The following is a 62,967-nucleotide window of genomic DNA, read 5'->3' as shown; positions in this document are numbered from 1 at the left end:
TGGACCTGATGATAGTTGGCATCATCTGAATGTAGTGTCAGGAGGATAGAGGGGAAATAACACTAAAGCTAAACTAACCAGATTTGATGGGTGGCCACCAAATCTGGTTTTCCAGAGTGAGTATCCCTGCACTACAGTATGAGGGGATATGATTTGATTATGGGCTGCTGAACAAGGGATATACTGAAGGATACAGAGCGTGTTTAATCATGACAGATCAATGAAGACTGCAGCAGTCATGTCTCTGCTGGACCGTTCCTGCAGGGTGGCCTCAAGCCACCAACATTTCAGCTTACAGCTGAAAACTGATTGTGCCACAGAGCCTGCCACCAGGTTACTCGGTTTACCATTTTCATGTAACATGTGGTTAGTTAAAATGTATTGCCATTCAGTGTGACATATACCGAAGTGATGTATTGTATGTCTTACTAAAAACTTTGTTCTATTTGGGCATACTGCAGGTACTGTGGAGGAAACTATCTGCCATCCGAGGACACAAGCAGTTAATACAGAGAATCCAGAGCTAGCTGGGGCTATATGCTGCTATTAAACACCCACAGAGTCAGGCTTGGCCCACTCTGTGGGTGATTATGACAGAAGTTACCATTGCTGTTATGCTGTGAGTCTGTTAATGGACTGAAAGTGCTTATGGCCTAATGCTTAATGTGACTCTCATAATGGCTGATAATAAAAACTGAAGTTGCTGGACACTGATTGGTTTAGAAAGCTGGAGATAATCAAAAATGAAAAGTCATTCTGGAGAAAGTTGACACCCCCACTGTGGCTGGGTTGCCAGGTCTGACAATTTCTTGTAAACTGAGTCTACAGAAAACTCTTATCGCCTCTTAACACTTTGCCTTGCATGTAAACTGAAAGAGCCTCTTTTCACACTTTCTCACTCTCCCTGTTGATCTTTACTGCTACTTTTCTAATATCTCCGACTCTTCTCACCACCATGTGGACTCTTGTCCTCTTCATTGCTCTTTTCAAAAAGTTACTCCCATTAACGAAGGCTTCATCACATCTATTCAAACACACACTTTGTCACTGTGAAATTGACCATAATGTGGGTGCTCTGTGTTGCTTTGGTGCCATTTCTACCTACACCTGTTATCAGACATTTTGATTATTCCATGTTTTTTTCTTTTCTCTTTTTTTCTATACATGCAAAGGTATAAGATGTGCTGTAGATGAGAAGCCTTGTTAATCACCTGTGAAAATGTAGAGGCCAGTGTTTGGGTCACGGCTAAGACGAGGCCACAGGGTGATGTTGTAGTCGACGGGGACCAAATCAGTGGGGAGACGATAGCTGAGAGAAATAAACACAAAGTTCACTCAACAAAATGATATTATATGTTTACTCTGTTTATTTAGGGGGTATTGTCCTATTTCCTTAGAAAATATAAGAAGGAGATCACATTGTAATGTAATCCACTGTCATCATTCTCACAAAAAAGGATATTTTCTATATTCATGTCCATGTACGACCCTGTTTCCGGAAAAGTTGGGACAAAATGTAAAATGTAAAATAGAAACACAACGTGATGATTTGCAAAACACTGAAACTCCACATTTAATTGAAAAAGCACAAAGACGACATATGAAATGTTGAAACTGAGAAATTTCATCTTCATCTTCATGGCAGTAACACGTTTCTAAAAAGTTGGGATCATGTTTATCGCTCTGCTGCATCACTTCTTTTAACAACACTCTGTAAGTGTTTGGGAACTGAGGAGACCAACTGCTCATTGGTCAAGTGGAATTCAAATGTTGACTCGTCAGACCACAAGACAGTTTTCCACTTCGCCTCAGTCCGTCTTAAATGAGCTCAGGACCAGAGAAGGCGGGGTTTCTGGAGCTGGTTTATACAGCGCATTCGGAAAGTGTTCACCCCCTTGACTTTCCCCACATTTTGTTATGTTACAGCCTTTTTCCAAAATGGATTAAATTCCTTTTTTGTCTCATCAATCTACACACAATACCCCATAATGACAAAGTGAAAAAAAGGCTTTTTAGAATTTTTTGCAAATTTATTAAAAATAAAAAACTGAAATATTGCATGTACATAAGTATTCACACCTTTTACTCACTACTTTGCTGAGGCACCCTTGGCAGCGTTACAGCCTCAAGTCTTCTTGGGTATGACGCTACAAGTTTGGCACACCTGTATTTGAGGTATTTCTCCCATTCTTCTCTGCAGATCCTCTCAAGCTCTGTCAGGTTAGATGAGGAGCGTCGCTGCACAGCTATTTTCAGGTCTTTCCAAAGATGTTCAATCGGGTTCAAGTCTGGGCTCTGGTTGGGCCACGCAAGGACATTCACAGACTTGTCCCGAAGCCACTGCTTCATTGTCTTGGCTGTGTGCTTAGGGTTATTGACCTGTTGGAAGATAAATCTTCACCCTAGTCTGAGGTCCTGAGCACTCTGGAGCAAGTTTTCATCAAGGATCTCTCTGTACTTTGCTCCGTTCATCTTTCCCTCGATCCTGACAAGTCTCCCAGTTCCTGCAGCAGAAAAACATCCCCACAGCATGATGCTGCCACCACCATGCTTCACCCAGTGACGTGCAGTGAGGTTCATGACTGGTGAGGCACTGACCCCTCTGGAGTCAGATGTGAAAATACATGAACCCAAATAGAAGCTTATATTTCAATTTTGACCTTAATTGAAACATTTAGTTGTTTTAAAAGCTTTTAATTATGCTTTAATCAATTCCACACTGTTCAACAATACAATAGCAAGAAAAACAAAGGAATGTTTAATATAAGGTCAAATTCGATTTTTTAAAATGTACATTTTTTTTTGGTTGATCTCTCTTTTTTTGGTTAAAAGTGAACACTCACTATCGTCCTCTGCGAAGGAGAGCACGCAGCGACGTGCATTTCGCCGATGGAGCTCAGCACTGCCACCTATGAGTGCGGCACGGTCCTTTCTGCCTCACTCGGAGCATTTTCACCGTGCATTCATGGGCGATATAGAGAGAGACAGCAATGGGCATGTGCAAACTGCCTGCGTCAGTCAGTGTGTATGGCACAGTGCCATCAGAAATGAGGCACAGCTCATCGCTGCCTCAACTCGCCCTTCTCCCATGTATTTGAACAGGAAATGTGTAAATTTAGCGATTTTGACCATAAAAATGCTGAAATAATACAGAAAACAAATACATCAACCACAGCAAGTTTTTTTTTAAAACTGACCGCACGTCACTGGCTTCACCATAGGGAGGTGATGAAAGGTGCCCGGTTTCCTCCAGATGTGACACTTGGCATTCAGGCCAAAGAGTTCAATCTTGGTTTCATCAGACCAGAGAATCTTGTTTCTCATGGTCTGAGAGTCCTTTAGGTGTCTTTGGCTCCAGTGGGCTTGCCTTTTACTGAGTAGAGGCTTCTGTCTGGCCACTCTACCATAAAGGCATGATTGGTGGATTGCTGCAGAGATGGTTGTCCTTCTGGTAGGTTCTCCTATCTCCACAGACGAATAGTGGAGCTCTGTCAGAGTGACCATCGGGTTCTTGGTCACCTTCCTGACCAAGGCCCTTCTCCCCCGATTGCTCAGTTTGGCCAAGCAGCCAGCTCTAGGAAGAGTCCTTGTGGTTCCAGACTTCTTCCATTTACAAATGATGGACCCCACTCTGCTCTTTGGGACCTTCAATGCTACGGAAATTTCTTTATACCATTCCCCAGATCTGTGCCTCGATACAATCCTGTCTCGGAGGTCTACAGACAATTCCTTTGACTTCATGGCTTGGTTTCTGCTCTGACACGCACTGTCAACAGTGGGACCTTATATAGACAGGTATGTGCCTTTCCAAATCATGTCCAATCAATTGAATTTACCACAGGTGGACTCCATGTCAGGTTGTAGGAACATCTCAAGGATGATCAGTGGAAACAGGATGCACCTGAGCTCAATTTTGAGTGTCATAGCAAAGGGTGTGAATACTTATGTACATGTGATATTTCAGTTTTTTATGTTTGATAAATTTGCAAAAAATTCTAAAAAAAAAAAACCTTTTTCGCTTTGTCATAATGGGGTATTGCGTGTAGATTGATGAGACAAAAAAGAAATTTAATCCATTTTGGGAAAAGGCTGTAACATAACGAAACGTGGGGAATGTCAAGGGGTGTGAATACTTTCTGAATGCACTGTATATGGTTTCCTCTTTGCATGGTAGAGATTCAGCTTCTGTTTGTAGATGCAGCGTTGAACTGTGTCCACAGACGATGGTTTTCTAGAGCCCATGCAGTGATGTCCACTGCACAATCGGGCCTGTTATCAATGCAGTGCTGTCTGACGAAGATCACAGCTATCCAGTACTGGTTTTCGGCCTTCTCTCTTGCGTATAGAGATTTTTTTTTGTAATTCTCTGAATCTTTTAATGACCGTGAGATGTGAAATGAGGATATCATTTTCAACATTTGATATTTTCAATTAAATGTCGGTCTTCAATGTTTGCAAATCATCACATTTTGTTTCATTTTACGTTTTACAGTGTCCCAACTTTTTTGGGTTGTACATTCCATTAGACAGCATGGTAACGTGAAGACAAAGTATTTCAGAAATCAACAGTCAACGGTCAGAATTCATGTGACCATAAACTGCTAATGATGAAAGCATGAAAGCTTTGTGTAATTCTTCCATGTATAAGAGTAGACAGTTATTTTGAAAGTATATGCTTTATTTCAGTAAACCTAAATTTATTAACTTCCCCATTATATCACAATCAGACAGGACTTATGACTTGATTTTTAATGTTACAGACTTGTTAAGAGGCCACAGTGGGACAGTAATAGCTTTTTGTATGAATTTTGCATTCCTCCACAAGCTTTACGCTTTTACTCACTCGAGTGTTTTAGAGACTAACACAGTTTTTTCTTATTGAACACTGACTACAGTCACTGTCTTGTTAAATGAGGACATCAGGAGCCTGTGAGGCACCAGGATGCATGTATCTGCCTGCACTATGACCTCCAGCAAATTTCATATTATGTATCCTGTATCATCCTGCAAGGACTCACATGTGTCAACCTGTATTCCGAACCAGTGTCCTACCTGTCCCACGGGGCTATGACATCAACATCATCTCCTCCTGTCAGGGCAATAGTCCACAACAAGACAATGGTTGCCACAGAGATGAGGCCTAAGAGCACGAACAGAATGCACGTCTTGCTGACACGGCAACTTTTCCCCATGGCCGAACAAACAGCACACAGCTACCAGAAGTCCCTCAGATAGATCCCAACTGAATCCGGGAGAGGAAAGCCTGTGGCTTAAATCAAAAGCTGCAGGCTTTAAAATACTTCTTCCTCTTTTAGTGGCTGTTAAATTACTGCTACAAAGCGAACGCTATAATAAAAAGCCTGATTCAAAATAAGTAGGTCTGGTTGGCAGAGTCTCAGATCTCATACACAATGACAAACAGGAGTGGCTGCCAACATTTTACTGCACCTCCACTCCCCTCACCCCCACTCCTCCATAATCATTTCCTCCCACCATTTGGAATAAATGGATGAGTTATTAGGACAGAACAGCTCTCACGGGAATGGTGGAAATGGAAACTATTGCTCAGGAGTGATAAGATGTGATGAGCTATCTCATATAGTGGATGTTTTTATGATGTGTTTAAGTTATAAAACACTGCGTGTCTGCTGAGAATCTACATGCGTACGACATAAAACATTTTATTGTCTTTGTCTCATTGTGTTCATAGGTCAAATATTTACTTCTGCTTAAGCAATTCCACAAAATAGTCTTGTAGATTGTCAGGAAGCGTCATTCAAAGACTGTTTTCTTCATGTTGAACTGCGTTTTAAATTACAGAATTTCCACATTTCATTAATATGTTTTTGCTGTTGTGGCCATGGAGGCAGCTATAATGGAAGAGTTGATTGTGTTAAGACATATTCTACAACTCTGATTCCAGAAACAGAATGCAGTCATTTGTAAAGTGTGTTTACAGACAGCGGTTTCATGAAGTGTTCCTGATGTAGTAATATCCTTTATACAGTCATGTGTTTCACAAAGTGGTGAACTTCACTGACTGAGCCTTTCCAGGATGCCCCTTTCATACCCAATCATGATACTATCACCTGTTACCAATGAACCGCTGGCCTCTAATTCAGAATAAGCATATATTTACAAAAGTCTTTGAAGCTGATGAGGTAATGCTCTAAACATATGGTCTCTGTGCTGTATTCAGTTGAGTTTATGTCAAAAAGAATCAGCAAATGATCATATTTTGTTTTATTTATGTTTTACACAGCATACCAACGTTTTAGGAATCAGGGTTGTACGATGGTAAGATTTCTTGAATGTTTCTCTGCATTTCGGTCAGGATTTCATCAAATCTTTTTGGCCCAACAAGTGCTGCTTTGCTATCTTAACTGAGTGGGACATGACTACTGTAGATTTCTTTAAAAAAAAAAAAAAAATGATGTCAGCTGATGTCAAACATATCCACTTATACCACTGTAGAATGAGTGTGGTGAAAATATTGTGGTGCATGAAGTCCATCAGTAGGCCCAAAGCTGCTACTGGCACAGTTCTCTTATTCTGTGGCTGTAATAAACATTTATACAGCTTTATTCACAAATAGGAAGGGGCCATATCTTTTCAATCATTTTGATAGGTATTCCATTAATATACAATATAGAAATATTGGGGTTTTTTCTAAGTCAAGAGGGGATTTAAACAAAAAGTCTATTAATGCTTTTAAGCCCCTCTGCCCACCTCAGTAAATCTGTACAGCTATGGAAAGGGAAAAAACATGAGGATGTGAGAAAGAAACTCTAAGAACATGCAGCATATTTCATCGAAAAAGATAATAAGTGGACCTGGAGTCAAGATTTTTTGGACAGAGTATTTGTCTGCAACTACAAGGTCAATCAGTATAATCAGTACAGAATAATGACTGGATATGTCAATAACATACCAGAAGCACCGTACATTCAGACAGACAAGAGCACAACAGTGAATTCTTAACAAATGTGTTTATTCACATTTCCAGCATAGAGCACAATTGTTGCCTTCAAATATGTAAAAATATCGAGTGTTAACACAAGAATAATCTGTGGACATGAAAAAAACTTTAAGCATTTCATTTTCAAAGGTGCACATATTGACATTATATTCAGTTTACATTATATTCAGTTTACAAGCTTTTGGGGAGTATTAGCTATGAAGCCAGTAGAAAGTATTATGAATGGGCACAGCTATATTTTCTACATGGATCTAATGAAAGATGACTACCTTGACATGGATTAACTGTAACTGCACCTAACACACCATGAATTTGCGTTTTTAACCAATAACTGGGACACTGGTTCAGGCTGACTTGTGACATTCATTATAAACAGCTGTCATAACCAGGAAAATAAAGCTTTCGCAGAATCTGAACAATAAATAAATGAATTATTCAATAACAATCCAGTTTGAGCAAAAATTATTTTGCATTGGGACAGGTAATATCTCAGTATCTCTAACCATGTACTCTTCAACTTATTTCCACTTTCACGCATTCAAAATACACTGTAATTATCTTTTGTCTCCCATATTAAGTTCAGCCAAACGGAGGTAGAACAAAGGCTCAGTTAAACGCTGATGAAATACTTTCTTTTTTTTTCTTTTTTGTTGAGAAAGATACAAACTACCTCTGTCAAGCAGAGCTGGTGTAAATGTCTTTTGAGTTGAAGTTGTGTGATCATCTCCCTCCAAGCAAGGTTTACTATGAAAATATAACATTTTAAAATTAGATTAAGCACAAGGAAATAGAGAGCTAGTCCAAGTCCTTACTGGGGTTTTATTTCAGCGTTGAACCAGTCCAGAACATTTTGCTTGTTCTCTGCAATCCATTTTATGTTGCTGCCGGTTGTCTCGATGGCCTGATCAATTGCCAGGGTCCCAGAGCCGAAACCAACCTCAGCATTATCTGCCTTGAACTGCTTCAGCTGTCACAACAAACAAAAAAAAAGTCAAATTAGTGTCTTGCTGGATAATGTGATGCAGGTATTCAAAGTCAGGCAGCAACAAATAACACCAAATAACACATTTAACACAGTTAAGTGCAGGTTCCAGTCGTCATAAAACACAGATGGAGGGCCAAAGTCAAATGACTTTAAGGCCAGTCTGACCAGAGACAGTTTTATGACATTATAAACCACATGACTCGATTCATTTTTTGGGGTGAGGAATCTGAATGTTAGATTAAAATTTAGGGGGGAAAATGGCTGCTAACAGCACTTTTTAAGGGAGGGGTTTTGCCAAAGATCAGTCGCTTGGGATTTTATTAACTTGGGACTTGATAATGATTTAAGACTTGATGAGGATTTGGGCATGCCTGCCATTTTCTAATCTGATCCCATAATAAAATGAACCAAGGGCAAACCATAAACTTGAATGGCACTCAGACAGTCTTAAAACATGAAAATTCCTGAAAGTACAGATACAGATTTGTTTGGTTGTGGGTAAAACTGTGAAAAAGCCATTATGAAGAAACTTTGAAAACGCTGTTGACAAAAAATGTCTAGAATATCTAACCTGCACAAGTTCGAATTCAGTGGAAAAGCGTTCAGTGACTCCTGTGATGAGGTTGGAGAAGGAGAATGATCCACCACCATACCTGTGAGCGAAAACAAAGCCAAGACATAATGGATACTTAGTGCCATTTGTATGCAAATTAGCTTTACAAACTTCATGTGTCCAATAATCTGAATAAAGCAATTATATCTATACTTTGTTGCAGATAAAAATGAAGGAATAAGTATGTTTGTACAGGTCAGACCCAGATGGCTGCGTGAACCTTGAAGTCAGACCAAAGTGTAACTTTATGTAGTGGGTACAGTTAAAATATAGAGTGTAAAATAACTGGTTGTTGCACAAGTTACATTTAGCAAAATCATAATGATAATAAAAAGCTATATTTGAATAACATGAACTACCACTAAAACATCCCACTACTAGCTTAATTCAGCTGTAGGGAAACTGTACTGTGTTGTGCTCTGTCAAGAGGAGGCCTTCAGATTTTATAAGGGCTCAAGACCAAATCTGAGGCAGAGTTTGAATTGCACTGAGCTTGCTTGGTCAATAAAGTGGTCACTTATCATAAACTTGACTGTAAAACTGCTAAATCTGCTATTATGCAATTCTGTGACAGTGGACCTTTTGTTATGTGACTTTGCTTCAGTTCGACATGTGAAAATCTTAGATAACAGTCATGTGTGACCTACCACACCGTACATCTGCATTTATAACAACCCATTACTCAGTCCCATACAGCCTGTTTCAGCACCTTTAAAGTCATTGTGGACAAACTGAAATTACTGAAAACTGAGTCATAGGCTACAAATCTGGTGCCTTTTCTCATGTTTCACAGGAATGCAGTCATGTTGGCAACTAACAAGTATTGTGTTGTACTCACTGGTTGAAGATGTATGACCATCGAGTCCTGACAAAGTCCCAAGCCAGAGACTGACCAATCACATTGCTGGCAATGGAGATAATAGTGGCAGTAGCATCCTGCTTTCGGATCATGTCTGCATCCAGAGTGTACTCCAGGTACCTGAGAAGGCACAAGTAGAACAGTGAGCAGAGTATGTGTGAGTGGACTAGTCAGAGATTGTCAGTTATGAGCTGTAGTATAACATCTAGTCGTGTGAAGGATGTCTGTGAGCAGACCTGTTGAGCAGCCAGGGTTGCGTCGTGCAGGCCAGGGCAGAGCGGAGTTTCTCAGCTTCAGAAGCAATGGTGGTATTCTTGAACTTTGACCAAGCAAAGTCCCATTCTTTAGCATCACCTGCTGCAATGCCGTTACAATACACAACGGAGCGCAGGTTGGGGTGGATCCTGAAGAAAGGTCACATCTTTAAGTTCAGTAGATTATGACGATGGACAGATGGTTGCATTTTAAGTGCAACACAGTGGATAGGAAATAAGATACACATGGTGAGGACGTATGCACTTACGGCACATCTTTCTCCATCCAGTCATTGAACTTTGTCTTGACCACAGTCAGGCATTCCGGGAGGCCTGTCCTGCAAGCCAGGCTGAGAGCATTCACCTGATTGTACCTGGACAAAGGAGAAATAGGAAGGAGAAGGAGTGTTAACAGAAGTCCAGAAAAAAAAACACAAAAGAAACCATGTATTTCTCTTTACTCACTGGTCCATGTGTCCCTCAGGTACAGAGGCCCAATTGTCAGTCGTCTCTGTGTAGTGGTTAAACAGTTCGGTGACCTGCTGCTTCAAATATTGCTAAAATCAAGGAAAACAGAAAATGTTATAATTCCATGAAGATTAGAGTAATCAAAGTAACTTTGTGTTTTGGCTCTTTTGATTTTCATACAGACAGGCTGAGAGAAACTGCACCTGCATGGGACCATAAACCTCACTGCGGTCAAACATGAGATAGAAGAAATCCATGTTGTCCAGGGCTGATTCCCAAGGCATGTATTCTGTCTCATTGATGAGGTACTTGGTGGTATCGAGGGCCAGCACTGTCGGGATGATCTTTGCTCTTTGGGATTTCAAGATTGAGAAAATGAATGAGATGCCTAAATTTCTACATCTTGATCATCATTTATTGATAGTCGTGAGTGTTCTAAGTTTTACCCTTCAGTACACTTGGTGAAATAGTTGAGTACCTTTCCTACTTTTCCTAAATTTCCTGTACATAATGACTCAAATGCCAGTATCATTGTCATGCTAGCAGTGTGGTTTAATAGTAATATCTGACTTATTTTAGGTCATTTTTTCACATAAACCCTGTTGATAAATGTAACAAAGAGGATGTTGCTCTGTCTCTGACAATGTATTGACCTTACTGAAGGCATCAAACAAGTTGTTTTTTTATCACCTCAGTAATCCAGATGATCATTCTCATCATTGCTATCATCATCTATATATGATGCTGTATCAGCTGGACTTACCTAGCCAGGTTGAAGGCATCATCCACTATCTGAGCTCGGTTGATAACTGGAATAAGCTTGAAAAACAAGAGCAGTATCCCGGTTACTACTACTAAAACCACTTAGATCAAGACGCATGTCCATAACATCTATAGTATTCATGGGGATAAAATATAATTATATGGCCATGTATCAGCTGTGTTACCTCATGATTGTTGCTCAGAGTATGTAGGAGTCGTTGCCAGTTGCCCTGGTCATAGTTGACCCTGTAGTAACCAACTACATCAATGTTGGCTAGCACCCAGTCAGAGTCTGACGCCTTCACCGATTCATTTGTGGCTACAGAAGAAAGGGAGGCCGGAGTTAACTTTTAACAGTGTCATTGTTGTTTGTTATTTGTATTCTGGGCATAATTTTAGCAAACTCAGACAATGGACTATTAAATCTATACTTGTGTATTTGTGTGTGTGTGTGTGTGTGTGTGTGTGTGTGTGTGTGTATAGTGTCCTTTGACACTTTCTTGCAGTCAAGGAATATGAAAGTAAATCTGACTTGTCTGTACCATCAGCATAGGCCAACAATGACTTACATCTATTGCCAAAAATGTCTCATTTCCAGTCTAAAGTAATTTTTATTTAGCAGCACAAAATCACCATGTTATTGTTACTTGATTACCTACCTGATTTACTCGTCAGCCATAGTGGTGTCTGAGTCTCACCATTCTTCATCCACTTGATTGGAACAATCCATTCATAGCTGTAGGATAAGCAGTTGTGTTATTAAATCAACAGGTAGTGTTGTTTATCTCTTTTGCGTTCTACTGACTGCACAAGGGAGGGTGTAGCAGTTGTATCATGATGTCATGAAAATTAAAAAGGATTATTTCAATAACTGTGTGTTAGGAGTTGCTTTTTGTCCTCTCCCAGTGTTTTCTCTTTCCTTTTTTCCCAAGTGTTATTTTGTCTGTTTGAATGCTGGCAGTACTTAGGAGAAGCTCTCTGTACTTGTGGCTGCCGGTTCATCCTGATCTCTACTGTGTGATCACCCTACCCCTCATGTGAGTAATCGACTAAGAAACCCTTTGAAAGCCCTACATTTAAGATTTGTCCTGGAGTTTCCCGTGCTTTATTTTGTTGTACTTTTGGACTTTATGCTTCTGTTTGCTCTTTGTTTCAGTGTCTTCAGCCCTGCTCGGTGTGCCTCTCAGCCTCAGTTTTCCAGTTATTTCCACTCAGTTTTGAGTGTGCTTTTGGTTTCTTGCCTTTTTTTTCTTCCCTTTATTTTGCAAGTAAATTGATTTTTGTTTTTGGCATTGTCCTGGCATTGGTCTGCTCATTTGAGTCCTGAAACAAAATTTATTTAAGGCTAAACCCTAACACTATGCACTTAAATGTCTGCCGTTTGTCTTCCTTTCATTAGATTTGAACAAAACTCGGTGTGTATGCTCAGGATGTCTCCAGTGAGTTTAACCAGCTCCTTTTGGTCTTGAACCCTAATGAACTGATTGTTCTCGGGGTAGGGAGGATGACAAAAAGGCAGTGTACATACTTGTAGGGAGACGGAGTAGTGACATTAGAGTCTGGATCCAGGAGAAAGTGCTGCTGGGATATCATTCCAGTGGTGGTATTTATGGTAACAACAGGATAGCCCATCTGCAGCACCCAGGTGTTCATGATGTTATGGGTAGTGTTAGGAAGTTGTACAGTGTCACTTTTCTCAACAGCCTGTTGAAGCAGACAAACAATACAAAAAATATGGTCATTTTGTGAAAGACATTAGCTAAATGTTCAAATCTTAAGAAAGAGTCCATAGAAAAGAACATGCCCTTTGCAGATGGTCCCATAGGTCTCTGTAGACTGTGTTATTGTACTTAAATTCATCCAGGTAGGTCTGCAGGGTGAGGAGACAAAGCAAAAAGTAAATTAGTTATTTTGCTTTGGAGGTGTTCCTGCTAAATGATGTAGACAACCAGTATTTTTTAATTTTGCAAAAGAAGGCTATGTTCTCCACTCCCCCCACTCCCTTCTTTGCTTCCTTATGGAAAGTGAGAAGTTCAAAGCCTACACCCCAAATAGCAACACTATAACTACTCTGCATTCACATAATAATCCATGTGATTTTGTTGAATAAATTACAGTTCCTGAATACTATTGTTTGATAGTGATGTTGTCATACCACAGAATATCCACCCTCAATGGACTGAGCACAGTGCTGGTTAAAATTCCTTCACAACTTGCCTTTCAGATTTTCTAGAGTGTATTGGATGCACTCTGCCATGTTACTAATAGAGAATTCTTTTGCCAAGGACATGTGCACCTGAACCCTAATGAGGATCTATTATACAAGATTTTCCACTGGGTCAAGTAAAAGGAGGCTAAGCTTCACAGTAGAATGTGATATTTTCAGGTAAATATGGTCTCTATAAAGTCCTGACCTGGAGTCCCTGTTTGAAGACGTCTTCAGTCAGGAAATCTGACAGCATCCTCAGAACAGACGCTCCCTGAGGATATGGAAAAACATTTTATATGTTGGAATGTGGGATTGATCAGAGACAAAAAACATCTTCTGCTGCTGTTTAGACCTGAGTGTATGAGGGTACCTTGCTGTAAGAGATGGCATCAAACAGCTCATTGATCTGTGCCGGTGTCTGGATGTCCTCTTCTTTAGAGGACAAAGGGTGAGAAGTGGCCAGGGCATCGACGCCAAACGCTCTGTGGACATCAGCGAGCACCATAAGGTCTGTCTATTATGAGACAAATAAGACAGTGTGATGAAAACTCCTCATGTCACCATTATCCATCGTTACACTGATTTTTGAGAGCATATGGGCGAGGTGGGAGGGAAATCCTTACCACATTCCAGAGGGGCTCAGCATTGTTTGCTCCCAGATACTCAACATAGGATGCAAAACCTTCATTTAGCCACAAGTCATTCCACCACCTCAGGGTCACCAGATTACCAAACCACTAAAGGGACAGAAAAAAAGTGTGACGCTATGTCAAAAAAAATGTAAAATATATAGACTTGATATAATATAATATAATATAATATAATATAATATAATATAATATAATATAATATAATATAATATAATATAATAAAGAGACTTGAGACTCTGAAGGACATGAGACTTGGCTTAAAACTCCTGCTGGATATTGCAATTTGCTCTTTAATCAATTTAAAAAAATGAGACTGAAACAAATCTGTGTAACCTTGAAAGAGAAACTTAAGACCAGTTTAAATGTCTGAGCAAAGTGTCAAGCCAACCAACATAAGTCTAAGCCAAGTCTGTAGTCATGTCATACCAGATTTAACAGTGACCACCATACAATAGACACTGTGAAGTGGCACAGTTTGTAGAGTTAAAGCCTCACCATGTGAGCCAGTTCATGGCCAATGATGGTTGCAATCCTCTCCTTGTTGGAATTGGAGGAGAATGATTCATCGTAGAGCAGTGCTGTCTCTCTGTATGTGATCAGACCCCAGTTCTCCATGGCTCCAGCATTAAAGTCTGGTAGAGCTATCTGATCTGCACCAGTAAAGAGATTATGTGTAGTTGATTGCTGGTGGAGATTCTTCCAAATACAACTGTCATCAAAAACTGTATCACAATCAAGTTTGATCTGTTAATAACTGATGTTGCGTGTGATCATGGTTTATCACGGTTCCCAAAGTCCTGTCACAAAAATTGAAAGCTGAGAGATACAAGCATCCCTGCGATTTGCTGATAAGCCTTGCATAATACCCAAATGATAAGGATGGAATGAAGGATGAGCATTTTATATGGTGTTCAGAATTGCTGACACAGCAGTTTTATTTGAAGTGGCAGCCAGGGTTTAAGTCTACAAATTGAGGTGTATTTGGGGTTGACCATAAAAACACACATGATGGCAATAAAAACAATTGTAAGAACTGCTGACCACTTAAGTCAGAGGTTTACATGTCATATTAATGTATAACTGGATAGGTGCACTGTAAGTACTTAATAAATGTGGAGAAGAAAAAGAAGTATTCAGGCAACAAATTTGATATATTTGACAAAGACACATAAAAAAGGTAGGATATGAAAATAAAACACTGCCTTAGAGAAAAGAGTGCATCACTTTTCTTTTGTACCTGTAGATAGACAAAGTGAGTAGTGGTAATGGAAAAGTCTGGTGTTTTTCTAGTAATTTTCAACCTTATTCTTATTTTCACTTATTCTTACTTTCAGGGCAACTTGCAAACTTGCCCTGTAGGCCCATATCTGTTTTTAAACCAGACTCATTCATATCCAGATCATCATGTGTGGTTTACTTACCAGACTTGGGCAGGGGGTAAGAAGAATTGTAGTAGTCCTCAAAGAACTTCAGAATGGGTCCAGTTATGTTAAGGGCATAATCTCCTTGCCCAGCCGCAATAGCAGGCTTCCGGGCGAAGATACGGATCTAAACCCACATCACATAGTAAACACAATAAAACACATTACACAGTCTTATTACACACACTTTTGCTGGATTGAATATCATTGTAGAAGCAGAGTAGGGATTTCTGACATAACTTCACTTTCTTCCAAGGTGAATAGAGAAGTTAAAAAGTTTGAAGAAGTCAGATCCCTAGAAACACTCAGAGTACAAAGAACACCTTTATCGTCATACCACAAGGTTGTTCTTTATATTAACAAGTGTTGCTGGAGTATGAATATCACTATCAGAAATTATGGAATTTTTCTGTGATTTTAAATTTACATCACTTGCATGATGTCAACAATGTGATGTGTGTACATTTATTAGATTTAAAATATCTATTAAATTGTTTTGGTGGGATAAAATTTATTTGTTGCATAATGAGACAGTCCAGCTGGTGCAGGCTAAGTGCTGCTTCAGCCCAAATGTCTTCTTAAATACAACCACTGGATGGGGACATAGTCATAAATGTTTAAATCCTACACCTAGTGGCTTTACGTTGCACTTGCATTCAATGTATAAAATGGCACAAAGTGAACAACAGGTGTCTATATCATGTGTAGGATTTAAGAAAAAACCTTTGGTGGTGACTTCTTTTTTTCTCAGTAATAGTATCAATGTGACAATGTGGCAGAATACATATCAGCAAGTTTCCCGGAAATACACGCTGTATTCATGAAAGAGGAACAAAATCTTTTGGGGGGTCAATTACCAAAACATCATCGATGGTGTTATTGAGGAAGTCATAGTCACAGACGATGAACGCCAACAGGTAGGTGGACATTTTCTCAGTTGGCTCAAAGACTGTCTGCAGCACTTCTTGATTGTCCCTTGTGATGTTGGTTGAGCCTGTAGAAGATAAATGAAATTTAATAGAACACAATTTTTATTTGATTTTCATTATTTACATTATTGCCTGGAGTCATGTTTCAAGAAAAAGTTTCAGAAGGTTTTTAATCAAAATAACAATTATTCAACGAACTTTTTTCCATGCCATTGGACAGTGCCATAGTTCCATTGTCATGGAGCAGAGTGATGTGAAAAACAGCTTTCATGGCTGGCTCGTCAAAACAGGGGAAAGCCTTCCTGGCATCTGTCGGCTGCATCTGAGTAGTAGCAACAACCCTGGAAACAAGAAATAGACAAATGATGCTTGATTTTTAATGAAACAACTCAACATTTTAGGTAAATGGCTTGTGTGGGGTTTTCCCAAGAGCCAAATGATAAATTTAACATAAATTTAATCTCTGTGTTTGTAGCACAGAGGGATAACCCAGGATGTGTTTAGCCTGGATGAACACAAAACACAAAAACTAGAAACAGATGGAAAAACTCCTTTGACTTAGTAAACAAACAAAACTTATCTGGAACACTTCTTATTGGTCATAAGAAACTAGGTTCAGTTTCAAAGACAGCAAAAACGTACTTTTTCACTCCATTCTCCATGTATTCACTCCTGTAGAGGCCTCCAAGGTCATCAGCCAGCTCTCCGGTAAAGATAGTTGAGAGGCGGTACATGCTGTTCTTTGTCAGTTTACCATCCAGCTCTAGGACCAGGTACTGAGTCTCAGTCCTGCGCCAGGATTTCGTGATTGAGGGGGCTTTTTCTCCATTCACTGAAGTCAGCACTGCCCGCTGACCATTTTCACGTATGGTGTAGTTCAGCTTATTGGAGTGGATAAGAATCAGGTCAGTCTCCTCAACACACTCAAACTCCACACTGGACTCACCTGAAAAAACATGAAATAATTTAAACTGTGATCAGCAGTTGTAAGAAACATGAGCATTACCCAACTCCCACTCACTGACTCAAATTACAATTTTTGAGTGTAGTAAATGACAACGGTGGTGACACCTGAATCCAAGTTTTAAATTATGTATATAATTCTTTGTATCTAAGATGAGTCACCTTGACGAGTGGTTCCCAAACTTTTGAGCTCTGTGACCCATTAAAACAAAGCAATGTCCACTTGCAAACCCTTAGCGCTACTTGCATACGTCAGTGAGTTGGGAGCAATTGAACCAAACAGTGTTTTAGCACAATAGTAAGTACTGTCTCTGTTCAGATGTTCACAAAATGTTGTCCAGAAAAGTTCCACAACAAGCAAGTAAAGACATTTAGCTGTGACTGCTCTACCAACTGCTCTCTCTGAGATCAGGAGTGAACTGTCAAGCTTAATGTGAACTCTTGTATGTGGTGCTATCCTTTTAAAATGGACATATGTTTGTATGCATACACATGCACACACATTCAAGCCTTTTCAAGGCTGTTAGGGTGTGTACAGACTACGGCTAACTTGCATCTCCCTCAGTCTCCCAGGTTCATGTTGTTATCATAGAGTTTATATATTGAATATTTTATAAAATTTAATGACTTTATGAAAAACTTGATTCACACGTTGAAATGCATTTGCAATGAAATTAAGAAGTTACAAGGAACTTTATATCAAAACATAAAAGTCTGAGTCAGGAGTCACCCTGATCGAAAATCCCTGCAAGCAGAAAGTTTCTTGAGGGATGGTTGTTTCTTCAAGTCTTGTTTTCTTTTCACATTGTACCCTATGGAACTTATCAACCTCCCATCAGTCTTTATCTCCCTCCCTTTTCTTCTTAAAGGAATGCTTCCAAACTCCTGACCGCTTTCAACCCTGAATCGCAGGTGAACGCAGCTACTTTGTAAGAAAGAAAACCGTCTGGCTCCAGAGAATCAGCAATGAGCATTACACACATAAAGCCTTACCAGTAAAGATGTAGAGTCCAGTTGTCTCATTTGGAGTCAGTCGCGGCCACAGGGTGACATTATAGTGGTCCGGCACCAGGCTCTTTGGCAGTCGATACTTGTCCCAAGGTTTATTGGATGGGGCAGCTGTCCCTGTCGCTGTGCCTGTTGCTGTGCCTGTCGGTGTGCCTGTCGGTGTGCCTGTCACTGTGCCTGTCGGTGTGACTGTCGGTGTGCCTGTTGCTGTGCCTGTCGGTGTGCCTGTCGGTGTGCCTGTCGCTGTGACAGGTGGTTCCGGTGTTGTCAAGACTTGAAAACTGTCATTTTTAGCCTTTTCTTGTGAGTAAACGACAGACAGAGCGATGATGGTAGCCAGGGCCCCTGCAGCCAGGATGCCACCCACTATCACAACAGTTTTACTGATGAAGAAACCTTTCCCCATGTTGTCTGAAACACTGAGATGCTGCATGCTGAGGTGGAGGGTGAACTTCTATATGTAGCCATAGGTAGCATCTCTCCTCCCATTCATTGTACCAAGGTGATACATTAACAAAGGGATTGTAAATACCAGCCTCACCTGGTGAGGCCAAAACAGGCTTTGTCACATGTCTTCGTGCTGATAATTACCGACTTTTAACTATAGTTTCCCTGTACTTTAAACTTTTAGAGACTGAGACATGCACAAGTAGGACTAATAGTAACTAAGGTTTTCAGAAGTTAATTAGAGGAAGGATAGTAGAGTCTTTCATTAAGATTATCAATTTATGTTGATGTAGAAGCTCTTCCAGTGCATCCAAGACACACTTGACTTTCTGCATTTTGTCTCTGAGATAGAGAGAGATTCAGAGATTAGCTTCACATGTGGAAGAGTGGGAATAGGGGTGAAGTGTCCCTCTCTGTGACGATGTTTTGAGTTGTAGTGTAGAGACGGTGCAACTGATAAAAGTGGGGAATTTAATGTGAAACTAACTTGTTTCAGTGGAGTACTTAGCTTTGACTTTATACTCAACTGGTGCAACAGTCTTGTGTTTCTACCTGGAACTTGTCTTGACTTCAAAATGGATCAGTCAATCAGTCCCCACACTGTAACTTTACTTACTTTACTTAAAATAATCTGGAATTAGAAATCCATACTTCACGTCTATTTCCTGAAAATATTGATAGCTGCAGTCCCATTAGGAAAACAAGACAATAATCAAACTGTGGAAACTGGGCAAAATGGTTAAGCGCAAAAGTGATTTTTTTTTTTTTTATTTGAGATGTTCTGTATTTTATTCTTTTGTATTGCCTTTTAAGTAACTGATAATGACATTGTTGTTCTCTTCATTCTCCATGATCTTCAAGATTTTTATCTCATTTTCCATTCACTCGTTAAACTTTAACAGAGGGACAGTTTTCCATAATCCTATCATTTTATGAAAGTCATTTTATGGTCACGTAGCTGTAAAGCATAGTCATAATGAATAGGAGGGCAGAGGAGTTATGAAACATGAGATCCATTTGCAGCCCTTAAGCCATCCAGTTATTGTAGCTCTTTATCTCTAAGTCAACCTTCTGCCCTTGCTCTCAGTGGGAATAACTTTACAAACCTCTTAAAGAAGGTTTCAGCTTCTTATGTTGCACGTTGGAAGGCAGCTTACAGTGGATAAAGCACGTTACTGGACTTGTGACCATTTATTCACTGAGCCTATGGTAATCTCAGCCGATTCCAAACTCTTTGACCTGAAGTAGAATAGCTTCATTAATTCCAAAAGGTCGTTGGTTCGATCCCCGGGTCGGTTTGCATGTTCTTCCCGTTTGCATGTTCTTCCCGTGCATGCGTGGGTTCTCTCCGGGCACTCCGGCTTCCTCCCACAGACCAAAAACATGCTCATTAGGTTAATTGGTGGCTCTAAATTGTCCATAGGTGTGAGTGTGAGTGTGAATGGTTGTATGTCTGTCTATGTTGCCCTGCAATCGGCTGGCGACCGGTTCAGGGTGTACCCCGCCTCTCGCCCATTGCCAGCTGGGATAGGCTCCAGCACCCCGCTGGATACGCGGGTATAGAAGATGAATGAATGAATGAAAATGATGCATAGTTTAAAGGTTAGTCAGTTACTTCAGTCTTTTTCCTTCAAAATGAATGTTCACCCAAACAATTGCTTTTTGTGGTGTTCATACTTCATAAGAAATTGCTGAATGTGCAGGTGAAAGTTGGCCCGGGCTTTATCATATATCAACATCTGTCCACTTACACCCCCAAAAACACCACAACACGGTGGCACGGTGACACTGTCGCCTCACAGCAAGAAGGTCCCAGGTTCGATTCTCGCAGCGGGCACCGGGGGTGTGTCCTTCACACCTTCGTTGCCAGCTGCTCGAGGAAAAAAGGGCCTTTCTGTGTAGAGTTTGCATGTTCTCCCCGTGTTCACCTGGGGTATCCTCCGTAAAATATACCCCCACTAAAAACATGCAAGAAGATCAAGACAACGAGCTGGGTCCCAGGGCGCCATCTGGCTGCCCACCACTGCCGCGGAGGAAGGACGACCAGGATGGATGAAAAGCGGAAGACAAATTTCACCTTCGTGTGCAGTGTCCCGCATGTGTGCATGTTGTGTGACAATAAAGGGGAATGTCTCCCCCGATTCTTCTTCTTCTTCTTCTTCAAAATATGTTTGCAGTATTTATTCACACAGAAAAAATATGACAAAATGTGATTAAAGGTTTACATTACCAGTGCATCAAGTGGTTTTGTGTACTGTGAGAGGGGTCACTTCATCATAACAAAGTCACTGAAGACAACCTCAAATGAATGCTAATGGCGCTTTGTATCTGCTGGGTTTATAAATAGCCAACTGTTTGCGAACAAGTTCACCATGTTGACTCTATAAGGTGATAGTATGTCAATGTTGTGTTTTCAGCAAGCGGTCCAAAAAGTTGACACAGATTCAAATAAGCAAGCATGCAGACCAAAAAACAGTGATTATCGTATGTTACATGACAGGTAACCATGGTTACAATAAAAAGGCTAAAAAAAGAAATTAGGGTTAAACCAAAGAACTAAATACATAACGAAAAGACTCATAATAATGGGCAAAATCAATTTCACTTTGTCTTTTTTGATTTCTTTAGGTTACAGGAATTTCTGTGAGCATGATAACACAGTCTGATGTGTCAGTATAGAAAATAATGGCTGTCTTTCCACAGCCTCACAACTTTTCTCTGTATTAGGATGCCTTATTCTGCATTGCCTCTAAAATACTGCATACTACTGCCAAAACATGTTAGCATAAAGATTATTCATGTTGTACATTTTATAATCTGTTGAAGGGCATTTTCAAAAAGTCACATTTGACTTGCTGTAGATGTTATTCTCATCCCCTTTTACATGTGCTTGTGATAACTGGAGTCTGCCTTCTTCACCCTAGCATTTAACACCCAAAGACCTAGATAATATATGGCTATTGTGAGAAACAGACTGGACCTACTTGTTAAAAACTGCAGCATGTCCTTAGATGTGAGAAACATGTGGAAATGCTATTTGTGCCGTTAAGCTAAGAATACACAGGTACACATATCACCAGCATGTAAAGGTTTATCTCAAATCACATAACTGGGAGGTGCATTTTGAAAAGGTGATCAAGAGCAGTATGTTCAACCCTTCAGAGGGTTTCAGTACTTTTACAAGTTGTTATTGGGAGGACATGATATGATATCAGAGTTTACAATAGAATCCAGTAAGTTAGTGTGACTAGACAGTACATATAATACCACGTTGGCTGTTGTCATACTATCTCTGGCCTTGCTTTTATCCCTGAATCACTCTGATAAAGTATCTTTGAATTTGATTGCCAGGTCAAAGTCAGAATTAAAGAGTTGATTGTGTTGAAGTTTTATTAGTTAATGTGAGGTTTAGTGATACAGTGTTATGTAAACCTTTCGTTCACGTGTCATGGAGATGATACTGAGATGGCACCTGAGCAAATTCCATCCACTGGGAAACACCATGAGAAATGGTTGAAAGTTCATGAAAAAACAACTACATTTCGCTGCAGGCTTTAACTTATCTGTTGAACATTTTGTGTCAATGAATGAAGTTGTGGGAGTGTCTTGCAGGTTAAGTGGAAACGTATGAAAAGATCACTGAGTTATTAGGAACAGCAGATTGACATTGCAAACCACAGAGTCACCAACGCTGAAAAACATTCAGTAATTTCCTAAAACAGCTGAGCACCATTTGTTAGCAAACCTCACTCAAAAAGGAGGACATAGTGTATTTGTTGGGCACTATTTTATTTTTCAAATTTAGGTCTAATTTTACAGTAGAATTTAAAGTTTTCCATATTCATCTTCTCCTTCAGGAAAACAGGTTTCCAAAGGGTTCAATTCACATACCGTGTTGCTGATCTATATTTAGATATAAGATAAGCATTTATTGATCCTCAGAGTAGACGTTCAGTAGTTGCAGCAGAACAAGGACAGAAATAAGTACTTCATATAGAAAAGGTACAAAATGAGAGTAATAAGAGGTATATATGACTGAAATAAGAATAGAAATAAAAACAGAAACTATACAAGAACAACTGAAGACAAAATTACAAAGTGATGGTGGTGTGATGTGATCAGTAGCAGCAAAGTCAGCAAATCTAGTAAGGTATGCCAGACTAATGTATAATATGATTAAATATGATCATACATACAGTGTCAGAGCAGTGAAGGGGATAGTGTTACACTAAGATGCATCAGTGAGAAAGATGCAAGATATGATACACAAGGAGGGCCGGGACTGTTCCCTGGAGGGCCCCTGTGCTGTGAGGTGGTGCCCCACCCCTGTGCCCTCCAACCTGTGCACTTACAAGCAGTCTCTCTGTCCCACTAACACCAGTCCACATCTCTGTCCTATTGATCTCCAGTTTTCAAGCATTTTGAGCTGAATGTGGCTCTACAATCCCAACTGTGACAGAAAGTGTCAAAACCAGCAGAAAGGCCTCACACCCCTCATTGACAGAAGTTCAGCTCAGTGGGAAGATCCAGTGGCTGAATGAGCTGCCCATTGTAGAGAGGGTGAGAGGGGTTTTCCAGGTTGCATTGGATCTTGTCCCTCATCCCCCAGCCCAACCAGAGAGATGACCTTCCTTACCATCTTGTCAGCTGGCTTCACTAGCCTTGATGATAGGGTGTAAATGTGGGATTATCGGTTTTTCTTAACGTTACAGGAATGGTCAGACACAGCCCCAATTTAATCACTAAAGTCAGATATTTCCCGCAGGAGTTTGTGGAAACCAAAGGATTCATCATCCTCTCCTCACTGGACAGTAATTGATGAGGGTGAAAAGGATGAAGAAGAAGAGGAGGGAGGCATTAGTTGCTGAAACAGCTCCATGTCTTCTAAATTCCACCGGTTTTTTGAGCTCTGATAGACTGTAATGACTTGTAATACTGAAAACTGTGAACTGTTTAAGTGTATTTTACATTTGAGAGCAACTTATTTCGGTGATGAAATATTTATTTTATATAGAATTTATCACTTGCTATGACTACAATCTTCTAAATGGTTTGCATCCCTTTAAAAATCCATTGTCCTTCATAATGCCCTGTCTTAATATGTGAAGCTTATGTCCTTCTGACTTTGAATGCTGAATAAAAAGTGAGTATTTTTATGTTATTGTTGTCTATGTTGTCGTTGTTAAATCATATCCTATCATTGTTTTGTTTTCACATAAAGAGTAAAGGGTTTACAAACCTTTACCCCGAACGGGTATCTCATCCCTTAAACTTGCCTGCTCGCGTCATAAAGAGGTCTGTGTATTTAGCGCATTATATTTTATTGGAATTGAGTACAACTCGCAGTTCTGATTTTTTCGGGAAACTGAAGGCAGCATGATTGTTGTCACCATGGTAACAAAACGCTACGCGGCAGTAAAACCATTTTGCGACGACTCTTCGCTTTTGTTGTAGAAATTAGTGTTTAACAAGACTACGCTAATATTTTTACGTAAGTCCTGAACCGTAATTGGAGAACTGATACTTCTCCGTATCTGCTGGTCCGAGTGCAAGCAGGAGGTTTACACTGAAAGGTTAGCTTTACCCAAAATGCCCTTGCTCGTGACAGACTACTCGTGGACACAGACAGAGTCGACGGTTTACATAAGCGTGCCGTTAAAAGGAGCCAAAGTTGCGAAAGTGGACATCATGTGCACAGACGAATACCTCAAGGTAAAGAAAGACAAGGTTAAAAGGTGTGCTGACTTTTACCGTAGTGTCTGTGGGCATCACGCACTCCATTTTACGTGGCTTTGTCCACCGTCATACACGCAGAGAAGTGCACGACTAAAGAAGGAGAATGCAACATAACATGGTCTAATTACACATTTAGATGTTTCTTTGGTGTTTCTCTCCACACAGTCACATCACCTGCCTCCTTGTCTGTACAGGTGAATTTCTCGCCATATCTGTTTGAAGCCTTCCTATTTGAGCCCGTCGATGACGTCAGAAGTACGGCAAAGGTTGGAAGCGGGGTAGCAGTGATCAGTTTACCAAAGAGGACCAATCAGGTGTGGGAGCACCTGATGATAACCACAAGTAAGAGCAGGAGCTGACCATGGAATCATAGGCCATGTTGTTATTCTTATCTAAGTGTAAGACATCCATGTGCTTTGTGTGCATTCCCATAAAAAAGGGGATCATTTCGAGTCAACTTTGCACAAAATGGGCCAGTTGGGTGCTGCCCTCCTCAGTCAACAGGTAGTTATAATGGAGAACTATGAAGAATTTAACAAAGCAAAAAGCAACGCTGTTCCTGCAAATAAACCAAGAGAGGAATGCTGGCAGGAAACTGCTAATCTTGTGAATTTCTAAGTTAATACATAGAATATTTTATGCTCTCCATGCCTCCTGTTGATTTCTAATGTGAAACTACACATTATAGACACATAAAGCAGCTGTCCAAACTTTACATACCAGGGGCCACACAGAGAAAGAAGCATACAGCACAGGGCCATGAGCCTTTTCATTGAAGAGGCACCTTTACAGGGTTCCCACCGTCATGGAAAACAGGGAAAAGTCATGGAACAAGTAAAATTCTTGAGAGTGTTGTGTAATGAAATGAATTGTTAATAACCTTCAACATAATGTTACATAGCAGCAAATGTATTTTCTCCAGCTGTTGATGTAGTATAGTTCTAATATGTATCTATGCTTGACATTTCATTTACTATCACATTCAGCTTTTCCCTTTTCTCCCCACGCTCCATCTCTCCCTCCACATACTCAGGCTAACTGAAATGTCGATTGAATAGAGGTTGAATCTGATCTTTTTGAATAATGCTGGGCAGGTGTGCATTTAATATTTCATGGCTCTAATGATTCATACAAACTTTGGTAGAAACCAAACAAGAGAATGACCAACATGTGAGATGTAAGCTTTTGCAGAAGTGCTTGAATGTCAGCAATATGTGGGAGGCACGAGTCAAAAGTCATGGTAAGTGAAGGAAGCAACACGTTTATCTTAAGCTGACGGGCTTATGTCAGCATTGTTTTACAGACGTACAACAGGAACTGATAAGGTCATAAAGTGTGTGTGTGCATGTGTTTGAAGAAGAACTGTTTGAGGTCAGCGACCAGGTATGGCCTCTGAGGTGTGTGTGTGTGTGTGTGTGTGTGTGTGTGTGTGTGTGTGTGTGTATGTGTGTGTGTGTGAGTGAAGAAATAAGATCGTACAATCAGTTCTGTTTTCCCTCATGCCTGAAAACCAGTGTCAGACTCATGTACAGGTGCATTTAAGTGTACATACAATGTATTAAGGTTTTTAAATTTTGGCTATGAAAACATGTGGGAGCCCTCTCTTAACGAGGAGTTTCACGTTGGCGTTGGGAAGCCTGAGAGATCATTTGTGTGCAGAACTGCCGTCACTGATGTGACCTTCAAAAAGTCAGAGTTTCACAATAAGTGATTTCATGTGCACACTACATTTGCAACACAAGCCCATCTCTTCTCCTGCAGACATTCCTTTCCACTCACCCGTCATGGTTGTCTTTGGTATAGAAAGAGCAACGAAGCAATCTACACATACAGTGATAGTGACACTGAGCGTTGACAATGACAACCAAATTTGAATATAGTCAGTAGGCCAAATATATATTGAATTTAAAGTAACTTACAGGCCATATAAATAAAGGTGTCACGGTGCATGTGACCTGCAGGCTGTAGATTGGACAAGCCTGGTTAGGCCTCTTAATAGTTAGACTGAGATCAGCAAACTCTCAGCTCTGAGGGCAACAGTGCTGAGTCCTTTTTAATGCCTGCTTGACTTGATTTAAAGTATCATGTACCTGTACATACAGTGAATCTACCATTACAAGTCAATGTGTTTCAGATGATAAAGAAAAGAAGAAGGAGGTCAGAGAAAGGGCTCTGTTGAAATACCAGGAAAAGGTTTCTTCAGAGTCCAGATCCAAGGCAGAAAAACGGCATGCAGAGAAAAAATATGCACTGGAGACAATGATGAAGGTAACATATTTAACAATACCACAATCTGCTCATGAATTACATCACTAAGTGGCCAGTATTCTGCTGTGAAATCCAGAGGGACTTATATGTGGCGTGTTTTACTTGATTTTAGCTTGAAAAAGAGGAAAGAGACAGCATCCAGAAAATGAAGGACAGTGAGCGAGAGAAAACCACTGCAGAGCTGGCAGCGTGGCAACTGACACAGAAGGAAAAAGCAGCCGAAGAAGCCCAATTAAAACTCCAGCCTCAGAGAGACCATCAAAACGAGCTGAAAGCTGCGACACAGAAGCAGGAAAATGGATGTTCAGGTGGAGGAAAGGTCAAACTGGGTAAGTAATTTCCTGTCTGATCAATTATGCTCCTGCATTACTTGGTTTTGGTACGTTAATGAACACATTCCTGTGTTTAGATCGAAGAGGTGACAGTGAAGCAAAGAGCAAGAAAAAACAGGTGGACCTGCCTGCTCCGAGACTTGGAGGAAACATTCAAGTCACATTTACCCCACGAGTTTTCCCAACAGCCCTCAGGGAGTCAAGAGTGCCAGAGGAGGAAGAGGTGAGAGTTACCCATCCCCTCTATGACATCTGCTCTCGTTGTTGTACAGCAATGAGCATCATGTGGAAAGACCCACTCTCACTTTGATGCTTGATCACACTGCACCTACGACAGTTTCAGGGTCCTGGCGTTGTACATGCTGGATCATTGTTACGCTGTCATGATTACCTTCAATTTTACGTACGTTTTACACAGCGCCAGGGTTGTAGAACATTCCCAGAAAATAGTATTTCTCTAATCAAAGTGTTATCCATCATATGCTTTGTGAGTGGAATTCGTACTAAGATTGCACTTTGTGTATTTCAACCAACTAGTGGCTCCGGAAGCAAGCTGAGGCCAGGCGTGCAGTAAATGCAGATATTGACGAGCTGAAGGATCTGAAGGAGACGGAGCGGAACGCTGACTGGTTAAAGGACAAAGGAGAGTAAGTGAAGTCTCCTCTCAAAGCTACTTAACAGTACTGATGTTTTTTCTGAACCACTGGATGCTAACGTGACCCTTTCCTTCAGCAAGTGTTTTACAGCTGGGGACTACCTGGGTGCAGTGAATGCCTACAATCTGGCTCTCAGACTGAACAGAACGATCCCAGCTCTGTATTCGAACAGGGCTGCGTGTCATCTGAAGCTAAGAAATCTTCACAAGGCCATTGAGGATTCCTCTCAGGTCTGTACGGTCTCTGTGCTTTACATCTGTGTCCATGTGCACTTCACTGCATGTCACACACTCAATTAAAACAGTGCACGATGGCGTCTTGAAACTTACAAATAACAGCAAGGGATAATTGTTTATAATACCTTGAAATTCTGTGTTAGGACAAAGGTAGTAGAAGTCATGTCTGCTCACTGGACTCCCTAAATTAAAATCCTACCCCTGCAGTCTCTATAGAGTCTATACGATTCATCAAATCTTCATCAAATCTGACACATCTTCAGTAGTCGTTATGCTGAGTGAGATGGACCCCAGTGTGTGTGTTCATGGCCCTAATGGAACATGTCACCCAGCAATGCAGCTTGTTGATGTGTTTTTAATATTTACATTATATATTTAATTCACCATTTCTGGACAACACTGGAGCTCTATGGCACAGAAAAACAAGAAAAAACTCTGTAGGTGTTGAGTTAGAAAAGTGAGCTTGCCAGAACTGTGTGGCTCGTTCCTCATGAACCTCTCCCTGGGCAAATTGCATTGTGGGTACTGGAGGCACCAGGTTTTAGGAGGGAAAAGAAGTGTGGAATGAAACAAACCATATCTTTAGCGCTCTTCAAATGTTCTAAGTAGCATTATTCTCTTGAAGCTGGTTGAGCTCGAGCTAATTTTAAGTCCTTTGTTTGGTAGTTCAGTCTCTCACAATCCGTCATAATTAAAATGTTCAGCTTCTCTGTTTCAGACTGTAGTTAATCCAGCCGTGTGTGCAATGTGACAAAACCAGAAGCCACTCTGAATAAACAAACATTTACCCATAGTGCCATCTTCAATGTCTCCTCAACAGTTTGGGTTTAGTTTCTCCTCTGCTCACCTTTGGCCTGAGTTCTGCATACTTCACTTTGTGAATTAGACTGATAGTAAAGCTGTATTAAGCTCTTCTAGCCTTCATGTAAAGCTGGAATACTAATTCTGTTTGTAAGGTTTCCACTGCACTCCCAACTATCTGTGCCCATATATAAAGAAAAGAGGGTCACACTCAGCAGTGCACCATTCAAGAAGCCGTCTCTCTGGAAATACACAAAACATTTTGACCATCTGCTCTTCATCAGTGTGTACAAAGCAGGGATGCAATCTCTACTTACAGATGCCAAGCAAGTAAATAGGTTAATGAAATCACCTATCCCTGCGATTCCATCCAAAACTGAAAATGATTAACCTCAAAGTAAATCATTGCTTTACGTTAAACTCTTTACAATTCAATGTGAAGTCTATCAGCCATTCTGACCTTTCAAATAACGAGTAATAAAAATACGGGACGTGGAACACCTGTGCTAATCACTGTGGACCTCAGCTTTCTCTCCACAATCCAAGCCAGATATGATATCACACCCAAAAAAAGCTGTTTTATTGTCGTGACTTGCAGTTTTAGGAAATAGGTGATGTCAAGGATAGGCCATAATCTGGAACTTACAACAGGAAACAGTTTGATGTGTTCTATTTGATTCAATTCTAGGTGAAATCACAGTGATTGGCCTAAGGATTGTATCCCTGCATTTGTACACACTGAGAAACCTTCTGTGTATGGACAGACAGATGACTGCGCTAACTTATTACATGGTACACTGCTGAGTGTGACCCTCTTTTATTTATATCCATATAAAGTTGGATTAAACATGTTTCTCTACAGGCACTTGATCTGTTGACTCCACCAGTTGCTGCAAATGCAGCTGCCCGAACCAGAGCCCATGTCCGCCGAGGATCTGCTTTTTGCCAGCTACAGCTCTATGCAGAAGGTTTGAACAGCAATGCTCTTTTTATTACACTATTAATTATACACTTCTGAATTTTACATTTGATTTTTAATTATACATTCACAATGATAGAGCACCAAGCGTCAGTGCGTTTTTCCCAGTGTTCAAAGACATAATGGTGGAGTAACATGACATCAGTGTAGCCTGTTTTTAGAATGATGACTGAGAGGCCGAACAGGTGAAAATGTCCAGCTCCCCTCTGCTGTCGGCTGATCTACCTGTGACATGTTTTCACAGGGCTGCAGGACTACGAAGCTGCTCTGAAAATGAACCCTTGCAGTGAAGAGCTGCAGGCAGACACACAAAGAATCAGAGACATTATTCAAGGCACTGCTGCTGAACCTGAGATACAGTGAGACAGAACATGTACTATACGTATTATGTATGGCTGATTATTGTCTGTTACCCAATGGTTTCATAACTGAGAACTGAAGGCTGCTGCATGTCTGTAACCACATAGTCCAATAAATAAATAAATAGATACAGAAATTAAAAAAATATGTGTTGAGTGCATATGAGACACTCCGTCAGTGTGCACAGAGCACCCTCATGTGGTCAAACGCTGCACCTGAAATGAAATGCAAATAATGTTGATACTATGTAAATTAATAGATTTGATTATTTTCCAAATGAATTTTTACATTGCAGCTTTTTCAGTATCAGCATGTACATTTCATGACTCGTGGTTAATGAAATAAAAGCAGTCAACTTCAGTGATTTAAAATGAAGACAATGAGCAAGTGTATTTCCTGTCACTTTAAACGCTGTGTTGTCTTTCTGAAGGGTGGGCATGTTGTTTAACAAGTTATGTACTTGGATAAGGTCACATGACATTTAAATCCCCTAAAGTCTTTCCAATGCTGACAGACAGACAGACAGACAAACAGATAGATGGACAGATCTGACCTTTTTGGGTCAAGCTACAAAGGGGCAGAACCCTGTTGTGTTTGTTTCTCACTAAGTTTTTTCTTATCATTATTATTATTATGCTGCAGAATCTCAAATTGCTGTGAGCTGGAACTACGTAGGATCATTAAATTCAGCGCTATAACTGGAAGTGCTCTCTGGAAACACTCGGCCAGTTGGTGGCGCTGTAATGAAGGCTCAAAAGTGGAAGTCAGTGTGCCAGGGCTTTCACACTGACAGTTCAGTTGAGTTGAAATTGAACGTACAAGCTCAACGTGCTCTACATAAAAAGCCTCTCGGACCATAAAAATCCACAGTGATGAATTTTCCACCGTATTGATTTTCTGAAAATCAGTAATATGAATAGAGCTTGGATTTTGACAGTAATTATTGAAATGCTGCAGGCTTTGTGATGATGAAGTAAGAGTGTGACTGGTCCCACTCCTTGTTTAAACAGATCTAAACTAGATCTAAACTCTAACTTTAATTTTGGCCCATTGAGCTGCTTCCTTCTGTTGAACTAAAAACGGTGCTGTCATCTAATCTCCTTGATCAGAGGCTTTTATTAAGTTCACAGCAGACCGACCGCTCACTGCCCGTCGTCTCTCCACCTCGCTAACTCTACAGTATTTTACGATGCTGATTTCAGATTGGAGGGATTTGGAAATTGCTGCTTTTCTTTCTAAACACAGACTTTCTCTGAATGTCTTTTTTGCTGTGAATCTGAAGTGCAAATTGAGGTCAACCGATCAGACCACACACTGGGTCAGGACCCGCTGCCGCTGGGTCATGGGAAGGCTGGTGGAAATCTCAGGATGATTCTGGAAACAGTGCTTGATGTCCTTCATTCTAACCCGACAGCTCTGTTACTAACTGCTGGATCCAACACGCTGCCCGAGCTTTCTCGAATTCCTCTAACATGACATAATACAGACTGATAACTCAATGCAGGTTAGTAGTCTACAAAACACACCAGCTTTAAAATATGGGTCCACAGAAAAGATTTCTTGTCAGTCCACTGATCTAAGCAGATCAGAGCTCCAATCCTGCCAAACATGTGAGTGTGACTGTGAAGTAGCACTTGAAGACCTCGACCACACACCCTGCCCTCCGTCAGAGGACACAATTGAAATCTGTAAACACTCTGCAAAGCCGCTTTTCTGATTTTTCTCTTCTGCCAATTTTCTGTTTTTTTTCTAATCTCCTAATCAAATGCTCCAAAAGCTTCCCGAAGAATTACGAATGGTTGAAATTCAGCGTCAAAAGAATGGCATCATTAAGAGGCTTTCGTTTGTAGTGGAGCTGCAGTTTGACTGAATGATTGTCACTGAATTACTTCTCTAAGCGTTTGAAAAGATAAACACAATTCCAGCGTGCATAGACCAGTGAGAGAGCTGAAGTGTTATTACAAAAGATTAATGCGAGTGCTTGGAATGGAGCAAATGGAGACGCATACACAAGTTCCTCCTGGGAATTCCCTGGACGACTGAGCTGTGGTTTGGAAGAGCAGGAGGCAAAAAAACAAATGACAAAGCATTTAGTTTTTTCCCTCTCTTATAGTCACAAATTTGTGTTTCTGCATGTTTTGCCCCAAAACTGAGGACCGTTTTTTAGAGTATGCTGTCTGTGTTTCAGTGCACCAGTATCTCAAGGTTTCATTGATATCTTTAAGAAGTAAAAATGATGTTGAATGGCTGCATCTTCCAGGCCTCAAATCTGAATGTTTTTTTCTCCATTTGACAAGTCAAAGAACTGTGTTTTTACAGGACAGGCCTTTTAAAGGTGTTGTCGTGAATATTTTTATATCAACAATGGGTCAAAATGTCTAATGTGAAAGGTTGCTCAGAGTGACAAAACCACAAAAAAAACAGAGCTAAAGGGAGAGTTAATATTGGACTTTTATTCATCAAGTCACCTGAAAAAACATCCCAACTACATGATATGTTGCTGGGTGTGTAATTGTGCCTCACCTGCCACCTGTTAGCTTTATAATGGGATAATGTATTAATGTTGTGTTTGGAAGACGGTAAAAAAAACCAAAAATCATATTCAGGAGTCACAGCGAGTGATACAATTAATAGAGCAATTAAATCCAGTTATCCAGACCTACGAAACTAGTTATGTAATTATGTTTAATGTTTTTTCTCATGTAAGAAAAATGCACCATACTCTTGAAGTCTTTGATAAAAGCATGTGATATTTGATATTTGTCTTGACAGTGCTGGATACTCATATCAGTCCATCGAGAAGAACAGATTTTTATACTACAAGCTAACCATCTGTGGAGGCTGTGTTCTAGACATCAATAATAATATTCATACTGAATCCAACATGTGAAAAACTCCTCTGCCATCTTCATGTCCCAATTCTATTTGTTCAATTCCCATCAGCTACAACCGCACATTGTGTTTCGTGCTAATTTGATGTCAGTAAATGTTAGCATGCTAACACGCTAAATAAGATGGTTTGCATTTCCTATACCATGACTGCTAAAGGGTTAGCGGTACATCTCTCATCTATAAAGATAATCACTGGCAGTCATGTTTCACAATACTGTTGTAGCATCGTAGCAGTTAATCAATCCATGTGAGAGTGATCTGTAAAGAGGTACAGAGATCATTATGAACTTCTCATAAAATGATCTGACGTGATGGCCGACATGTCTCAGAGTAGACAGAGGGACGGTGTCCTTGGAACGCTAAGGGAGAGCCTCTTGGTGACCTCTGACCAGAATGTGTGTACACAGCCAGCGTGTCTTCTCTGTTTGATTACATAAAGAGCGCTGCTTTGAGTCACTGACTACCGTAAAGTGCAGTTTATGTTTGGCTGGACGTGCTCTATGTAGGACTTTGTATTCAGCATTGTTTGACAGATTAAACAGATTAGATCATTAAACTGAGAATAAGGAAGTCTGTCAATTTACTGGTTGTTGTGTAACCACTAATGTGTTTATTTGAAAAAAAAAAAAAAAGGGTCTTATAGGTAGAAGAAAGTAACGTCTTCATGTTGAGAGGCTGCAGTTTTGCAAGTAATGAAGGATGATTCGGGTTGGACTGACAGAGCTTGATACGTCTTTCCAAAACTGCTTTTAGCTGAATGAACTGAAATGTGTGTTAGGTACAGTAGGCAGGTTGAGTTTTTCTTGTAGCTTGTTGAAAGTCACAAAGAGACCTTCCTAAAGAGATGTGATTGATGTGTCCAAGCTTGTCCTTTATTGTCATTATAACGCTGCATTGAGTATTTGAGAGCTCCAGCAATTCTAAGAGTTGTTTACTACACTTACATACTCTTTTGGTAGACGGCGTTCGACTGTCGATTCTGTCTGTGGTATCATTTGGCTTCGGCTTTGGTTGCTGAAGATAGATTTTCCGTTGGTGGTAAATTCACATAGTGGTTGTCTGGAACGTCTGGAAATGGTCAGAAAAAGGAGTCATTGCTGTGAATTGTTAGCTGCAAAGAATTGGCATCTGATGGATCTACAGGTTTACTGGCTCTGTGTGCCTGTCAATACGTGTGTGTGTGTGTGTGTGTGTGTGTGTGTGTGTGTGTGTGTGTGTGTGTGTGTGTGTGTGGGCAGGCTCAGGCTGCCTCCCTCCCATTGTTGTGTGAGCTCTGTGTGATTGACAGGTGGTCAGCCCTCCTGGCTGGGTGCTGGAGCTGACTGACCACTACCATATGGAGGCCTTTATCCCTGCACGCTGAGCAGGACACACACTGCTGCTTCTGGACACCACTCTTTAACCCATTTAACACACTTGAACAAAGGAAGTGGACCCCCATGTATACATGTTCCAGCACCATAGAACAGCCTGGAGTTTAACCAGGTCCCGGGGTCCAAAGTAAGGGCCAGTTGGTCTCTTCATGACATTGACATTTATAAAGAAGAGGAAATATGATTTCATTTATACACAAAGTTTTTTTTTCTCAATTTCTAGCGTGCACTTCTCTATGCTGAGTTCATACTTATGGCACAAGTTTGGCCTAAACTGTGGAGCTGAATTTGCTCTGAAACTCAGCCACCAGCAAACCTCTGTATATTTACACGTGTACATTCACATATAATGGTCAAAACTGTTAAATGTACATTCAAAATCAATCAGACTCCAAAGAAAGTGGGACACAGAGCACGTCATTTTATCCCTCGATGACCTCAATGAAAGACTCGTGCCAAGTGAGGGAAAGGGGCAGGTGAGGCAGATTCCAGACCAGTGGAAATGTTGTGTAAGACGAGGTGGCGTTTCACCGTTGTCTGCCAGTCACAGAGTGGTTTACAGCCCATTCCAGGATGGTGTCACTTTTCCTTCCACCTTACTCTCCGTTCCTCAACCCCATACAGGAAATGTGTTCCTCACTGAGGTTGAAGGTTTATGATCCCCAGCCACATGATCAAATGTCACCGTTGGACAGTTGACTACACTGTTGTATTGCTATCTTATACAGTTATGTATAGTAAATATTTAAAGCTTCACATTACATTACTGGAATTACTTTAGTTTCATTTTGTGCACTCGGAATTAGTTTATGGGTTGAAGAAGCCTGTTGGAGTATAGTGCAACATTTCTGATTAGTTTCCGTGACACATACTGAAAGAGTTGATTCTGAAATGCATCATGTGTTTTTGTTGCATTAGTGCATTTTGGATATGAAAGTAACTGTTGTGCTGCGCTGCATGTCAGTAAAAACAACTGCGTAAAGAGCTTTGAAAAAATTGGCCTCAGTATAGACAAATGTGAGTGATCAGTTGTAAAAACTGTCATGTAAATTCTCCCAATCCAGCACAACATAGTGAAATGTCCGATAAGAACACCAAGCTTGCCTGCTGTTTGGTGGTGGCCAGGTGGTGTACAATGGGATTAAGAGAGCTTTTTGCTGAAATCAGCTCTCACCATTCAACATTCTATATCTCTTTTCAGTCGTCCATTTCATTTATTTTCTGCACTACATTTCACAAATAACTCTCATCTAATTGCTGATTGCATCATTGCATGTCTACATCCCATTCCACTTGTTAAACTTGCTGCACAGACCAAGTTCATATTGCACCTTAAACAGACTTGTTTTTGTTTCCATGTAGCATTATACAGAAATTATGTTTTCTTATAAGTGTGAAGAACAAACATGCTGCACAAGTTCCACTCCGATCTGGGCCATCCTCCCGTCTTCCTCCTCCTTCCTCTTCCCTCCCTTTCTGCCCAGCTGAATAACCACTAAAGGTAAATTAGATCATAATGACCCTGCACCATCCATACAAAACCTGATTAGACATGCAACCCTCTGCCTAATGAGGTGAAAAAGTGCTCTGTGTGTGTGTGTGTGTGTCTCTGGGTGTATGTGTGTGTGTGAAATGTCTGTATTTTGCTCCTTTAGTCACAGCTCTGTGTGGTATCTTCTAGCACACACAGCCACTAGTCACCATGTAAACACTCACGCATTCACATACCAGAAACCATATGTTGTTGCGTGTAGGTAGGTAATGTGTTACACATGCAACTCATCGTCACTTAACCATACTTTGTGTGTGTGTGTGTGTGTGTGTGTGCGTGTGTGTGTGTGTGTATATATACCATGTATTACTCACATTGTCTCATCTGTTTGCACTGTTAGGGTTGGGGTTAGGCAAGTAGTGGTTTTGGTTATGGTTAGGGTAACTCTCCGGGAAATGAATGTAAGTCTATGTAATGTCCCCATAAATTATGTTATATTATGTTGCATTATGAGGTTGTTATGGCTTTATCAAGCAACTGCCTATTTAAACATCAAACAGACACAGAGCAACATGAGCATTCATTTCCAGTCATGTTTGTGTCCACCTGATTAATGCGTGTCCAGTGCTCACTCTCCTTTTAGCTCAGTTTTGGTCTCCACCAACTTCTGTGCAAAATATCTGGCTCTTTGGCTGCTCAATGCTTCACTTTCTTCACCAGAAGAAGAAGTTTAGGAAAATAAAGCCTACTGAAGCGTATTGCACCATTTCTCATTAATCTCTAGAAGAAATGCTTTAATGTAGTACAATCTGTGCAGTACAGAGGTACCTTTTTTGTGGTTGTAATGGATATTTGATTTATGCAAAAATAAAAAATAAAAAAAACTTTAAAAACAGTAGTGGTACATATTGTAATGCTCACAGTGTTTTTTTTGGGTGTTAGGTAAGGTGTTGGTTGCACTAGTGCATTTTGGATGTTAGATTAACTGTTGCTAACTACTGAGCTTCATATTGCTAAGAAAAAAAAAAAAAAAGGATCAGTATAGAGAAATGCATACAACCGGTCGTAAAATACGTTCCACAGAAGGCACTGCTGTGCTCAAGCAGAGCCTCACAGAGCCACTATATGGCTGTAGAGTCTTCTTGGTCTTCTTACTGGTGACTGGCTGTTGGTGCAGTTCATACAGTAGAAGTCTTCCAGTTCCAATCCACAGACACTGAACCCCGAAAACACCTCAGAGATGTTTCACATTTTCTTTTCCTATTAAACATGTCTTCAGGGATCTGTAGTCCCCGTGGACCTGACCTTTGCTCTCCTTATTGTTTGTTACTTCTGATGTTGTTCATGCAGAAATCAAAGCTTATATTGCTGTTTTAATTAATTATAAACATCTATTTACACCTTCTCTTTTCCCTTCCTTCCGTCTCCCTCCCTCCATTCGTTCCTCTCTCCTCCTCCTCCTCCTCCTCCTCCCCTCTGCCTTTCCTCAGTGATAATGAACTGCCTGTCTTGCCCCTGTGAATCTGTTCAGAGAGTGTGTGTGACTGTGTGAATGATAGACTAACCCCTTTCTGAATTATAGACTCCTAGGGGTCACCCTGTATCCCCAGGGGCCCATTGTTATTTCCCTACTCACAGCCTCTCTCAGCTGCACTTGACAGCCCATTGGTATGGTGTGTGTGTGTGTGTGTGTGTGTGTGTGTGTGTGTGTGTGTGTGTGTGTGTGTGTGTCCTGTGTTTCCTCTCAGGTAGAGCAGCCTGCAGATCACTCCCTCTCCTCCAGCATGCCTCACTGCCTCTTTTATGCTCTCTCTCTCTTACTGAAAGCAGCCTGGATGCTTAAATCCCACTGCTACCCACTCCCACTAACTTCCCCTCTCAGAAGTGAGCAGCACAGTTTGAGGAGGAGAGAGAGACACACGGAGATACTGGAAGAGAAAAAGAGTAACAGAGCAGGTGTGAAATAAAACAGATTAAAATAACCTTTAAAAATCCATTGAGTGAATATTGCAGCTGATATAAAAACATACTCATATTGAACATAGAACATATTGGAAATAAATGTCTTGCTGCAAAGTAATCGCAGGATTGTACATTAAAGAAATGCAAATGCATACATCCAAAATTTGTTCAAGTTTGACCATGAGGTAGGCTGGCGTTCAGTCAGTGCGCAGTGGCTCTAGTTGTAAAGTATGCAGCCACATTAATAAAAGGTTCCTCAGCACTCAAACATGTACTTATTGGTGGAAAATGTGGAGCAGTCAGTTGCATTACTGCTGCAGGTGTGTGTGCATTGTGTATTTGTGCTACATGTGTTCTGGTCTGTGCAGTGCTTCCAAGTTTTCAGCTGTGTGTTTGAACAATCAGTCACATGTAGTCATCTCAGTGTCAGACCCTGCGGTCCACTAGAGGATAAACTCAAGCTAAACTTTGTTTGTCCGAACAGAGAAGGAATCAGAGAACATCTCAAGGTGTCATGTCCCCGAGTGAGTCTTCACCACTGTGTCCAAGACATTAAGGGGACCAGGATGGAACCAAATCATCTACACGGCAGTGCTCTACACTGCTTTCTTCATTGAGAAGATGAATTTGTGGATAAGGCATCTTCTCTCCCGTCACTCATGATAAGATAATCACGAGTTTGCTGCAAAGCCCCGCCAACAGTTCCTCTCATCCCAAAAAAAAGGGAAGGAAACAGCATCTCTGTGGGATTGAAGCAGACTGCAGAGGAATGGTTTAGATGTGAGAATCGAGGAAAAAAAGAGAAGAAAACACTTCAGATGTTTTCACTTACCTTCGTATTAAAGCGATGTGTTATACTACTGTGAATTTTAAAAGGCTGATTGTTCATACTATTGTTTTTCTTTTTTTTTAACCAAAGACCTCCCAGCACTTCTCCAATTCTCCAGCCATGGCTCCTTCACAAGCCTCCCCTGGCCTTTTTACAAGGAGTTAATTAGTATTTTCATTAACCATGAATGAGTTAATTGATTAATGACAAATGGGAATGGCTTCATCTGTAAACAGCCTCTCATTTGCTTTCAGTATCCTCCTCTTCGACTCCTCTCTCGTCCCTCTCCCATTATAACCCAGACGAGTTTTCCAACACATTAAGCTGTGAACTCAGAGAAAGAAAGAAGAGGCTTGTTTAGAATTCCTCAGGGCGTTTTAATTAAAACCCAAGAAAGGAGCCCGGATACTTATCGCTGGCACTTTCTTTCTGCCTCTCACATCTCTGTACTTTGGTCTTACCCCACTTACACTGGCCATACTCCTTCTCCTGATGCACTTCTCCCTTCATCCTTTCTTCAAAGTGGCAGAAGGAATGGCCCTATCGCTCCTCCAGAGATCCCTTGTGGCCTGACAGCTCTCACAATAAGAGCCATTAAATACAATGAGAGAGAAAGACGGCGCTCTAATTTAAATCCCCTCCTCCTCTGCCTCTTAACATCATTATGGTATTAGTCACAAGCAAGACAGAGACACTGATAGAGGAGGGAGAGAAGAGAAAGAGATGGATGAATGTAAGACTTCAAAGTGCTGCTGCAGCGGCGGCACTTGAGGGGAATAATCAGCCGGCCACTCTGGCTGCAGAGGCTTGTATGTATAGAGCTCTGTGTGGCTTAGCGGGGCTTCATCAAACCACAATCCAGAGGCAAACAGAGAGGGAAATAAGGTGCTGCGGGTTTCACTGCAGGGTTTTTTTTTTTTTTTTATCTTATTTGCTTTTACTCAATAAAGAATTAAGAGTTGCACAATGGGAGGTACCTTATACTTTAGATGTTTTCATTGTTCAGAGCACATACGAAGGTGCGTTACATTCACCAAAGAAAAAAACACTGGAGAAGTTATTGAGTAATTATTCAAGATTTATTTTTCGGATCAAATTTAACATTTTTAAAGCTGTTATTGTCAGCTTACAGTATTATGGGTCTAAATGCTACAGTATCAGTGAAAAGAGGAACGTCAGCACACTGAATCCTCCACCGCACATTCATTTTAACGGACAGTATTTTGATCCCAGTCGGATCACCTTGTGACTGCATGTGATGAACATTTGTCAGGTTTGTCAGTGTCATGTTTAGCTTTAGCTCACCATTAGCAGCACACTCAACAGCATTTTAATTTAGGAATTATGTGTTTCTTAATGGAAATCTGCTAAAGAGCTGTAGTTAATACCTCTCCTTAAGTTTTTATGTCCACAGTCTTGAGTCGTAAGTTTATATGATCAACTTCCTCTTCAGTGATCACGGATGCTGACTCAAGGTAAGCCCTCATCAGTCACCCTTCTGTTTCTCTTCCTTTCTCATTAATATTTTGTCAGGGATGGATAGAGGACTGCAATAATCTTCAAATAAAATATCTCTCAAATAAAATTATTGTAACTTTAAGTGAATTAGAATAAAAGTAGTTTGGTTAGAATAGGCGTTACCGTGTCACTGTATATAACAGCAGAACATCATCATGCTTCCACTACCTGACTCAGTACAGCCCTGCTAAAATTAACCAGAGGACAAAGACGACAAAACAAAATGACCATCATTAAATAAAAAGGGAAATGGACATGTGTGCAACAAACAGTGTTTAGCTACATAAAATAAATAGCGTGCACCCTCTTACAGGATCAACAGCAGAATAAAACACCACTCCAAAGCAGCTGCAGCCTACAAACATTCAATTTTAATATTTATAGCAAAGGGAGAGCTGCGAATACACACACACACACACACACACACACACACACACACACACACACACACAGCATTATGTTATTATGCAATACTACAGTGGTGACGTTCTCCTGTGGACGCTGGGTGACAGCCATCACTGAGTTTTGTCCACTTAACCTAAAAATAGCAGAAAGCCCTCAGACACTTCACTGAAGGAAGAAGTTCTTAAGTAAACGTAGAAGTAACGGCTGGAGGATCCACTACGAGCATTTTAGCCTCCTGTTAGTCACACAACACTGTGAGTGTGTTCGAGTTGGGTTACTTTTTAGAGTCAGTAACATGTATTTCTCAATACTGAGTTTCAGACACAGCCAAGGTTTCATACAACATCATTAAATAATATTCACCCAACACTTTATCCACTGCTAGAATGAAACTGCAATCAAGTAAGGTGAGAGGAACTGGAAATGAAGAAATAATTACCTGTCACTTTAATGTTGCGTGCATCCTTAAATTACCAGTCATGACTCAGCTCAATGTTTTTATAAGACTGTTAGTATCAACATAAAATAAAATAATAATACACAGCCATGATGGGGCTATGGAACCTGAACTTTACTGACAGGGGGTGTAATCACGTAATCAGTTGCCAGTCATTTGTTGTATATTGTTGTGATATTTAGTTAAAATGTGTAATTAGTCGTCGACAAATTAGTGGGGTTTTTTTGGCCAAAAGTTACCAAAATATCACCAAGCTGAAATTCTATTAAATGAGATTACAACACTCAGACAAGAACAGTCAGTTAATATCAGTTTACTTTTAAATTCTGCACCTATTGTGGATGAATTCAGTCACTACGGCACAGGTGTTTGCTCGTTTTTGTGTTCTGAATTTAAGGTAAGATGAGGTAAGATCAGTCTCACGCTATGGAAATTTAATTGTTACAGCCAGCAAAGAATAAAAGAGACACATAGAAGGATCAAAAAGACAATAAAAAGGGTATAGAATAAAAAATAGAAATCAAGTGTACATGCAGTATATATGAACATTATACACAAGACTATAAGAACACTGTTACAATGGGAAAAATACCACTGTTAAGTTGAATTGCACATGACAAACGAAAAAAGCACAAAAACACACTAAACAAAGAATAATGGTCGGAGCTGCTGTAACTAGCTGCCACTTCATTGAAAAAATCAATTTTAAATAATACACCACTTCCCCTCTCACACACACAAATTTGTCATTAATCACGGATATTGAAGTACTTAGACTACAATACTCAATAATAGCTCTTTCTTAAGGAAACAAGGCCACCCAAACTTAAACCTGCCTAAATGTGCTGTGGATTAGACTCTGAATGTTTAACAAAACTGACTGTTTACGTGCTCCTCTCGTCCTTCTCTCTGAGGAGAGAAATGGAGATGAGGGAATGATGTCAAAATGCAATTGGTCACGTAGGATTGCCCTTCATTCTGTTCTCTCTGTTCGATTAGAAAAGCAACAATTATCTCAACACAAAACGACACAGACGGATGGATGGATGGATGGATGGATGGATGGATGGATGGATGGATGGATGGGAGGAAGGGGCGGATAGGGGGGGTCGGGGGTTTTAAGTAAATGATGGGAATGATAATTTGGGGTGAATGCAGCGATATCGGACATATGGTGAAGTGGAGCAGGCTGGACGGGCGGGAGGGCTTTTCATGATCTTCACTCTATTACAGGGATTAGAGATGTAGGGAGGACTGGCCACACACACACACATACACCACTCTCTCTCCATCTCACACACGCACACACACACATTAAAGCAGCACAGCTGAAGGTGAGTGACTTGTACACACTGTGTAGTTATAGTTAAATCATGGAACTGCAGTATTACAGTACAAAACCGTCTGTGACAGAGTCAGCAGCAATGGCAATGGTCACATGATTAATAATCAAATAAGAGACTGTCATTCAAACTGTACAGAGTCTGTACAGCAGGTAGCTATCATAACATAAGATGTAGAAATGTCTTGGTTGGTAGAAAAAAGCAGATAAAAACCACTCTGCAGTGGGTAGAAGCAGCACAGCATTGGAATACAAGATGTACATAAATACAGGCGTATTATTAGTGCAATTATTTATGTCATTAACAATAAGATGTGTTAGTGAACTAAGCAGTCAGTCACCACCAATCTGAGAAATGCACCAGCACAGTGGCTGTCTGAATGCACCAGCAAAGACAAAGGCATGACACACACATCACAGCAGCTCACTGTCAGTAGCGATGAACAGGTTTGTGAAGGACAGTGTCCCTGAACATGACGCAGATACTTTGCTTCTGTTTCAGATTGCTGCTCAGATCCCTGGAAGCAATGCAGAAAAGATTAAAAACACATTTAACGTGAAAAAACTGACAGAAATTGAATCCAAGTTTTAAGTCAGTTGGAAACACAAAAATAAAAGCACAGTTTGACACTTGCATGGACGTGTTGCCTTTGAGTTCAACAAGCAGTAGTGCAGAGAAGCACCTGGACCTGAGAGGAAAGGATTTACACGTTAGCTCTCCTCTCCTTTCTCAAGACAGACCCCCATGAAATCACCCTTTAACTATGGGATCACTCACTCACTCTGTGTGTGTGTGTGTGTGTGTGTGTGTGTGTGTGTGTGTGTTCATGCTGGTAATGCCCATGGTAAATTGATATCATTACTGTCTGGTTGTGAAAAAGGCAGAACTAAAGACCATTCCTGTGTTCCACCACTCGCCGTTGACTTTCTAACAGCTGTGTGTGTGTGTGTGTGTGTGTGTGTGTGTGTGTGTATCTGCATGTGTACGTGTGAGAGTGTGAGTGGCACGTGAACATACCACAGTGATTTGCATGAGTTGACACATCTTTCTTTTTTCTTTCTTTCTTTCTTTCTTTCTTACTTGCATTATTTCTTTCTGTCTCTCTGCCTCCACCCCCAACCCCCCCCCCCCCCCCTCTCCTCTGGCTCTCAGACCTAGCCATGTATGACAGATATGGTTGATTGTGAGTAGATCAGAGCAGATCATTGAAGTGAATGGCTTCAGTGAAACTTCTCATTCAGCTCAGAGTCAAAGCTTTCAAAGGAGCTCTGATATGGAAGAAATGGGGATATCCTCCTGGCTGTTCCTTTATTCTAGTGTGTGTGTGTGTGTGTGTGTGTGTGTGTGTGTGTGTGCAGAGGGTGTTTTGCGTGGGCTGCTGACTTTGGTCCATGTGAAATTATCAAACAAAGCTGAAATAGGAAGTAGAATGAATAGAACTCACGCTGGGCACCATAACCATAATCTGGTGTGTGTGCACGTGTGTGTCTCCACGCACACTCGCTGTATGAGAAAGAATGGCTCGACACAGCCTTCAGACAGGAAATGAAAATGTTTTTATCCCCTTCTTTATGTGCAGTTTTGAATTCGGCCTTCTGAATTTTCCTTCAATGCTAATGGACACGATGCTCTGCTTGTACTGGCAATGGTGATTTTCCGTAAGACTTTCGGCCTGATTGTATTATGAAAAGTGTTTGTTTTTCTCAGAAAGGATATTTAAATGAGTCATTTGAGCTATTTGAATATCTTCACTGTGAGTTAAAGTTCTGCCCCCATCAAGAGCACGTGGTTTTTTTGACTCCTGGAAGGCTTTCCATTTTAATGGCACCGATACACTCGCATAAAGTCCTTTTTCACAGAGGACATGTTGACATGTCACAGTGAGAAAAGCACAGGTGTAAATAATAAAATAAATGATGCCTGAATTCCATTTAGCTGCTTCAGTTTCAGGGTCTGGTATTGTTCATGCTGGCTCACTTGAACAGAACAGAGGAGTTGTTAATGTTGTTAGTAACATTTCCTGCTATGTCAAAATGTCTGTTGTGAAAAGGCCTGTTGACCTGTTTCACACATTATTTACATAATGTATACATGCAATTCATTTTAATTGTTAGCTTTTATAGCATGTAGCATCGACATTGTCCCTTTAGTGATCATTTCATGGATAATTTGAACTCCACAATGCAGTAAATTGATCCTTTTTGACTGAATATTCGCATTAGAGAATAGTATTCCCTAATGTTAACGAGACAGTGATCAAATTTGGCCTGTCTCTAGGCAGCTAATAGGGCCCCTAGATGCACAACTAACAGAGCTGATTAGTTAACAGCATCTCGTAGCTAAAGCTAATGATTATAGCTAGCAGCAGTTAGCGATTCCTCTGCTAATATGCTGTCCTATTTGTTTGGAATGACTTTTGACAGGTGGCCAATTCTTACACACTGCACCTTTAAAGCTAATGAATCAATAAAAATATGGTCATATTTTCAACAAAATGACAAACAACATCAGCAATTCACATGTTTCAGCTTTTACTGACATCCTAACAACCCATGAACACCACAATTATATGCCTACCATTCAGCTTCATTCCCCTCATTTCACATAAAGACTTTAAAATTATTTTCTGTTCAACATAAGAGACAGGAACGGTAACTACCTCTCCACAGAAACCAGCCCCTGTGATGGGTAGATTTGTATTTATTTCTATGCCCCATAGCAGAGCTCCTGCCAGTCAGATTATATGAGCAGCAGATCCCTGACTGGGTTGGATCTGACTGGATTAGCTGTTTCCTGCCCCGACACAATAGAGTCCACCAGGAAACCAGATCAAACCACACACACATATACATGTGTAGAGTGTGCATATCATAACATGTGCGTGTGTGCATTTCTGTGTGCACATGCGGGGAGCAAAGAGCCAGGGTAAAGGGCCGAAAGCCAACAAAGAACAAGACGAGAGAAGCAGCAGGAAGCTGACTAGTCACTTTATCCCTCTCGCCTCTCTCTCGCTCTCTCTCTGCTTGGGCAGACGGCAGGATCAAGGGAGAAAGTTGAAGTTAAAATCAAAGGTCGAACCAGGGATTAGTCATGAGTTGAGAGGGGTGTGGGGCAGGCAGAGGACGGTTCAGGTTTAAAGAGCCGTAGAGGCAGAGAGAGGATGATTTTCAGTGCTCACATTAGATTGTCTGTCTGCTTCCTCGTCTGTGTTCCTATCGCAAAAGACACAAGTAACCATAACTTTAAGTGCCATTAGGTTCTAATGTTGTTCTTGGGTGACTGCTGTCCCTTTTGGCTATTTTGAGTTCTATGTATGACGTCTCACATTCATCATTTGGAGCAACCAAAGCTAAGTGAAGAATAAGGAAATAATAAAAATGGTTATGAATCAACAGTGGAAATGATTAAATGGACATGAATTGAAAAATAGGTGATGGACTGTTGACTGATTTGATAAATTTGATTGACTTTCTATTTGAAACAATGTTGCTCTGATAATCAACTGGGCTACGTTACCATCTGCTGTATACAACTCATGATTCACAACACCCGACTGAAATTTAAAGTTCACATCAAGCAAACCTCAAATCAATCAAAAAACATATTCTCTTTTTGTCTTTGTCTGACAAAGACTGCTGAAGAAATGCTCAGCATTGCTCACAGACACCAGGCGGTATTGACTGGGGATGTTCCTATTGACTAATTTACTCAAACAGAGGTTTAAACTAGTCCAAAAGTGAGAAAATACTGAGAAAAAAGAGCATAATTTAATCTATGAACTTAAACATTGTCCAAAAAAATATTGCGTATGAGTCATTTTTAATCGTTAATCACATTGATCAATAGCCAAATTGGGTTTCGGTGCCATGTGCTTGTACACATCCTACAAGATTTCAATGTCTCAGACACTCTGAGAGATTCAGGTCAGATATTACCTGTGCTCATGGATCTAATGTTCCCATAATTTTATGTGTATTGACAAATGTTGAACGAGAGTGCTGCAGGCAGCAGCTGGGAACACATGTTGTAACATATTCCCTCTGGGCGTTCACGCACCATCAATGTGTGTCCACGAAAAGGACTGACTCAGATTTTTATTCTGAGTGTCTGACAACTTCCAGGCTGTTGCCTTTTGGAGCAACCACAAACAACCAAGCTTGAGCAAAAAGTTGTCAACAACCACTGGCTGGGCTGGACACCTGCTGGGCCTCTGCTTGAAGTGGCTGTTGATGCTGACTTGAGATCAGCCCCAAACCATCCTTTAACTTCATGTTAGAGGGAGAGAGAGTGGCCATAGCCTAGATACAACACACAACAGACTCTGCTGCTGATGTTCACACACAACAATAGAACTAATTCTAACACTGGCTTCAATTAGGCAGGCAAATGGCATTTACTTTCATTACTGTAACAAAGTCATTTTTTGTGCACCAAAAATATTTTTACTTAAGTATTTTTTATCACTACTAATGTACTTTGCTAAATTTCGAGTCCCATTCGTTACAGAGTGAAATCAAACATCAGCTGAAAATGTCCTGATAAACTGTGAGAGAATAGAAGGGAAGAAAAGGAGCCAAATCTAGTGCTGCAGCTGAGAAGTACTTTTACTTTTACTTGAGTAAAAATCTCTTTAAAGTAACAGTACTTTTACTTTGGTGCAATATCCCAGTTCTCTTTCCATCTCTGGCTAATAGGCCACAGCATGTTATAGCAGAGAAAGCACAGGTGTGTATTTAATGACAGCAGCATGCCATTAATCCAGAGGCTACACAACATACAGATATTTGTTTTTAGTCACCACAAAATACTGGTTGTTATTCAAATTCAGAGAGAGAACAAGCTCGAGGGCTGAAAGAGACAGGCTGATTTTATCTATTCTCTATTCGCTCTATTCGAGTGAAAAAGGAAACCAATGCATGTTGGAGCTGAATGATATACAGTGGGAAATAACTGTGTGCTACATGTTGCACTCATCTGTATCTGCTGTTAATTAAGCACAGAACTTGCATTAATTTGGTTTTTTGACTGTCTGAGCTTCATTTTGTGATGTCTTTGCAGTCAGACTCTCGGCTAGTTGGCTTCACCACACCACTAAGATGATATTAATTCCTTTATGCTTCACACAGATGAATGGTTTTCCATGCAACTAATATCTCTTTCCAAACTTTACCACCATTACACAGATCCCAGATCTACACACAGATACACACATATAAAGATCACATGCGTATATTTGGAACTGGTCCTAAAACCACACACACAGACACATACACATACCTTTACATAGGTTTGTTGTCTGTTTGGAGGCAGAACAAATAAATATGCTTTCTGGTGCACCCCGACATGCTCACCTGTGCACACTCTCTCACACCTTCGCACACTAACACACACCCTGTTGTTTTCTCTTTGGGTATGTTTAGTTTGACTGGATGATCGACTGTGTTTGTCTTTGGAATAGATGCTTTTAAATACACATGCTGGTCTACTTCGTGTTGCACAGGAGTGAATGCAGACTTAATTAATTAATTAATTGAAGATCAATTTTTGAAGGGCGGTCCCCTGAGGTGAATTTAATCCAAGTTAAATCCTGTTATTTTATATAAAATTGATACAATTTAAGCAATTTTTAGCCAAATGCTAATAGATAGATAGATAGATAGATAGATAGATAGATAGATATAGGCTTTTAGCAGACTGATGCTCCAGAGGTAACACTATGATCGATGTGACCGACAGATAATTGACTCATACTGTGCCTTGTCTGATGCTAGCAGGTTGGTTTTTAAGGTTGTATTCTTTGATTTCGTCTCTGTTGGGGAGTCATAGCCCCTACCCCTCCCTGGATGTCACTGGACCTTTGTCATTTTGTGTCTGAAGATTACTTCTCTCAGTAGATATAGCACTATTTCTGGATGGGGTTTTTTTTTTATACCAGATACAATTAATATCTATCTGTCTACTTTGTACTGTGTATTTCTTTCATTTACCTGAATTGTCTCAATGTTTTCAGCATGTTGGCCGAATAATCCTCCATCTTGACATCTTACATTTGATGTCTGCACACATTTTTAATCACACAGTGTTGGTGTTATAAGTGCTGGTTGTGGTATCTATGATGCCTCTCATTTATTCTTTTATTTTTTATGTTTTTTATGTATCTATCAATTACCCCATAACCATCATTCAAGTTTAAACTTACAAATTCGTCCTTTATCCTAAAACTGAAAAATAATGTGTTTCCAGTGAAAGCTGATGAGCTTAGATTTAAACCGTGTTGCTAAAGTAGTGAATGTAAATGGGATTATTTTCATTAAATAGCACATTAATTATAGGATACAGTTTCTGTGTCCAAATAGTTTTGTATTTGTTCAGCGTGGAGGTCTCACAATGGGGAGATGTAACTGCGTCGCGCTGTGTTGAAATGCCATCACATAAATGATTTGAATGTGTAGATAAACGGCAGTACGCATGAGTGTACTGCAACAGAATCTCTCTGTCTGCTGATCCGTGTGAGAACGCTTGTCCCTCAGCATATGCATATATAAGCCTACTATACACTTTCAATTACAACACTGTTCCTGTTCACCCTCTCTCTCACACACGCACACACACACACACTCACACTCACACACACATACACACACACGGGGACACTGAAAAGGCAGAGTCCTTTTTTCCCTGTTATGCAAATAACATCAGCCCTTAAAACGGTTTGAGTGAGAATTAAACGTGAATTAAATGAGGCTTGGCTCTTTTCTCTCCATTCTCTCTGAATAAGGCAAAGTCCCGTCACCATGGGAGATCCCCACGCCATTGCCATGCCTGTTATGGGATTGACAAAACGAGAAGTGACATAAATACCGTGGCCAGTGTTCAATCCAATTATGTGGCGTGGCCCGCCTCAATACCTGCTAGCCGTGCAGTGCTGCGCTGGCGTCCTTGTATTCAGCCTGCCTCAGAAATAAGACTGGCCTTATTCATCTTCAAGCCTAGCACCAACCTTGGTCTCTTCACCTCAGCTATCTCTGAGTGTCTGCCCTCAACCCTACGCTCAACCCACCAGCCCGGCTTAATCCAGGCCTTTGGACAAGGTCGCTTCCCCAGGCTCTCTAAACCCCCAGCCTAAAACAAAATCCCCTCTGAACTACTCAAAGGCCCAAGCTAGCTGTGGAAGTGAATAGCTATTGATATAATAATATACACACAGCACTAAGACAGGAAGTCTACGTGTAAAGAAATTCTGTGCTGTTTCTGTGAGAGACTGTTTCTGCTGAGTCAATGTGCACATTTTACATGGCAGTGATGACCCTAATTAAGTCAGGTTTAGACTCACAGGGGATGGTTTCAGTCGTTCATCTACTTTTGCATTATTGGACAAGTTGTATTGAATGTAGGAATTGTGCTGCGATGGAGTGCTAGGAGCATAGTTATCATTTCGTGTATTTTGGATATGAATAACTGATGACATTCAGTGCCAAAAAAGTAGGCTTGTTGTCCTGGTGGCTCTCATTAGGACTCCTCGAGCTCCATCTGGTCTGTATAGAGACCCACAGTCCTGATACCACCTCTCAGCTCGCCTCTGTTGACTGTCAGTCTCCCTGAAAAAGCAAAAGATGGCACTATATAGAAGAATTTCAACCCTTTGTTGTTTTAACAAAGTGAAATGACCATTTTTATAGCGTGAAGAAGACGATATGCATTTGTCATCATCACTAAGCCCTCTCTGTATCATCACAGTCATGCAGCAGCCTCGGCCACTCAAGTCTTTTCTTCTGTTTAGCTGGTGATGTAAATAAAAAGATTAAAAGATTAAAATTATGTTTGTAAAATGTGCCTTGAAGTGACATTTTAAGTGAATGCTGTGCAGACTAAGTATTAAGTGAAACAGAAAAACAATGTCTTATTATAAGGTTACATATCTCACTTTATATTTCACCTCCATCTTATCCTGTCACCTGCAGCTACCGTAAGACTGGTCTGTGTGAGGGGTGCACAGTCTCACTGCACATTCTGCTTACTGCTTCATGTGGGGGAATGGTGTGTGTTCTGGGAAGCGTTCTAGGGCCAGATTTTTAGAAATTTGAGTTATAACAAATGTCACAGTGATTTTGAACTGGGTTTTCTGGAAGAACCAGGCAGTTCCACTTTCACTCTTAGTTGCTATTATGGGGTCTAAGGAAATATTGGACCTCAATCTGATCCAGCACATCTCTCAGTGGAGAGCAGTATGGTCTGTGAGTTATCTGTGATTGAGTTCAGTCGCCTTTGCTGTTTTGGAAAGTACAATTTTACATGTCAAGGTTGGCTTAAATTCAAAGTCAGATTAATCTCTTTGTGACATATTGCTGCTGCTGATGTCAACAGAGGACAGTTAACTGATAGGGTGGGTTAAGGTATTGGTAAACTACTGTAAAGGTTGTGTTTCATTTTCATGTTCTGTTCCAGATAATACAAAAGATGTTACTCATAGGAATCAATACCATATATTTTCAAAAATGTATAGGCTAATGCTTCACTGCGTTCACCGGTTAGTCTTCTCTGTTGGTGTCCGGCTGGTGAGCGGGTGGTGTTCAGTGCGTTTTTAGAGCTTCTGTATGACTGTATGAGAGCAGTGCGACTGAACCAAAACAATAAAACTGCAGACCTGACAGCTAAACAATGAGCTGACATTCACTATTAAGTTCTGTGAAGCCGAGCGGTGCTGCAGATTCAGGTGATAATTCCTTTTAACATTGTTGTCACATTTATTGCCACTGTGAAGCTAAATTGAGTTTTTTGTAAAAGAAATACACAGCATACGTTGTATGACTGCTGATGTTGCGTCTTTCAGTAATGTGGTGGCTCAGTGTGAATGTGTGTGTGCAGTGATACCCTGTGGTCCACACCGTGTACCGTGCTTTCCTCTGGTTCAGAGACAACGCTTCGTCCAAAGCACCATCTGAATAGCACAAACACATGAAAAACAGAAGTAAGTAAACTGAAGCAACAAGTTTCACTTTCTCTCTTTCTCTTTCCCCTCTCCACTGACAAAACTGACAAAAATGTAAACTGGACTTGACAACCAAATCGGTCCCCCTCCCCTCTTCCCCGGCAGTGCTTGGCTTGTGTTTGGGCCCCAGAGCCCATTTTAACCACAGGCATTTACAAGCTCCCCTCTTAACAACCTGCCAGGTGCTTTAAGCCTCCCGCTGAAGGGCCGCAGAACGTTATGAGACTCCAATAAGATTAGAGCAGAATGGGCTGTGAATGGAAGAATGGAAGCTCTTATAATGGGAAAGATTGTTAGCACAGCGATGTGTTGCTCTGAGCTCCCATGACCAATCTATAACTAATGAGCATTCAGTGAGCGTGCTCTATGTCACAAGTGTCTCGAGGCTATGATGGGGACACCGAGGCAAGCAATTTCTCATATTTGTCAGCAACAGGAGCTAATCGCTTCAGTCAAGTTTTACTTTTATTGAATGAGCTCAGTATGCTGAGGACGTTCTCACACTCTCACAGTGCTTGATGAAAATTCATGGGGCTGGTCGCTGGCAAGAGAGTATTTCACAGTGAGATGTTCATTTAAGCGTCCGGAAATTCTGTTTTGAAATTCTGGTCTGGCTTTACATGATGGGATGAAAATGAGAAAAAGTACACTCTATTCTAAAATAACTGATTTGTCCTATTTGTACAATTTTAGTGTACGTCATACTAAATAATATTAAATACATACAAAAAAGTTGCAATTCCACATCCAGCCAGCGCACGTCTGTCTTGGCAAAAATTCTCAGGTGTCCAAGTGATGCATCACATATTTCTTGTTATTTATAATCAGCAGAAGTGAGTATTTAAAATGAGCACCATGGGGAATATACCTGAACCTCAGTCTCCAGCCATGCCAGCAGCACTGTGAGGCTGTGCTATGAGCTAAACGCTAACGTCAGCATGCAAACATGCTCACAGTGTCAACAATAACATGCTGGTGTTAAACAAGTACAATGTTTATGTCATGTTCACCATCTTAGCTGAGCGTTAGCTAATTGGCAATGAACAGAAAGCACATTTGAGGCTGATTTGAATATTATTAGCTTTGCAGGTATCTGGTCAGAAACCAAAGTATTGAAAACATTGGAATTTTGACCTAATGGGGCACCAGATGTCAGGGAGTCACCAAATGTTGGGCGTGGACATCCTTATGAAACTCCTTATACATCTCCTTATATCTCTGGTTTGGTCTCCTCCATCTCCTGAGAAAAATATGAGCTTCTTGGCAGGTATATTTTAGAGGTATATCACAGATGGTTTGCTGAAAACATGCCTGCTCCTGCTGCTGGAGACCAGGTCGACGAGAACGGTGAGACTGAATAATGATAATTCTCTCTGGGTTCATCACTAGAGCGACATTTCACTGAAAATCATTGTTAATATAAGAATTCATCATTATAGCAGTTTTGAAACTTTTAGTTAGTTCACATGGCTGAAAACAAACTGATTCCATTACAGTAATATAATTAAACTCATTAAATAGAATAATAAAAAAAAGTTAATACTCTACATTTGAATCTGTTTGACAGCCATCACTTTTGGAAACACGGCACATAATATGAAGAGACCGCTGAATAATATAATGAATATTCTCATGAAACTTGTATTAAACAGTGTGTCACATAGCAAAACTACAGTCGGTCTAAATGTAACACTGTCTGTGTTTTCTTCTCCAGTGCAAAAAGTACATTGAGGGAACAGGTGCACTGAGGCTGACACACACACACACACACACACACACACACACATACACATACATTCTCTCTCGCTCCATCTATAAGGAGCTTTATCCCAGGGCTTGTGTCTCTCTCTCCCTCGACAGAGCGAGGTGATGTTTAATGGAAAGTTAATATGGCTTTAATGCTCGTCGCCGCACTTTGACACCGAAGGCCCCACTAATCCACTCTGTTCCACACTGCCTGGAAACAGATGCTCCGGCCAAGAGACACTTACAGACAGAGAGAGCGGGCACAAAGAGAGGGAGAGAGAGAGGAGAGAGAGAGAGAGGATATTATTGGCTTTTCATTTACTAAGCTGAGTATTAAATCAGAATTCAGTATTTCCCCTGTGACATATTACCTTTTCATTGTAAGCTCCCTCCTGTCTGTTGCAGACTTTTTTTTTGTGAACTGTGGCTGAAACCTGTCAGTTTTATGGTCATTAGTGACCAACGCTGAGGCAGAAGTTACATCCCAGAAACACGACATCCACTTTTAATGAACAACAAAGACAATTTATGTGATTATGTAACTTTTAGAATAGCCTCTGTTTCTTGAATAAAAATCCATTTTTTTAATTTAGCATTTTTTTAATTGTGTCCAGCCAATGTCATGAAGACAACAGTAAAGTTTATTTGTTACCCCTCATTATGTTTAACTATCATCATTGTTAACATGATAACATTATCTTCTACATGTGCACACAACTTGCAAATTAGAGAGCATAAATTAATTCAAAAGCACAAGTCGCTCATTTGTGTTCAAATGTTATTAATGCGGGCATTTATTCAAAATTAATAGTAATATACCCACAAAAAAAACTTTTAAACATCAGTAGCTGTGTGATGCCATGCAATTACAAAGTTTCATGTAGCGTGCCAGCTCAGCAGATATACAAGCTTAAAGTAGCAGGTTAGCTGATATGAAGGTGAAGTTGTGTTAAATTTTTCTTCAGTTGCACATCTACACAAACATATAGTCAATTTTTTTAATTAAAGACAAGTTTATATAATACAAGTAATTACCCAATGCAGCTGAAACAAATATAACAAAGTGCTACAGACTCTTGAGTTTTTTCTACGAATTCCTGAAGAGCATAATCACAGACAATCTAAAATTCAGCTTAGTGTTGGTATCAATGATTATTTAAGATTATACTGCTTGAGAGACACACGTTTTAACATAAATACAGGACGGCTGAGCTTCCTGTGAATCACCATCACTCTCAGAGGCCATTGATGAGTCCCGGTTATATTCAGCGCTGTCACGCCCTCGTTTGAAAGTCCTTTGCCGTTCATTGTGTCGCCATGTTGTCAGTTTGTTTGTTGGGTAGATGTTCGTTAAGGCTTGAAGGCTTAAAGCACTGACATGAGTCTTAACTAGTTATTACGTCACCATAGACGCAGCCTTAGTTGTTTTCCCCTCTTTGCATGTGTAATCAATTCAGGGTCTTAGGTGGGGAGGGTTCATGTTGTAAGACTTCAAGAGGCTAATAGCTTTAAAATGAGTCTTAACTGGTGTTTAATTCACCAACAGCTGTTGTGCTGGTTAAGAATCGAGCAACAGGCCTGTCTGTCCGTCGGACCAGGAGGAGAAATTAGTTCTGCTGATGCCCATATTCCCTCCCGGGGAACCATCTGCTCCACTTCAATACAATAGAGGGATTTTCTGAAGGAATAAAATGCTTTGAACGCAACAATTTCTCTCTCTCGCTCTCTGAGAGGGGTTTTGGTTAAGGTGTCGTATTTCCCGGCAGGACTGCCACTCAGCAAATCTGCCGCACATTTAATGATTGGTTCCCTTTGTTGAAGAGTGGATCGTTTCATCACGATGGCTTCAAAATGAGAAATTTACAAGATTATACCAAGATGCATTTAAATGCATATGGGTTTGAGGTGGAGGGCAATGAAAGGACTTGCTCAGTTCACTTAACTGAAATTTCCTGAAAATTAGTAACACTGTTTACTGTGACTTCAGGCCTTATGTTAAAGACCCCAAACAGACAGATTATATGAGGGAAGTCTGCCTTCAGTTATTAGATCTATAGAGCAAATTATGGGGGTTTTCTTGTTTGATACTTTGATATTTGCTTTTTTTTTTTTTAAATAGATTTTATTTGGTTTGTTTATTTGCATAGCAATTAACAATAATGCGGAATGACATATATTCCATCTCATGTTTGTTATTAATTGTTTAAGCATTGAAGGAGTGCATGCAAAAAATCCACAGTAACACCTTCAACCAGAAACAGCATCTCTGAAATATTTCATCAAACGCCCTGTACAGTGTCATTATTTCTTCAATAGATGTTCCAGTGAAAATAGTTTATAGACGAGTTGATGTTGAATGTATTTTCATTCAGTGCAGTGAGTTCCAGTCACCTCTGTTGTCTTGGGTTGGAAACAGGAACCTCAAAGACAGATATCCACAAAGATGGACGAATAAAACCCAAACATTACAGGGGTAAACAAGAACATATATTTTTATTTATGTAATTTTAATAATTTGGACGAAATTCAGATCCCTCTACTGTAAATCTGTTAGGATTAGCAGATTGGCCTCCAAATGGCCTGGCCTTTATTGTCATTTCAAGCAATGAACACACTATTTAATCACTGCAGTTCACGACAGATGTGTCTGATATGGTGACAGTACAGCGACCACAGTGTAAACCTGTATTAGAAGGTGCTGCAGAAGCCAAACGAAATAAAGGCATAGATTTATTATATATTACTATGTTTTTATGAAGAGGATGCTCGAGACCTGGTCTGCATGAAAAGTGCCCTGAGATAACTTCTGATGTGATTTGACTTTATACAAATAAAAGTGATTTGAATTTAATTTTTTTGTTTGTTTGTTTGCTTGCTTGGTAACAATGACCAGAAAAGTTAATCAGCCTGAACCTCAGTGGATAAATTAAAGTAAAAACTCAGGTTCAGCTGCAGGTTTCTCTGTGAGATTCCATCTTATTCAGTTATTCCTGTATCCTAAATCTTCACTGCTCACTGACCACAGTGTCAGTAACATTGGAGAAAGAGTGTCAGACACTGTGCTTGTTTAAGAAAAGCAGGCTAATGGAAGATGAACATGGAGAGGGAGAGCGGTGCTCAAATGCCATTAGTCACAGGTATTATCGAGGCCTTCAGGGACTCACATCTTCTGCCCCTCAAGTCCTGAACCAAATCTTCTTTAAACACTTCTTTGTTCATCTCTCACCTTTGTCTTTCTGGAGTCCACCCACGTCCCTGTTGTCAGAGCACCATCACATAGACGACCTGTTTATTTCCAAATAACAACTCTGGCCCAAACTAGGCCAAAACAGACTTATTCCATGAAAAGAAGTTAACAAGTTTGTGCTACTCAGTTTTGTGGAAAAGGTCAAAGGTGAGTATGATGTCTGACAAATGTACAGCGCTGTGTTGAAGTTAATTTTTACAGCATTATTCATAAATTGACAATTTTGTTTGCCTGTTGCTTAATTTGAGGGAAATGTTTGCCATTATGATTTAATGACAAATATTTGAACACCTCAAGGAAAATGGCTCCAGGTTTTATGAATCCCCACAGGCTAACCTAATTTACACGCATTTTTTTTTTTTTTTTTTCCAGGTTAAGAGCTTACTGGCTGCTTTCTACCACTGTGTGCTGTATGCAGATCAGTTGGAGACAACACATATAGTGTGCGTAAGTGTTGTTGCAGCAAAAAAAACAAAACAAAACAAAACAAAACAAAACAAAACAAAAAATATATAAACATCTAGTTTGAACAACTCGCGCACTGCCATCACTTTCAATGACGACTTTCTCTATGGAAAAGCGCATGGGACGTTCAGGGGCAGTGGGTGTTCTATGTTCCTCGACTTTGACTCATTTTACACTCATTGAAGTCAACGGGGGACACTCAGACGATCAATATGATCAAAGGCGATCAGAAGAAAGCTGACTTTAAGTCTCTCTCTGTTTAAATCGTTTTAAGCGGAAAGGCCACCTGTCTCCCCAACTTGTCGGCGGAATGACAGATAATTTGTGACATTACAGACGATGTGGAGATTTAAGGCATGAGGCATAAAAATAGGCGCTGGTTTATTATGCGTTTATTTTTATTTATTTATTCTTGGCTTAAGGCTTAAAAACCTCAAATTGTTTTGTTCTCATTTTTTCTCTCTGCTTGAGTCATTAATTGTCTTAAATGCAGCCTATAATAATATCTTCTGTTCAGTTTAGTCCGACGGCGGAGACATGGCCTGTAATATAACTGCCTTCACATTCTTTTGTGAATGGCCTAAATCGTGTCATTAAATTCATCATCACATCCAACAAGATACTTTGATAATGGACGGTCTGAAAGCTGATGCCGCTCTGACAGACGGCAGGACACGGATGAAAGGAAGGACAGCGGGCGCTCGGCCGACGCTTCATGCTTAACGGGATCAGAGCCGAGGAAGAGGCCAAGGTCACTTTTAGCCCAGTGACTACCTGTGTTTGGAAGGGGCTTTTATTTTTATTTGTATTTATTATTATTATTATTATTATTATTATTATTATTATTATTATTATTATTATTATTATTATTACAGACATCTTTAAAGCTCACTAACTCAGCCTTTTTCATTCATTTTAATGAATGTTCTCATTTTGGGTGGCATTAATGGATTGAAAGTGAAAACATTAATTTTTCTGTCTTCACTGAAAAAATTGGTATTGGTTTCGTTGCGGGTGACTAAATGCTGCATTCATGTGAACCATTAGTTGGTTGTATCTGTGGCTTTATTTTATTGTGAGAACCCTCACGGCATCACAAATGCTAGTCCAGTGAAATTATGACATATAGAATAATGACATCAGTTCAGAATGAATGCACCTCGCACCACCACAGAAGTGTTTGCGGGTCTTGTCTCAGCATCTCATTTTTCATTAGTGAAATCATTTTTGCGTGAACTGCTCGCAGACAGTCAGAGAAATCAAACAGATAAAACCTGCAGGGTGTTGGACTGAGGTCCAATCACAGTAAATCAGGGGACCGTTGTCCAATCCCCTCTCCCTGAACTTTGTGTTCAAAGAGCCCCATGAAGGGATCCCTCAGCCCAGCCCTGAGGGTTGAACTTGTGCGCGTGGGTGTGCGCGTGAGTGCGTGTGTTTCTGTTTGAGAGTGACCCCCTTGTATAAAACCTCTCCAAGAGATCACAGAGAGCACAGACTGAGTGTGTTGTTCAGGTTTGTTTTTTTCCTGAGCGCATCTCTGCTCAAAGTAGCAAAAAGTGAAGGAAGCTCGTGCAGGTCGGACCACCATGATGTTTCCCTGCAGCGCTCTGCCGCCTCCTCTCTACCCGGGCTTACTGCGTCCCCCTGCGGCTCTCTCCTCTCCTCTGACCCGGTCACTCCCCTCAGGCTTCCTCGTGGAAGATCTCCTCCGATTAAACCAGCCTGTCAGCTACATACATCGGACTTTCTCTTCCAGAAGTCCTGGGGACATCCTGTCGCTCAGCCCGGCGCAGGGCGCGTCTCCCCGGGCGTTGGGACCCAGCACAGACCGGTCTGTGCTGCAGAGCTCCAGCCACCCGAGCTGCAGCAGCCCGGGCTCTCCGCAGACTGTCTGCCCGGACTCCGGATACCTCAAGTTCGGCGTCAGTGCGATACTGGCACCGTCCACACGGAGCGGTGAGTGTGAGGAAGAGACTTCATGATGCTGGCTAGATTTGTATTACACCACTACAGCGAGCATACTGTTCAATGATAATAAAAAATGGAATATAACAACATCTGTATTATTAAAAATAAATAAACAAATAAAGATCGAAAGTATTATTATTATTATTATTATTATTATTATTATTATTATTATTATTATTACTACTACTGATGCTAGTCTGTCACAAATGTTGGCAATTTGGCATAAAGTCTATCAGAATATTGAATATTGCAAAAAAAAAAAAAAAAAAAGCCTGTAGGCCCAGTAAACTAATAAACACTCAGTAAATGTGTTTAATATTATATTTAGCAGCCTGCTGAGATGTACCAGATGTAACTCTAAAATGTTCTCTTTATTTTTCAATTCAATCAATTCTTTCTCACTGGGCACAGTTGGAACTATATTTGTTATTAAATTTATTGATACTGAGATGCTATAATTCCTCATTTATCATTTCTATACATTTCTGCTGTCTGGATTGCTGTATTTTCCAGTTCATGTTGTTTCTCTGATCTGAAGTCGAACCGTGCTGTGTTTCTGCTCCTCAGTCCAGAGTTTCCAGTCGAAGTCCTTCCCTTTGCCTTTCTTTGATGGGAGCCTCCATCCTTTCATCAGAGCTTCCTATTTCACAGGTTGGTGGATTTAACACTTCCATACAAACTGTATGTTGGCATTAGTAGTTTCAGAACTCAGATAGACACAGTTCATCTACAGCTGACGATGGTTTCCTCTCTGCTGTAGAAGAGAAAGACATCACACGCTCACATACATTTATTGCATTGTCTGGGTATCACTTTATTCTGGGTGCTAATCTGAGAATGTGTTCCTCATTTTCACTTTGGCAAACCGCTCTTATCTTCATCTGTTTACAATATAATACTCAAACAGACAAAATCTCATTTATCTGTCAGTGAGTGGGTTTGTGTTTCAGCTGCAGCCCAAAGATTCAGATGTGATTCATCTGTGGATATCTTTCACACTCTTACTAATGATAATAGTAAACAGTTTGTGATTTGCTGCAAGGCAGTTTGATCAATTTGAAATGTGGTGGAGGAAATATGATGCCATACAAAGAACGTTTTTCTTCAAATATCCTTTTTATTTATGTAGAACAGACTGTTTTCATAGTAACACACCCTGCAGAAGCAGGGACTGATGATTCAACACTTACTTTGCTTTTCATAGCTCACTTTCTGTACTTTGGTTGGAATGAAAACTCCTCAGTCAGTGAAAATTTCATTTTCCTCCACTTCACCCTCACCGCCAACATCTGAGTGAGCAAACAAACAGCAGTGCACCTTTTCACCATAGACATTAAAACGACTGGTTGTTCAGCTAAATAAAAGATCCAAAAGCAGTTTCCGATAAATATTTATGCTTGATCCTGACTGATTAGTTAACTTCTCTGCATTGGCAAACTAATGTTATTTATAGGTTAGAGTAACTAGACCAGTGCAACTGGCTGAACATAAATGTTAATAAAGACAATCAATTCATTAATGCTCTTTAAATGAGTAGAATTAAGGAGCCACAAGTTTGTAATAATGGGAAATAACTCATGGTGCCACCATAAGGTTTCTATGTGACCTACAGTTCAATGAAGATTTCAAACTGATACTGATTAACACATTAATGAATTAGCTGTGTGACTGACTGGTGGCCTGTCCAGTGTGTGAGCTGGGATCCTTTCCAGCCTCCCAAGGATTTATAAATGGATTGATATCAGTTCATCAATTCTCTGACATGTCTGATGAATTCTGGAGTTAAAAATGAGATGAACATTAAGGAAACTGTTTCCAACACAGCAAAAATATTAGAGATGTTCAAGCTAAACAGGCCTTCGAGCATACAATTCTGGCTGTTGGCAAGTTGATGCCTAAAAGTTTGGATGTCACAGCTCCTGAAATTGTTTGTGAAAAACACATTGTGGCAGCAGATGCAGACGCTGAGGCCTCAGTTGGCCGTTTAGAGACGTTGGTAGCCTTTTAGCATGGGAATACCTCGGACAGCATGGAATCAGCTCCGCCAATTTGAAGGCCTATTTAGGCGACGCACTGACTGCTGACATTAGCACCAGTTGTCCTAATCTACAAATTAGTCCAGTTTGTCACGCTCTAAATATATTAGTGCCGTTTGTCATGGTCTAAATGTGAGGCGGGTATCTTCCCAGCTCAGGAACTCAGCGCCTCTTCACGCGCCGTCGTTTTCCCACCAAGCCCCTCTGCCTGCCCACAAAGCTCCCAGCACCATGACCAATAGGAGCCAAAACCACACACACACACACACACACACACACACACACACACACACACACACACACACACACACACACGCACCCATGCACGCACGCACATACACACACACACACCTTGAAGATTTGAGTTAGCTATGTTGCTCACGAGATTTGTTAAATTCACAGGTTTGAACTTGTGTCCTTTGATTGATTTTCTAACGCTGACCAGCATATTTATCAATTCAACAAAACACACCATCTCTATTTTGGTATATTTGGACGGAATAACTGTAATAATACTTGAAAGCAGATGTATGACACTGTGAACAGCTCTAAGCTCTCTGTATCCTCTAAAGCTTGAGTGAAGACTCTCTAACAGCTCTACATTATACTGACCTGTCTTTAATGGGCCTGTAATATACTGGCCTGTCGACGGCCTTTTCCACTCAATTCATTACAACACAATCACCTTTCTCTATGCATTTGCAGCCTATACAATCCCCCTTCATGCTTCATTAGAGGCAGTGTGAGCCGAGCTTTGGAGAGCCCGTCTCATTAGCATAGGCTCTGTTTCCACTGCTGGACAAATTGGGCTTTGAAACGGCAGATTTCAGGCAGAACAAGTATATTACGGGCAGCATCGGGGAGCCTGTGTGATGATGATGGAAGCAAGAAGGGATGAAGATTTTCTGAGAACTCTGACAGATATGGAATAAAAGTTTAGCAGAAATCAGAATATAAGTGTGTGGCTTGTTTTCATTCAGTCTTTGCCTCTCTGTCGGCTGAGATGGTAAGAAAACAAGAAAATATGATTGAAAAATACTAAATATGAGTCATTCATTCATTCATTCATCTGATCTCTAACATTTTAGACACACTGAAGGCAAAAGGTACATGAAAAAGAAACTCACTTCTTTCACTTCACAATCACGTCTTGATTGATTGAATACAGAATAAATCAGTAACACTGCAGCTCACTCACCACAATCATATCTTTATTAACATGTTTATCATGAATTGATCCAAAAACATCTCTGCTGTATATTTCTACCACTGTTCAACTGGTAAGAATAAACCTGGAGAAGAAACAACACTACAAGTGACTTAAATTGATATTACGCATTAATTGCTCATAATGGCTACAAAATATGTTAACAAATGAATCCTGAAACACATTTAAGCAGAAAAGTGTTGCTGCGGCAGCTTCCTATGACATGTGACTGACTGTTGATTCACGCTTTATGGTGAGAATAAACATAAATCATAGAATAATTTGAAAGAAATGCAGTGTAATACATATCATCTTAAAGCCATTGTTCTCCTCCAGTCATCAATCCGTCACTGATATTGATCAAAGAGTTCAAAGCTAACAAAAGAGCCAAAAAATTAGTTAAAGCAACCGCAAGAACCTTGATTTTGTGTAGATTTTGGCGCCCCTTGTGGACAGAAGAGGTAGTGTTTCCGCCTCTGGTAAAAATCGCGCTCTCGCTAGCATGTGCATTTGTTTTGGAAGCGAGCAAAAGAAAGTCACAACTTATTTTTAACACTAGTTTTTCTTTTTTAAATTCAGCTGTTTGGAGGATGCGTAGCTTTTCGGGTCAATACTGAGGACAGGTATTAAAAATAACTACAGCCACTTTTCTCCCTGATGGTCTCATTTGTTTGTGTATGTATTTCATCCATTTCTAGTTAAAATCTCCTTGTGGTACGTTTAAGAAAAGCAAGAGAGTGGAAATGGATCCTGAAAAGTAAATAAATACATTAAAAGAAAATCACCATCACCCTGCAGGAATCATGTAGTGGAGAAACAACACTTAAACCTCTGCATCAGTAAGTCTGATTACATAAATTATAGTTGATCATATAACATAACAACAGAATCCTTATGGTGGCTGAATGTTTGAGTGGTGGTGGGTCACACTGGGGGACCTCAGATTCTAAAATCCCAGCCGCAGCCCTGCTGGTAACTCTATGTATTAACTCTCGGCTGTCTCTTGTTTTGTCCCTCCAGCGTCCTCCTCTGTGGTTCCCGTCCCAGGAACATTTTCATGGCCCCTGGCCCCGAGAGGGAAGCCCAGGAGGGGCATGCTGCGGCGGGCTGTGTTCTCAGACCT

The 62,967-nt window shown here is 40.5% G+C and overlaps 3 protein-coding genes across 3 annotated transcripts in view; 2 read left to right on the top strand and 1 right to left on the bottom strand.

Annotated features, from left to right (window-relative positions):
* Window positions 1-7,787: 7,787 nt before the first annotated feature.
* On the bottom strand, window positions 7,788-18,506 carry LOC143321823 (aminopeptidase N-like). The gene is made up of 21 exons (XM_076732488.1): window positions 18,086-18,506; window positions 16,772-17,075; window positions 16,328-16,470; window positions 16,058-16,194; window positions 15,201-15,327; window positions 14,275-14,429; window positions 13,753-13,866; window positions 13,500-13,643; window positions 13,335-13,400; window positions 12,725-12,790; window positions 12,449-12,624; window positions 11,580-11,656; window positions 11,106-11,239; window positions 10,922-10,977; window positions 10,362-10,509; window positions 10,156-10,247; window positions 9,960-10,064; window positions 9,673-9,840; window positions 9,416-9,556; window positions 8,536-8,617; window positions 7,788-7,946 (listed from the first exon to the last, which is right to left on the bottom strand). The coding sequence occupies exons 1-21, from the start codon at window positions 18,504-18,506 to the stop codon at window positions 7,788-7,790; spliced, it is 3,015 nt and encodes a 1,004-aa protein (XP_076588603.1).
* A 5,432-nt stretch (window positions 18,507-23,938) lies between these two features.
* dnaaf4 (dynein axonemal assembly factor 4) lies at window positions 23,939-30,282 on the top strand. The gene is made up of 9 exons (XM_076733729.1): window positions 23,939-24,259; window positions 24,478-24,625; window positions 26,418-26,551; window positions 26,664-26,880; window positions 26,961-27,106; window positions 27,421-27,530; window positions 27,616-27,769; window positions 29,439-29,544; window positions 29,800-30,282. Exons 1-9 carry the CDS (start codon window positions 24,137-24,139, stop codon window positions 29,916-29,918), a joined length of 1,257 nt encoding a protein of 418 aa, XP_076589844.1. The 5' UTR covers window positions 23,939-24,136; the 3' UTR covers window positions 29,919-30,282.
* Window positions 30,283-58,219: 27,937 nt separating this feature from the next.
* Window positions 58,220-62,967, top strand: part of LOC143321786 (homeobox protein DBX1-B-like) — a 5,440-nt gene continuing 692 nt past the window's right edge. The window contains exons 1-3 of the mRNA XM_076732427.1: window positions 58,220-58,589; window positions 59,169-59,252; window positions 62,865-62,967. The exon at window positions 62,865-62,967 is cut by the window's right edge and continues 100 nt beyond it. Of these exons, the coding sequence (XP_076588542.1) occupies window positions 58,220-58,589; window positions 59,169-59,252; window positions 62,865-62,967 (557 nt within the window). The remainder of the gene's footprint in view (window positions 58,590-59,168; window positions 59,253-62,864) is intronic.

The sequence above is a fragment of the Chaetodon auriga genome, chromosome 6 (genome assembly GCF_051107435.1).
Source record: "Chaetodon auriga isolate fChaAug3 chromosome 6, fChaAug3.hap1, whole genome shotgun sequence".
Classification (NCBI taxonomy): domain Eukaryota; kingdom Metazoa; phylum Chordata; class Actinopteri; order Chaetodontiformes; family Chaetodontidae; genus Chaetodon; species Chaetodon auriga.
The sequence above is the reverse complement of the archived record's forward strand: the minus strand, read 5'-3'. Positions and strand labels throughout refer to the sequence as shown.

Excerpts from the sequence above, each read along its gene's own strand:
- LOC143321823 (XM_076732488.1), bottom strand. The coding sequence starts at position 18,506 with ATGGGGAAAGGTTTCTTCATCAGTAAAACTGTTGTGATAGTGGGTGGC. Across the intron at positions 10,978-11,105 it reads CTCTGAGCAACAATCATGAG|CTTATTCCAGTTATCAACCG; the intron begins GTAACACAGCTG and ends TTGTTTTTCAAG. Across the intron at positions 10,248-10,361 it reads AGGTTTATGGTCCCATGCAG|CAATATTTGAAGCAGCAGGT; the intron begins GTGCAGTTTCTC and ends CCTTGATTTTAG.
- dnaaf4 (XM_076733729.1), top strand. The coding sequence starts at position 24,137 with ATGCCCTTGCTCGTGACAGACTACTCGTGGACACAGACAGAGTCGACG. Across the intron at positions 24,260-24,477 it reads GCACAGACGAATACCTCAAG|GTGAATTTCTCGCCATATCT; the intron begins GTAAAGAAAGAC and ends TTGTCTGTACAG. Across the intron at positions 26,881-26,960 it reads TGGAGGAAAGGTCAAACTGG|ATCGAAGAGGTGACAGTGAA; the intron begins GTAAGTAATTTC and ends TCCTGTGTTTAG.